At 32.2% G+C, this 72,089-nt stretch overlaps 3 protein-coding genes across 4 annotated transcripts; 2 read left to right on the top strand and 1 right to left on the bottom strand.

The window, feature by feature from the left end:
- Nucleotides 1–3,193: 3,193 nt before the first annotated feature.
- Nucleotides 3,194–8,257, top strand: LOC112750890 (COP1-interacting protein 7). 2 transcript variants are annotated; one of them, XM_072216934.1, is made up of 9 exons: nucleotides 3,194–4,049; nucleotides 4,164–4,340; nucleotides 4,921–5,048; nucleotides 5,189–5,241; nucleotides 5,324–5,373; nucleotides 5,465–5,617; nucleotides 5,703–5,911; nucleotides 5,987–7,674; nucleotides 7,845–8,257. In XM_072216934.1, the coding sequence occupies exons 1-9, from the start codon at nucleotides 3,991–3,993 to the stop codon at nucleotides 8,037–8,039; spliced, it is 2,712 nt and encodes a 903-aa protein (XP_072073035.1). In that variant the 5' UTR covers nucleotides 3,194–3,990; the 3' UTR covers nucleotides 8,040–8,257. The 2 variants fall into 2 exon arrangements, with proteins under 2 accessions (XP_072073035.1, XP_025655596.1); XM_025799811.3 differs by having other exon boundaries at nucleotides 3,553–4,049; nucleotides 5,703–5,899.
- A 34,062-nt stretch (nucleotides 8,258–42,319) lies between these two features.
- On the top strand, nucleotides 42,320–47,628 carry LOC112747191 (homeobox protein knotted-1-like 1). Its single transcript, XM_025795176.2, has 3 exons — nucleotides 42,320–42,611; nucleotides 43,594–43,701; nucleotides 47,315–47,628. Exons 1-3 carry the CDS (start codon nucleotides 42,369–42,371, stop codon nucleotides 47,510–47,512), a joined length of 549 nt encoding a protein of 182 aa, XP_025650961.1. The 5' UTR covers nucleotides 42,320–42,368; the 3' UTR covers nucleotides 47,513–47,628.
- Nucleotides 47,629–51,514: 3,886 nt separating this feature from the next.
- Nucleotides 51,515–56,251, bottom strand: LOC112750889 (dihydropyrimidine dehydrogenase (NADP(+)), chloroplastic). The gene is made up of 7 exons (XM_025799808.3): nucleotides 55,685–56,251; nucleotides 53,343–53,606; nucleotides 53,087–53,257; nucleotides 52,743–52,855; nucleotides 52,467–52,653; nucleotides 52,248–52,357; nucleotides 51,515–51,891 (listed from the first exon to the last, which is right to left on the bottom strand). The coding sequence occupies exons 1-7, from the start codon at nucleotides 55,967–55,969 to the stop codon at nucleotides 51,735–51,737; spliced, it is 1,287 nt and encodes a 428-aa protein (XP_025655593.1). The 5' UTR covers nucleotides 55,970–56,251; the 3' UTR covers nucleotides 51,515–51,734.
- Nucleotides 56,252–72,089: the final 15,838 nt, after the last annotated feature.

The following is a 72,089-nucleotide window of genomic DNA, read 5'->3' as shown; positions in this document are numbered from 1 at the left end:
GCGAATAGCAACGATAGTGGTTCTTCTGAAGATGATGATGAGGAGGAGTTTGTACCCGAGATGCCGGTGGAGGCATCAGTTCGATATCTTCTTCCTCCCCCCCCACCCCGCGACCTAATTCTGGCCTTATCAGCTGTATCCAATCACTATCAGACGTTGGATCTGGACGCGATGCATGAGAAAACTCCATTTTTCAACATGGGTGAAAATGGTTACAACTTAGACGGTTGTGTGGAGTTTTAGGTTGGCCATAGATTCAAGAGTAGAGATGCAGTGATGCAGGGTGTGAAAAATTACAACATTCGTAGAAGTGTTGAGTACTGAGTAGTGGAGTCGGACTGATTAAAATACCATGTTCATTGCCGGCAATATGCAGTTGGATGCCCATGGAGTCTCCATGTTGCCCTCTGACAGAATCTTGGATATTGGTGAGGCTTCGTTTAACTGTGGTGTAATTAACATCATTTATCACTGTTATATTTTGTGTAAATACCAACCATGTATGTGTTATTTTGTTAGGGAGGTACGTAGGGTTGGAGGAGTGCACACGTGTTACCAACCATGTCTCAGGACCATCGACAGTTGGACAGTAGCCTCATCTGCTATGTCATCCTGCCATTGATACAGTCCAACCCATCCGTCAGCATCCCTATACTACAAGGTGCAGTTAGGCAAAGCTATCACTTCAAACCTTCGTATAGAAATGTCTGGATGGCGAAGTAAAAGGTAATTGCGCAGATATATGGAGATTAGGAGGAGTCACATAATAAAGTGCCTAGGTTGCTGCAAGCACTGCAAAGTTGTTATCCCGGAACAATATGTGAGTTCAAGGTCATACTGTACTATGATGGACACCTTATGGTGCGCGACTGTAGCATGTTTGATAAGGTATTCTGGGCCTTCCCTGTCTGTGTGGAGGCATTTAAGCATTGCAAGCTATTCGTCTCTGTTGATGGCACACATTTGTATGGCAAATATGGTGGTGCTTTACTTATTGCAGTAGCACAAGATGGTAACAACAACATTCTTCCTGTTGCTTTTGTAATTGTTGAGTCTGAGAGCACCGAGTCCTGGTCTTTCTTTGTTACGAATTTGAGACAATATGTGACCCCACAAGATGGCTTGTTGATTATTTCTAACAGATCCCAGGTGATCAAGGTTGCACTAAGAGCCGACGATAGTGGCTGGCATCCTCTTAGAGCGTTTCATGCTTATTATGTCAGGCACATGGCTGCGAACTTTACATCTCGTTTCAAGTTTGTCGAGAACAAGCAATATCTAATAAACGTTGCTTATAGCCCAAGCAAAGTTGGGTACCAGTGGTACATAGATGCCTTAAGATGTTTGTCGCGAGAGATGGCAGACATGGCTGGTAGGTTCAATATGTGCATCCGGTGTAGTTGCAGTCTGTTGTATTCAAGATGTATGAGACGGAGTTTCCACCGATACCAGATGCGAAGCTTTGGCTGGAGTGGTACGAAACACGGCTGCATCCTAATCCAGCCATGCGTAGGAAGACTACTGGCAGACCTATTTTCACCAGATTTCGTAATGAGATGGATGAGGGTAAGCGTCAAGAGAAGATGTGTAGTCTATGCAGACAAATCGGGCATACTCGAAAAGACTGTCCAAACCAATGGCTTAGTTTAGTTTCACGATGCAGTTGTTTGTTAGTTGTCAAAAAACATTTAGTGTGTTCTTTATTTACTTCGTTTATTTTGTACTTGAATGTTAGTTTCTTGTTTAGATCCTTACGATGTTTTTGTTATTAGGGTTTTAGGTTTAGGGTTTATTTTGATTAAATTAAACTTTAATGCACTTTTCTTCATTATTGAATTCTAAAATTTTGAATTTAGCACGTTAACACATTTACATACAACAATAACTAAAATTACGTAAAAGGTGGCTAACAATATAAATAATAGCAAGGACACAATTTACAACAACGATGCTAACGAACTTAAATATTGTGCCAAGCTACAACTTTAATAACAAATAAAATAACGTAAAGTCTATACATAGGGACACTCTACTATACAGATTAAAGTTGTATAGAGAGAGAATATAAATTATTTTTATAATTATTTTTTATTATTTTATTGTTGTTCAAAATGTGAGTCCTATCTTTTTCAATCTCTCTTTCATCCTATAAAAGGAAAGATCTATAAACTTACATCTTTACCATATAATTCATCCTAAACATATCAATATCATTGGTGCTGATTATCATGGTAATACAGGTGGTGATCATCATGTTGCGTTCAGTTGATTGATGTCTGTATGATGTGCATTGGCGTGCACCATAATCTCTTAGTAATTCAATAATATGATTAAAAAAAGGTACAAGTAGAAAAAAAAAAGTTGAAGAAATGGATATAACAAGGACTCAAATGGCGCTATGGACGAAATACATGTATATAGACTTCATCCACTCTTATCTCGTTTACACTGTAAAGGAGATAGGACCGTTATACGTCATGTGTACAAACGTGATACGACTGTATCGTTTTGTGTCTTATCTCATTTATAGTGTAAATGAGATACATGCATTCTTATTTTATTTACGAGATAAGAGATACGGTAATTTTTGTAAAAATACTATAAACCGTATATTTTGATAAATAAAATAAAAATCCATTCAGTTAATCTATGCATTCAGATTTATGTTTTCCCCTTAGGGAAAAAAATATATCTGAATTTGGATATGTGGACATTCCTCATATAATAGGAATAAAAAGGAGGGAAAAAAAAGAAGGGGGAGGGGGGGGGGTGGTTAAAATGAGAAATAAATCTAATGTGAATTGTGAAGTCTTAATAATGAATTGTGAAGTGAAGTGTCTGATTCCTGTCTCAAGCAAAGCAAGTAAAAAATCTGTGCTGTATTCATAAATAAATTGTTAATATTGGGCATTAATCAATCAAACAAAGGGAAAAGTGCATTTAAAATTATAAGCATATTCCTTTCCAACCTGACATATCCTATCAATCACCACTGCAAGACAACTGGTGTGAGGTGCCAAACCAAACATTTGCCAATGCTTCCACCGTCTTGTCTTTTAACTTTTAAGGATAAACACTTAAATGGTCTTAAAAGCACACATATATACGATCAATATTTATTTCTTTATAATGTTTCAAATATATTAAATCATTAATATTAAAGGCATAGCAAACACTAGTCATGAGAGGAAAACTTGCACAAGCATACTATAATGAATAATCACCATAGCTCTAATAAATAATAACCAGATCGAATCAGTCCGTTCAATCTGCTTAATCAAAAACTTACCATCCGACAATTCTAGTTTAAAACAAAAATTATTTGACAGTAATCAGTTAAAAATAAAAATACAGATAAAAAACGAATTAACCGGTATAATTTTTTAGCGTTAAACCTTAAACATGTTTAAAAAAATAAATTATAAAAAAAAGTTTTTTAAATTATATATCTTATACATAAATATATTATTTTATTATATTTAATTTAACATTAATTGAACTTCAATTGAATGTTTAAATTTTTAAACTTTGAACTTTATAAATTCGATCATCAATTGAGTTTTTAAAACCTTGATAATCACCATTCACTTGATGACTTTTTGATTTTTGTGGCTGCTGGCGTCATTGATACAAAAGCTTAGGCACAGAAGATGAGTGTGGGTTAGTAAAAAGATACGGTAGACATTAGTAGAAAGAAGGTGTCACCGTTGCATGTGACTTTTGGCGTTGAAATCCAATAACATTACCCCACTTCACACTCCATGTGCCATGCTGAATCTCTCTGCTGTCTCTCTTATTTTTTCTTTCTTCTATTCTTTCTATCACATGACACTGTCATAACTCATAAGTCATGTTTCACAACTAGTTGTAGTAGTAGATACTATGCTACTATCAACTTTCTAGCATTTTCACCAGCACAAACAAATCTAATTAACGTTGTTCAGTGTTTAGTTTGTTATGTTCTGACAGTTTTCTCTGCTTCTTCTTAGCATGGATTCCAAGGCTGTTCTGGATTATGCTTTGTTTCAACTCACACCAACCAGGACCAGGTAATGTTTTGAGGCACCCCAGAATTTCTATGATCTCAAGAATTAATCTTTTTTGGTTTCCAGGATTAGTGGATGGGTTTTGGAATTTTGGGTTTGATCCTTTTTCTTCTGCAGATGTGAGCTGGTAGTGTTTTGTGGTGGTGTTCGTGAGAAAATAGCTTCAGGGTTGTTTGAGCCTTTTGTTTCTCACCTCAAGTTTGTGAAAGATGAGATCTCTAAAGGTGGATACTCAATTAAGCTTCTCCCTCCAAACAATTCTGCATTCTGGTTCTCCAAGGCCACCTTTGAAAGGTGATTATTCCTTTCCCCCTTATCTGGTTTTCCCTCTTTTCACTTTTATTCTTTTGTGGATAATCACGGTGTTTGTAAATGATTCTTCATTTGTTCTTTGGTTTCAATAGAGTACTTATCCTATTTCCAATTAAGTTTGAAGAACCCCGGAATCAATGAATCAATGAATCAATTACCTTTGCATTGAAAGTGCTTAAGTGCTTTAGATATGATTGGGAATGGTTTTTCAAATGCATATTGACTTAGGAATTTCTAAATGTTCTTAATTATTAGTTAATTAAGCAGGGATTGATGAATGAAATCCAACTAGTTGAATGATGACTATCACATTAGTCATGGAATTAGTTTACTTGGTTTTATAGATTTGGAGAATAGGGATTCATTTTTTGTTGGATACTTTGATTCAAACTATTTCGACAGTATAATTTGGAAAGTAGTCTACCCCGGAGAGTGGTGAGGCTTTGGAAATTAAGACATGTTGTGCATTTTTTGCTCTGTTCATGACCTATATATCCTTCATCCAATTCACATCAATCCAATTTCTTCATCGTATTAAGACATGCTGTGCAATTTTTTTTAGATTTGTGCGATTCGTTAGCACACCTGCGATTTTGGAGAGGTTCGTCAGCCTTGAAAAAGAAATCCTGCAGATTGAAAGTTCATTTCAAGCAAATGCTTTGTCGATGTCCACTGCATCTTCCGATGAAGGTATGGCTAGGAGCTGCAATTTCAAGCATGTTTTGCAGATATTTCTTTGAGAATTGATTAGTAATTGTTCTTAGAATAGAATTGAATTCCAAGAAACCGCACTTCTTAAGTAGTTGTCTTACTAAAATTCCTTTGTATAGGAACCGCGCCACAAGCCAATGGAATTACAAGGAGGTTGAGTGATTCTGCAAAGGTATTTATCTCCCAACATGTATGTCAAAATTACTTAAGAGTCTCTAAGAATTCTATTGATTTATGTTTGTTATTTGTTTCAGTTAAATGGAGTAATTGAAGATGTTGACAATAAAGAAGAGGAAAGCTCAAAGTAAGTTTCTACCTCTTCAATTGAAGTGTAATCTTCTTTGTTTTGCTAGTTTTAAATTTGTTCCTAAGTTTTCAATTTCCATATCGTTTAGGGTCTCCCTGCAACGACTATTGGAGTCTCGAATAGCACTACTCCGGAAAGAGCAAGCTATGGCCTATACACGTGGTCTAGTTGCCGGATTTGAGATCAACAGTATTGATGATCTCATGCATTTTGCAAATGCATTTGGAGCATTGCGTTTGAGGTATGAACTGGAATTGATTAGCATATTAAGAAGGTTCTGTGTATTATTATGCACTAAGAGAAAGCTGATTCTTACATGCTTATAGGGAAGCCTGCATTAACTTCAAGGATTTATGGAGCAAAAAGCATGCTGATGATCTTTGGATAAAAGAAGTTGCTGCAATGCAATCATGCTTACCTCCGGCGATCTTATTTTCCGAGACATCCGGAATTGTGCTAGCAAACGATACTATTGAGAATAATAGCACTAAGGATGCTGGAGAACTGGAAACACCAAATTCTGGTAAAAAAGAAGGTATCATTTTATTGTTTTTCAATTTTCTTTTACCATATTATATTGAAGTTTACACCGAGTTTCTACAATCTGCAGATGTGAACTTGGCTTCAACTGATCCGAAACCACCACACATGGCGAATGTTCATATGCCGATGCCATGGCCTTACAATGTACCTCCTCCATATATGTACAATCTTCAGCAAATGCCGCCATACCAAGGATATCCTATGACTAATATGCAGCCTGTTCCTCCTCACCTTTTAAGAAATATGCAATGGTCTTCTGACATGGCAATGAATCAGAAACCATCAGAAACCAAGAAGAAGAAATCAACAAATAAGAAAGGGCATGAAGAAGATGAAGATGAGAAGACCGAGTCGAGCGAGTCTGATTCAGGGAGTGAGTCTAATTCAGATGAAGAGCAGGAGTCGAATCATTCGGTGAAGGATGCTCTGAAAAGGAAAAAGAACAGAAGAAAGTCTTCAGGAACTGTTGTGATTCGTAACATCAACTACATTACTCCAAAAAGGAGAAATGGAAATGATGGTGAAAGCTCTGATGAATCATCTTTAGATGATGGTGATGACGGTGGCAGCGAAGAAGCCATCAAACAGAAAGTTGGTGCTGCTCTTGAGTCCTTGCAAAAGGTTCATAAAGTTGAAAAACATGCTAACGGAAAGAAAGCACATTCTCGGCGCAGTTTAACTAAATCGAGTGATTCAACTGATCATGATCTCACTGAAAACTCAGGCAATGCATCTGAAGAAGGAAACAAAAATGACAACTGGGATGCTTTCCAGAACCTATTGAAGATAGATGAAGATATTGGAGAAAAGGTGCAGCCAACAATTGATGTCCACAATGAACATCTTATGGTGCGAAACTCCATAGAACCAATGCCATATTCTAGTTCATCTCCACACATGGACTTCAAAGAGGTTCCGAAGAATCCTAAAGTCCCGAGTGACTCCTTCATTGTGGCCAACAGAAATGGAGCAAATGAAGGTGGATTCAAGCTGGATGAATATGTAGACAGCCGTGGTTCGGTTACCAAGAGGAGGGACAGCATAGGAGAAGAGATGCTGATGTCTAATAGGCTAAAAGAAACCGGAAATGAACTCGGCAATCCATTATCTACTTTTGTAGCCGATTCGTCATTGGTAACAAAGAGCATAGCAGCAGATGATTGTTTTATTGTTGATAATTTGGATAAGAACAGGAGTCCTGTTCCCACAGTTGATGGTGATTGTGTTTTGTCATCAGTCAATGATAGCTCCCATGCTGAAAAAAGAAGTCAAGAAAGTTTCATTGATGATTCTTTTATGATACAAGGTCAGTTGGTTGATAATAGTCCTTCTGATTCACAATGGAGGACAGACATAGTTGTTGAAGATCTAGTTTCCGCGAACATGATGGAAGCCGACACGGCTGCTTCGAGTCAGAAGCGTGAGGAAGAGCCCAGTGACCTCTATGTAGTGTTACAACGGGATTCTGGATTGGATTCTGTTGAGGCTTCGAGGACAATGGACTACGAAATTGACTTCTCTTTCACAGAAACTTGTAGAAGGTCTTCTATTGATGTCAACAAGGATGTTCCTGTTACTCCTGAGAATGACAAAACCAAAAGCAAAGTTTCAGGAACTAGGAGTTTGGAGAAGGACAAGCCTAATTCCAAGAGTATTCGCGGATCGTCCGTGAAGAGCAGGCCTGAAATCACACCTAGGAACAAAAGGACACCTCTCACGAGTAGACCAATAGTTCAAAAGAGCAAACGGGAACAGGTATACAAAACCTCTGATAAAGTCACTTGTCCCAAAAGCTTAAGCTGATAGGAGAAGTATACGAATGATTATATATCTATTATGTTATATCTTGGTTTCTTTGCATATTATTGTTTTGGATAACAATTGAATAGTCCTAAATCTAATTCTCAATGGTGTTTGTTAAATAGGAAGATGAAATTAGGAAGAGAATGGAAGAATTGGCGCTCGAGCGCCAGTGGAGAATTGCAGAAAGAACAGCATCGTCCAGTCTAGCGAGAGCAGCACCGAGGAAAGACCAAGGTGAAGGGAAAGCAGCAAGACTTAATAGCAAGACTCAATCCATAAACAGGACTATTTCTACCACCAAGGTCAGGGGAACTTAGCCAAGATCAGCTTCATTGAATTCAATTTGGACAAGTACATTATTCTTTTCATTGGTTACAAATTGTATTTAAATAACTGTTGATTAAAGTGAGAATGCATAGTTATGGTTACTATAATAAACTGCAAGTTATTTGGGTGATTTGATTTCTTTTGATAGGTGGTTGTATGTCTATAAGGTTTTGTGGGATAAATAAAAGTTGAACAGTTCTGTGAAAAATTATATTTATATCCCATTATTGGGTCCATTTTAATTCTGTAAAATGCTAGAGTAAAATACTTTTGGTATAGTTAAGTTGTGAGAAACTGAGAATGATGTTACATCATTATTTATTTAGCCTTGGACGATGAATAAGTGGGTGATCATGATTCATGATACTTTATTTCATTTGCACAAATCAATGGCCATCAAATCAATCTTGTTAAACAATGATTTTGCTCTCATCTTCTTAAACAAGTGTAACTGCATACTGCATGTTGTTATGTGTATCAGAGGTAGCTAGCTTCTGCGTTCTGCACCCACTATTTTACTGCTTCATAGCCTTAAACCTCACTTATGTTATGCTTACGATATGCAATTTTTTAACTCCATTCGTTAATTCCCCTGCCCAATTAATTTCATTCGAATAATCCACATTACAATCATTGTTTGAACATCATTTTTTTCAAGAAAACAAAGCAGCGAATGTTACTCAATGATTAAAGCATCCTTGTTTCTTCAGCCTTTGTTTCCGGCCATTGAAAGACCAAGGTTTCTCACAGAAAAGGGAGCACCCTTTCATTTCTCAAAATTGAAAAACCTTCCCCAAACCTTACATTTTTCCAAAAAAACCCCTTACACAGCAATGTTACAAAGTAGATATTAGGATTTTAGGCCACCACTTGGTCAGTGAATATTCTGCAACATTTACAGGAATTTGTGCACAAAAGCACATACTTTATATTTATATTTATGAGAATTTATACACGACTCAATACAGCTTGTACCTACATTTACTAAAATGCCCCTATCCCTTCCCACTCGAAAGGCAAGATACCCGTGGGTATCTATGAAAAATTCGATATTATTAAGTTTTATTTTTTTTTAAAAAAATTAACACAATTATAATAAAATCTTATATAATTCAATTAGATATATCAAATCAAACATAATTTAAACACAAATTTAACATAATAACATATCCATACAATTTTTTACATATAAATTAAAATAAAATAATTAGAGTTGCGTACATAACTTATATATATAAGGATATTTAAGTGAATTTTTTTTGCAGAAATTTCGTAAATTCCCATGGTGCAATTATTTCAATCTCCGCCCAGTCCTATTTATTCGTGGGGTGGATCCCCATCTCCATAGAAATTTTGCAGGTCCTGTAATCTCCTAAAATTTTTTGCCATCCTTGCGGCCAAGTAGTCATAATATTCTTGTAACTACGTATTTTGTTATAATAATTTCTGAACATATACCCACAAGGCCACAACTATTATAACCATTTTTGCACTACGTATTTTGTATCCATATCAAAGGTCCAACAAACCAAAATTCCTCAACACGATATTTTCATTCATTCTGATGATAAATAAGACTTCTACTTCCAGCTATCAACAATGACATCCCACAGTAAGAAATACATAAGCATATACACAAAGGGTAATTAGCTATGTTGCGATTTTGGATAAGTTGAAGGTTCTTCATGCACTCCCCTTTAAGGACCACACTGGATATCTCTGCCAATCATTTATGACCATCACAATTTTTTAATCTACATCTATCTTTACAACTCTGAATAATGGAATAGCTGAGTTTTAGTAAAGTGGCCTGGAACAAATGTGTAGTGTTGGTGGGAGCAGCCAAAAAGAGTGTCAGGTAATATAATTGTAAATTCTGCATTACAACTATTTCAGTCAATATCTCTAGAGTTGAATACTTTTTTGTGTTAGGTTCTGTTGTAAGTGTTCAATATTTGTGTATAATGAAAAATAATAGAGGAATTGCTGAAATTCATATATATCTAGAACTTGGAGCAAATAGTTTAGCTGCCCAAAATATGACTAAAAAATGGAAATTGCTAGATATAATCATTGATATACTTCTATTTATTAATTTGAATTTTTAGATAAATAATTCTGATATTGTATTAGAATTTAAAAAATAAATATCTTTTGTTGATTTAAAAAAAAATAATTGAGTAAAGTGACAAAGTAATTTCTGAGAATTTATATTTTGGAAAGGTTAATCTTTCAAAAAAATATCAATTTAAGATAGTCAATATGGATAAGTTAATTTAAATTAAAAACTTTTACTCTAATTATAGAGACTAATTTAAAAATAGTGTGTCTATATCTGTTATTTTAAAGAACTTTATTGATATTTTTTTTAAAAAACTAATCTATCTAAAGTGTAAATTTTTAAAAATTTATTTGTCACTTTACTTAAAAGAATTTAAGTATAAAATAAAACAATAAAAAAATGTCTATGCAAAATTTACGCATCAAAATCCAAAAGAGATTATTAATTACAAGCAATCTTACATCACAGTTATATATATAATTCAATTTTTTAATTGCTTATCTCTAAGCAAATACTTTACTTTATTCTATGGATATTTCATTTTCTTTTTCTTAGTTACACAACACTTCTTTTATACCACTAAAGAAAATTCAATATATCGTATCCTAATTTATTATTTTGTTTAATAAATTCTGCATAAATACCCCACTTTCATTTGAAATAAGTAACATTGCCTTTTTAATCATGTGCCACATAATATTTTTCCTTATATAGCTTTCTTGTATTTTTCACTTAAGTACACAAAGATGAGTTACAATATTTCAAGGAAAGGATCAAAGTACTTTAACGAGTTACATCAAATACAAGTAGAAGCAGAACTGGATAGGGTATATATGAAGCATCTAGCTAACAAGATCTGTGCAAATTCAAATAATTACTATGATCATGGCTATGCATGCATCTATCAAATCACTTTTACTGTATTTCCGCATGTATAGTTTGTTGTCACTTCAACGGATATTGATGTGATGGATTTTGATTGTACAAATTACATAAATAAATAAAAATTAATTAATTTTATCCAATTATAATTTTATCCAATTATAACTTTTTAGTCTAATTCTTTTAGTTTAGTATTTTAACTAATTATTGCATTTATATATATTATTTAAAAATAAAAGAGACTACATACACTTGCTTTTAAATTTTAAATTGATTTCAAATTTCGAGTAATATAATTTTAAATTTTAAAAATGACAAGTGTTTTTTGCTTTTAAATAAAAAACATATAAGTAAATACAAAATATTTTTATTTTTTAAGATTAATTATGATGTAATAAAATTTTTATAATATTAAAAGATTAGTTTTAATTACAAAAAAATAAAATACTTAAATTATAAAAATAGTTACAAATATTATTAGGCACTCTTTTATTATTTAATGGAACAATAAAATAATAATGATGGTTCCTAAACACTAATCAAATTCTTGTTATACTAAAAATTTAACTAATTAAAACTATTTTTTTAGTATATTTATTTTAATAAAAATATCATAAAATGATAGATAGATATTAAATTAGAGGGATAGTATAAGATAATAAAGAGAACAAATTAAAATAAAAGAAAGCATATAAACGGATAGATTCTGTAGTAATTTATGATGGTAGCCAATTTTCACATTAATTTTTACATCTTATAGTGTTTTATACATAAAATTCTATATCCTCTAGCGATTTATGTATAAATTTTAAAATTTGTATATCCTATAACAATCTATATAAAGTAAATATAGAATCAAAATATAACCAATTTAAAAAAATTACAATTCAGTAAAATTGATTCATCTTTTATTTATTTATGCAATTTTCTCGATTTTGATCATTTGCAAGATGAGTTATGCTTATTTTATGCAACTTTGAATTGTTCAACAACTAAATCTAATTGGGTGTAAAAAACAGAATTAAAAAAAAAAAAATCAAAATGCAAAAGTTTGAAAAAGGTGAAATTATGGAATTCATATTTATATTATACTCAATTAAATTTATTTGATACTTTTTGAATTGTAAGCTTTTTTTTTTCTTAAATATTGCAAGGAAATACATCGATATATGATTATAGGAGAGTTAATATCAAACGATATTAGTCTTCTGAATTTAGATAAATTTTATATTATTGAACATTTTTCTGTATAATTTTCGCAGAAAAATATCTTTATTGGATTCTAAATGTATACTTTAATTATCTCAATAAAACTTCATATTAATAAAAAAATATGTTAGTAACAATTATTCTAGATTATTATCTATGTTATCGATTATTATGATTGAAGAGTTAAATCAATATATATGCTACAAAGAATTATATATAAATTAAACCTAGAGTGATTCCATATGATCCTAGGTGATATATAAATATATAAATTGAGAATGAGAACAATGAAGTTTGGATTCGCTGGGATGCATAGATCTTGATGGAATGATTACAGTGCACATGCAAGATCTGAATGAAATTTCAGTTATATGTATGTGTTTGATGATGCGAGTATTATATGAGTGATGAGGTTGATGAGGCTAAAAATGGAGCCATGGATGAGGCTGGTGTGTGTCTTATTCTTCCAACTTAATTCTCTTGGAGCCCCCTTTCATCTCTTCGTACCAATCCACATGCATCCATCAGTAGGGGCCTAGAATAATGGCAAGAACATCAAAGTAAAACAAGAACATCATCAAAAATATAATGATTCTTGCCACTGGTTCAGGTATCCCATACATGAAAGTTATAGGTTAGATATATATAACTATCTAACTGCTATATATACATATATTTGTTTTAAGTTTTTTAAGAATAAAGTAATTTTGCCAACGAGTTATAACTCAAATGACATCGTCTTTCTATACTTACTTAAAAGATCGCGGATTCGAGTTTTCCTATCTTCCGTGAAAAAAAAAAACAGAATAAAGTAATTTCATAATATATTATTAAAATTTTTATATTTAAATTAAAATACTTTAGAATTTGAACTTTGTTATTGTTATCTAATTTTTCTAAATAAAGATAGAATATTAACTTATATATATATATATATATATATATATATATATATATTTTGATACAAAATAAAAAAATACTATTTATATATTAAATATTCTTAAAAAATTTATATAATACGATATATTAGATATATAACTATTAATATATTTTTACTTAATAGTTTAAATTTTTAGAAGATATAATTTTGTTACCTTATGTATTTGTTTGTGAGGAACCTTTCGTCCCTAGAGACTAGTAGAGTACAAAAGATATTGAGAGTTGTCATTAAGCCGTATATGTTAAATCCACATTGTATTTATCGATTTTTTTTTCTTTTTTTGAAAGTTGGCATAAATGATAAAGATTTAAAACAATTTTACAAGAATATAAGTTTGAATTCATTGTCATTGTGAGAGGCTTTTTTAATAGGCAATTTATAAGCATTTGGTTAAGTGTTCATTGAACCTTGACATATGACTTATTAGTTTTAATGGATTGACTGAATTTGAATTTACTTAAATTTTGTTCAAATGAAAAAAAATCGTTTTTTTTACCCTTTATTATTATTATTATTATTATTATTATTATTATTATTATTATTATTATTATTATTATTATTGGCTAGTATCCCCGGATCATAAGCTAATTTTTTTTAATCCCTTCTTAGGCTAAAATTTAAAAATTTTGACATCGTAAACAAAAAAATATTATGTGCACATAAAAAACTACTATATATTAATATGTATTTATATACAGGGACGGTTCTACGTATACCAGTGTGGGGCAAGCACCTTTACTACAATTTGAAATTTTTTTGAGTAGTATATGATAATAATATTTATTTACCCCATTAGATTATTAAATTTGATCCCACAATAATTTTTTACTCAATTTTTGGTACTTAATCGTCAATTTAAAAATTTTATATTAGAAATTCGTTAAAATAATCAATTCTCAAATTTAAACGAAATTAGTGTTTTTTTTTAAATTAACTCAAAAGAATATTATTTATCTTCTTTTCAAATTAGTTTTAATTTTTGCATAGCAACTGTATTAATTGAAATAACTTTTTTAACTATAAATATCAATAAGAGTCGACTTCTAATTGTGTTACGAAGTGAATTTTTAAATAATTATTTAGTAATATATATAAAAAAAAAGAAATTTTAATTGTAGTGTAAGAGAAAAATTATTTAATTTTTTAAAATATAAAACCTAAAATAATAGAATTTTAAATTATATATTATTATTTAAATTACTATTTTAGTATTGTAATTTATATATTAGATATTTTGAAGGCTAATCATATTTTACAATAATAAAATATAATCATAACAATAATCATGTTATATGTACATAAAAAATAATTATTTGTATAAAATATATATTAAAATATAAAATACACATTAAAAATAAGTTAAACAATACATATATTTATACACAGATATATAATGATTAATAGATAATTTAATATTTAATTTTTTATATATACATTATTTTTATTATAAAAATTATTATGATGTTATATAAATTTTACCCCACTACTAAAATTTTCTGAATCTGTGACTGTTTATATATATTAATTTATATATTTTTTAATTAAATAATCAATCACAAGAATAATGAAATTTGATATAGTAAAATAATCAAACTTAATTACTTAGAGTAGTATAATGTAAAGATTTTATGAGATGTCAAATATGTATTTATGTGTAATAATTGATTGGTGATTAATTTTTTATACACCTAGCATAATTAACTAAAAACACATATTTTCAAAATTGACTAGTCCAACCATTTAACCAGTCACCATCTTTTTTTCATTTTTAATTTTAATAAGACGTTATGTTTATGCAGTCAAAATTTAATTACTTATGTTATCATTCATGCAAAATCTTCTTTTTTTTTTTTTTTTTTATCTCTGTCACACACGCTCTCTCGCGTATATATATACATGTATATTATTGTCATTGAATGATGAGTGATGACAACCAAATTATAGAAAGAAACATATACAACTTTTCAGGTGGTGGTTGGTGTGCTTTCATATATATAATTATTTAAATCTATCCTTTTATCAGTTTAAATTTTTTAGAATAAATATTTTTATAATATAATAACATAATTTTTACAATTAAAATATTTAGAATTTAAATCTCAGTTTTTGTTAACTGTCTATAAACTAAATATTTTTATCAACTTAAATTTTAAAAACAAATGATCTAAATGATAAATGGCTAAATTAAATGAGACATTGAAATATATATAATCTGAAAACCTGGGCCCGTATTTGATATGAGTGTGGTTATTGTTATAAGGGCCCAAGCTATTAGCAACTGGTTTCCAAAGTTGTAACAACCATGATATGACAATTAACCAACATACCTCCAAATTCAGATACTGAACCCTAATCCTCCAAGGGAAAATCGATATACTTGCACATGCATGCTGTCAGATGCACCAAAAATATAATAAAAATATGTGCACTCACTTTTATTCTAACATTATTGCTAATAAAGTTAAATTTAAGGTACACACTAAATTAGCTTTTGAAGAATTTTAGATTGACAAATTTTATTAATTTTAAATTTTTTAATATAGATTGATCCCTTATTAAAGGTGATTATTTTATTTTATATATTTTTTAAAAATTTAATTATCTTATAATAAAATTTGTTAAGATTTGATTATCTATAATATATATATGAAAATTTTTGTTAAAAGCTATAGAAAGATTAATTTATTTGATGTGAGTAATTTAATTTTTAAAATTTTTAAATAATAAAAATTTATTATAAACGAGAGTGTCTAATTTATATTAGTGATGAATCTAAAAAATTTTAATAGTGAAGCAAAAATAATATAAAAAGATAATAAAAAAAATTAACATAAATATATTTAGATATCTAAACTTTAAAGTATATGATGGAAATTCAGATACAGTCGATTTCACGTGAAGTTGATAACTGAGAGCCGTTAGATGATTTGACTGATTTGGCATAAATTTTTATTTAACGGCTCTCGACTATCAACTTCACGTGAAGTCAACTGTACTTGAGTTTTCACCAAACTATATTAACCAAGTTTCTAATAATTTAATTAACATGCTAAAAAGATATATTAATTTAAAATTATTTTTTCTCATTTTAATCTTTGACAATGGTGCATAATATGTTTATTATTAATATTAGTGTCTTGTTAGGCTCTAATAATATTTTATTGATTGTTTTCATATAATATTAAAAAATTATATATCAATAGTTAAAGAACCTAATAATATCATATATAACTCAAATGGAATAACTTCGATTTTTCACTGTAATGGTGTGAGAGGCGGCAAACAGCAAAATTGTGAGAAAACAAACATTGAAATTAAACCACCATAATTTTTTTTATACATAGGTATAGATAATATCTATCTTTCAATTAAGTAATTATTCAACAATTTACAAAGTTGATACTCTATAATATTTATGGTTAAATTTTTTTACTGAAACAATTATTTTATGTAAGACTTAAATAAAATAATAAATAAATAATATATTATTTCAGTCAACTTTTTAAAAAAAAATTATTAAATACTAAAAGTCTCATTTATATTTAAAAAATTAGAGGCTTGATTTTATTGGATAATTAACTATTATTATTATTATTATTATTATTATTTGTATGTTTGTTTTTTTCTTTGTGCAAACTTGATTTTTTTTAATTTCAATCGATATATAATGTAATATTTTTTTGTCATTGTATTGAAAATTAATAATAATATAAATTTTTATCACATACAAATAAAAACTTTTAAATGTAAGGACAAACACATTATTACATGGAGACATTATGTACATGCATATTTTTTTTCCCCTGATCTAATATTCGTTAGAAATCAATTTGGAGACATTAAATTTAAGACACTCTTTTGCAACTTAAATAATAGTTTACGCTATATCGATCATTTCTTCTAATATATCACTCGACCTTTAATATAATGATAAGGTTTTCCTTCGAATTTAAAAAAGCTTTGTAAATTTACTAAAACTCATAGCGTTAATACAAATATATATCAAACACAAATTAAACTTGTATTCGAAATGATGTTCACTGTAATTACATTAAAATTTTTATTGTAAGTCAAATATTAGATGTATAACTATTCATGTTAAAAGAAAAATTTATATAAAATTTAAGTAAATTTAAAGAGATTTTTCTTGAAAGAAAATATAGAGATATGTCAATTTATATCGTCTTGTTTTATTAGTTGAAGTTTTTAGGAGAACTAGTATTATAACATGATATGAGAGTTTTATATTCGAAAGGTTTAGAGTTTGATTTTTGGTGAAGTAAAAAATATATAAATAAATAAATAACATGAGACAAATAAAAAGATAAAAGAAAACATACATAAAATTCAAACAAATATAAAAAGAGGCTCTTATTTAAAAAAAATATAAAGATATAATCATTTATATTATCTCTTTTTATCCGTTTAGATTTTTAAAAGAACTGGTACTATGACATATTTACTTTTTTTATCCGTTTAAATCTTTTAAATTAATAATTTTATGACATATATGATATTAAAATTTACATAACTTATTAAATTAAAGATTTGGTATTTGATCTTTATTGAATTCCAAAAAATATTATAAGTATAAGGTAAATAAAATAAAAAAATATTATAAAAATTTATACAAGCTTAAAATTTTTTTTTACATAAAATTATATTAAAAATATAACAATTCATACGTTTTTTTTTAATAGTTTAAGATTTTGGAGAAACCAACGAACTTTCTTAATACAGATATATTTCTTATCATAAAATCATAGTGAAAAGAAGGACTTCTGGATGCTCTTAAGAATCTAAAACTTCCTCATCATATGATAACATGTGATCAAAACGAATGGAGGAATTAATCAAATTATTATACTGTAGTCTGACCAAATGTATATATAAAACGAGTAACCCATGTACATGCTACTGATACCAAAACTATTACACATTTATATATAATCCTATATATATATATGGACACACTGCTAGTAAATATGGATGGATAAAAACAGAGGAAAGTAATTTGACTCGATATTTAAAAATATAAAAATATTATTACAAAAAAATTATTTTTATATTAGTAGCAGTATATTTTTTTAATAACAATAAAAATAATCGCTAACATATTTATTGATATTATTTACTGATAATATCATTTTATATTTTATCATTAAAAAATTTAAAAGATAATTATAACAATCATCAGTAAAAACTATTTTAATAGTCATAAAAAATTTATAACTTGTCATTATATATATATTTAAGGGATTGAGAGAGATTTAATACACAAATTTTCTTTTTTAAAATACTCTTTATCATATATAATTTATAAATAAATAACATTTTATTGACTCAACAAAGAGTTGAATCCAGCCATGTGGCATTTTAATTTTAATATAACATATTTACTATCTTAGCTAAAACCAAACTTATTATTTTTATCCACGTATAATGTATAAAAACATGGATTAATAAGCATGCTAGTGACTATATATAATAATAATGATAAATATATAATTATCTAAAAAAATTAACTAAAAGATAGTAGTTATAATAATTTTTCTTATAATGTAGGTAAATAAAAGTATAATTTTATTTTATTCTTTTATATTAAATATTAATAAGTGTCACATGAAAAAAGTCACTAACTAAAATATGTAGTAATATAAAACTATGAACTCTTCCGCTATAATCATTAACTTTTGAAATGTGATTCTCCTAAGATTTTATACTACTTGTTACAAATAGTAATTGTATTGAAACTCCATCCAATAAGATTATAATTTATACAAAAAAAAAAATACAATAATAATACAGGGAGGCTACCTCAAAGTATATAGAGATATATGTTTTTGGCTTTATAAAATAGAGATATATACCTTTATATATATAGTTGAATTGAGAGAAGGAATGTACAGTATGAACCAATTGAAAGAGTTTCCCAATACAATCTTTTGCTTCTTTTTGTAGTAAAAATGAAGCAGTCAATAATATGTTTTTGGCGCTCAAATACACACTGAAACCGTGGAAAGCTCATCGTACATGGCCCATGACAATGATCATTCATGGCAGCCATTCCAAAGCAAAATCTCCTCCCATCATTATAACTCTTCTTAAATCTTCCTACTATTCTTATTCTTATTCTTATTCTTATTCTTATTCTTACTCTTACAACTATAATAATATATAACATACTCAAACAACTACTTACAAAGCGTTACTCTTACTCGCTTACTTAATATTTCATAATAATTTTACAATTTTATTAGCAAAAATAATAATAAACATGTAAAACAAAAACATCAATATCCTCATTTCTTGGGTTATTTATCAAATAAATGACAAAACTCTTGAATAAGAATAGGAATAGAAGAAACTAATTAAAGAAAATTTTGTTAGAGATATAGTTATTTATGTTGTCTCTTTCTATCAGTTTAAACTTTTGATATGAATAATTTCATGATATGATATTAGAATTCTATGTTCAAAAAATTTAGAATTCAATCCTTCATAAAATTGAGTATTAAGAAATTCTTCCTAAATTTTTTTCTATTATTAACTATTAGTTTAATTGGTTCGTACTATATATTCATAAAGTAGCTAGTTAAAAGTTATATACGCATAAATTAAAATAAACGAACATTTTCCTAATATGTGTCTTAACAAATTAAACAATCCATAAAAAAATTTAAAATTCTATAGTAAATTAATTTTTTTTTTGTAAGTTCTTAATTAATATTATTAGGAAACTAGTTAGATAAAAATTATTTAAAAAACTTTATTTCAAGGTAAATCAATACATTATTAGCCAAATCCGAAAATCCTTTTCTTTTTAGAACTGTAAATTCCAAAGATTAAATTAATATTGGTAGTTTAACCAGAAACTATAAAATGATGAGATCTTACTATTAACTTATAGACATGATATCTTTGTAAATGGCTTAGTGGCAAAATGATCATATCTCTTATAAAAGTCGAACCAGCAAGATCAAACCTAAATTTTGTATGTTAACTGATTTGGCAGCATAATCAATGCTATCATCAATTAAGTTAAGTTATGCATATTATATTCTTGAGCAGGTAAAATGAAACCTGGCTTCTATTTACTTTAATTTTCTGTGCAATGTTAACGTTAGTATACCAAAGTTATGTCGTATACCAAACAATTTCAATGTAAGATTTGTCGTAACGACGAGAGGGAAAAATGTAGAGAAATAATATGGAGAAATAAAAAATAAAATTGATTCGGCATATTATGAAAAGTTATTATTATTATTATTATTATTATTATTATTATTATTATTATTATTATTATTATTAAACTAACATGTTTTTTAGAACACATATATTAAGATTAGTATTAATAAAATTTTTAAATATTTATTTTAATAAATATATTAACAATTTATTTTTTTATAAAAACTTTTTGGTAACTTTGACGTGTATCACATGTTATTGTGTATTTTTTCGTTAAATCTTTTATTATTATTATATTATTGTTGTTGTATTGGGAAAAAAAATGAATATACGATCCAAGTAATTGTTAATTAAGTCACTTTTTTTATTTATTTTGATATTAGGATAGGAGTGGTGTATAGCACATTTATTGAAGTGTATGGTGCATGATCAGAGTGTGACGACTGCGATTAACAAATTATATGGTTCGATTACACACATCGCAGGTATACAAATCGAATCGTCCGATTTGCCTACTGCATGTCACACCTCAAACATGCACCGCTTCCCAGTCCCTGCTTGTATTCCCAGTAAACAACCTCCATCCCTTTCACTCTCATTCTCACTAGTGCCTCACTCACTCCCAACCCCATCTACTCTTCACTTCTCCCATTGTTGATGTAGAAATTGGATCTAGGAGGAAAAATTGGACCATCATCACAAGCCTTTCTTCAATAATGTTAAGAAGACGTAAAATAAAAGACGTCAATCATCCAGAATTTTACATTGTTAATTATCTTGATTATCTTAATTATATAAGTTTTTATTATCAAATATTTTGATTTAATAAAAATAATAATGATAATGTTAGAGATTAGTAAAAATATTGTAGTAATAATTATTATTAAGATTATAGGTATGATAAAATAATTATTATTAATTGTTAAAAATAGTCAATAAAATAAAATAAATTTAGAAGATATTTAAAAAATTATTGAATTAATTATTATTATTATGAGTATATTATTTAGATATTTAATTAAGAATTAATGATTTGTTATTGTGTGTTGTTAGAATAATTACTTGAGAATGTTTGTTTATTATGTTAGAAGTGGAAATAATTAATTATTATTATTATGAGTATATTATTTAGATATTTAATTAAAAATTAATGATTTGTTGTTGTGTGTTGTTAGAATAGTTACTTAAGAATATTTGTTTATTATGTTAGAAGTAAAAATTTTAAAATTGTTTAAATATAATAATTGTTGGAAGTGAATTAATTAAGATATATTATTGTTATAATACCATGAAGAATGGAAACCGAATAAATTTAGTATAATTTAGGTCATGAATTATGTTAGTAATACTAAATTTTAAATATGAATTTAATAAATTATTTATGATTATTGGTAAATTTGGTGATATAATATATATATATAATAATAATTTAATTGAGGTGTTTAATATTTTTTAAGATTATTCTAGTTATATAAATTGAAAATAAGGAATAAGAATTATTATTATAAAATAATTAGATTTATATTTAAGATTTATTTGAGGCTTATTGATGATTATTAGAATCTAATAAATATAAATGTGAATTTTTTGTAAAATAGATTTAGTATATTTTGAGTAGTTAATAATATAGTTGTTAATATGATTATGTTTTACTGGTTATGTGATAATAAAAATTTGATTTTGTTAAATTTAATTTGTTAATTAAAAATGGTTATCTTTATTTAATGTGATATATGGCTACGTTTTGTAGGGTTTACGGATGTTGCACTGTAACCACTTAATGCCGCCGGATCTGTACAATCAAATTGTGGAAGGGCATTTATGGGAGACTGATTTTTATCATGTTTTTCAGATTGGAATTGTCCAATATCAGTCGGCATTGGTTAATGCTCTGATCGAGAGATGGTTTTTATTACGTTTCCCAGGTAGTCATATTCTTGTTGAGCCCCTGGTGCCTTCACAGCATCCTTTGAAAAATTTACATGCAATAGTACCGAAGTACATATGGTGCCCACTTGCATTTGTCAGATCTCGTATTGTAAGGGAATCAAGAGGACAATCCTGTGCATAATCAGGAGAATCAACAAGAGCAACTATCATCACCACCACTGCCACAAACACAAGCACAACAAGAGCCTGAGCATTTTACACTATATATTCCTGACACGCATTCTGTGGATTATTTTACACCATCAGTCCCATTACATCAACAGTATTGGAGTGTCCCGCAGTTTGAATCAGGGGATCAAGGTTTGTTTAGTCAGCTGCTTGGATTCATAGCTCCTGTGCCAGGTCACTCACATCTAAGTAATTGCGGAGACATTTCCACTGACCAGAGCGCGCACCCGAGTGATATTGCTTCAGGTAAATTGTCCTTGGATTCGAGACCTCGACCTCGCACTTCCTCTGGAAATTCTGGAGGTATACTTTCTGTTGACTCGAGGAGGAGTGATGATGCCACGGGAGGGATCATACAGAGCGGGAACCCACGTCGTATTCCAATGGGTCTAATTCAGGACAGCAATAAGGAAGTTGACGATGAGGCTGATGACTACCTGGTAGACCATTTGGATGAGGATGAGGATGAGGATAACGACGATGATGATGATCCAGCCGGTCAAGATGATGATCCAACGCCTATTGGAGGTAAAGTAATTTCTTGGCTATATTCATTTTGATAGAATACTACTTGATGATATTTTTGGTTTCATTAGTTGGTTATTGAATGTGTCTTATTTTCATAGGTACAACCACAGGTGAAAAAGGAAAATGATACAATCTTAGAGTCGATCCTCCATATCGGAGCGCTAATCGATTTACCTTATCAGCTTTTAACAGGGTTGTAAAGAAGTGTAAAAAATTATACAAAGACGTAAAGTGAGCGATGAGAAAATAATGTGTTTATTGGATTGTTTTAGTTAGAATGTGTTTGTTGTTTGTTGTTTGTTGGACTATGATGATGACTATGTTAATTCACTTTATGTCATTAACTATGTGAATTCACTTTATGATCCAACTAAGAACCACTTCGATTCAATATATAAAAATGCCAAAGTCATAAAATAATATCACAAACGACATGTACCAACAATATATAAAAATTCAAAGTCATACAATAACATGACAAACGAAATGCAATTTAGATGGGAGCTCTATTGGGTGGCCGGACCAGCACTTGCACCACGACGTTGATGACATCTGCTATGGCTGTGGTCCTCAGCCCCGTATTGCTTACAACGCCTAAGACCACGCAATATTCGAGTGTCCATCTCATTCAAGAAACGGGTCATCCTCGGGCGATCTTTGGCTACTCGTCTGAGGAACAGATTACCTACAAATCGAGGTCCATGATAAAGAGGCCATGTTGTGGGATTTCCTAGTGGCCTAAACCTAGCTCTGTATACTCTTCGAACTTGGTCCATCTTGTAAACATCATGAACATATAGTTGCCAATCTAGCTACTGATTTGCACAACAAGCAAATACATGTCGACATGGAAGCCGGTCTACCTGGAATTCACTACATTCACACCATTGTCGATGTAGGTCAACTGCATACTCCACACCATTGGGAATCTCACGTACTTCGAATACCTCATTCTGTTTGTCAAAGCAACTAACCTGGATGTTCCCCGCTGCTCGCTGATTCGCATGCAATTTGGAGGTCACAAGCTCAGAGAATAATGTCCTGCATTAATACGAGCCTTAGCCTTGACTCTTTTTCGGGTGAACAATTCATTAAGTCTATAAAACGTTGCTTTAACAAGTGCAGTGACTGAAAGATTGCACGCCCCTTTTAAGACCGAGTTGATGCATTCTACTAGATTGGTAGTCATATGACCCCATCGGTATCCACCATCAAATGCCAAATCATACTATTCACGTGGGATCCGATCCAGCCAGTTAATATAAGCCTCACCCCGCTCGCATAATCGCTGATAATGTATCTCATACTTGCGAACCGTCCTCGAATATCCTGTGATAAAAAAGGCCAACTATAAACAAAATTCACTATAATAGTAACTATAACAATAACAAACTTCGTTTTATGCAAATTTACCGATGTTGACGATAAGCTTCTGCAGGTATGGAGCCTTGAACTTTATCAAGAAGTTGGACTCTATGTGCCTGATACAAAACATGTGGAAAGCTTTGGGAGGAGACCAAGCTCTGGGAGGAGACCAAGCTCCGTTACTATGAGCAATAGCTGACCTGATGGATTCATGCTGATCGGAGATAAGGCGCATACCATCACGTGTCACCACATGTTGTCGCAAGTTACTAAGAAAAAAGTGCCAAACCTCAGATGTCTCTCCCTCTACTATCGCAAATGCAATAGGCACGATGTTGTTATTGTCATCCTGTGGAACTGTAACCAACAAACAACCCTTATATTTTCCATACAAATGAGTCTCGTCTACCTGCACTACTGGCTTGTAATGTTTGAATGCTCTAATACAAGGGTAATAACTCAAGAAGATTCGGTGTAGTACACGGATATTAGGAACCAAGTCATCCTTCCTGGTACACAGGCATTGTTTCAAAATGAACGACTGCTGATGGCTCCTTGTGATACATGGCCTCAAACCATATGGGCAGAGCTTCGTACAAAGCTTCCCAACCTCCAAAAAGTTGACTCCACTGCCTTCTGTTTTGCTAACCATGCTTTGCAATAACTTATGGTGTAGTTAAACTTCGACTGTACTTCCGCAATCACTAATTTCACCTTTATAGACGGGTCAACTTCTACCAACGGCTTTATTGCTTCTGTAATTGTGTTGGAATCCATCTTCGAATGATCTTTAGAAATGGTGACCTTAGTACAGGTGTGACTAACATTGTATCTCCTTATCTCCCAGCAGTACTTCCTGGATATTTTGCTAACCCTGATTAGCCAATCACAACTGTATTGGGTACATTTAGCATAGAATGTCATTGGTTCCGACTTATGCACTTGATAATCTATACCTCTAAGGATGGTATAATCTTTCATCGCCTTAATCACTGCCTCCCTAGAACTGAATTTCATTCCCATGGTGAATTTACCATCCGTCAGAATAGGAAACTCTGCTGCAATCACACCACAAAATTTATATTTTGATAAATAATTCTTAAATACGTGTCTTAATAATAAAATCTATCTATGATCTATAAATCAAGTATAAATCATTCAAAAATTAATAAATTAATAAATTAAGTCATCAAATGGTATTTAATAAAATACCATCATCAAATACTATTTAATAAATTAATAACCACACAAGAATGCGAAATAATAAATTCCTCAACATACATAATACTTGATAAATAAAAATTAAACAGGTAATTATATGCTATATTTTATCTATGTATAAATCATAATTTAAAATTATTACATACCTGTATTTATATATTGAGAAAACTCCGGTGCATGCATGACCTCCAAATTCAACAACTGCATGAAAGTCGGTTCTTCAAACGGATGCTGGTTTGCCAGTACATTTGCCACATCCGCCACATCTGTTGCCATAGTGTTGTCATCTTGACCTTCATCTACACCCGAATCAACGACCTCATAGTTACTTTCAAACTCTTCCTCGCCATCACTGTTATAATCTTCCAATTCAATATCTAGGTCCTCTGCAGATTGCTCGAACTCAATATACAACGATATTCGGGACCGACTTTCAAGATATACTGAAAATATTTCTTGCATGCTCGCTTCATCGGTCACGTATTTTGTTTGAAATTGAACGAACCCACCAAATACAGATATATGATATCTATACAAAATATATGACACTCTCCTAGATTTTGAGAATGCATCTTCTGACAAATCACATCTTTTAGTTCTTCAAATGATAATGTGAATGGAATAATAATATCTAATAGATTTTCACATACAAATTTCACTCTTTCAGATGTTTGTAATAAAATATGTCCAAGATAATATAATTTTAAGATAACTCTATCATCCATGATAATATACTCACATTGAACACTCGTAACTTTGGTTTTAATTTTTTGAAACAATGGAGAAGAAGAGAAGGAGAAGAGAGGAGCTTCAGAAGATTTGAAGATTGTGAGAAGAATAAGATGAAATGGAGAGCTCGATTAGTGGGTTAGATATAAACATTAAAATCAGACCATCCGACCGCCTTTTTTACCGTTTCAAATTTTTGTAGAACCTAAATTAGACAGTCCGATTAGAGTTACGTCATAGTAAAAAAATTTGCATGCATGAAATAGGTGGGTCTGATTTTCTTTGCCAAAAAAACTTTGTTTTGTATGCATGAAATTGGTGGGTCCGATTTCCTAGCCAAAATATGGTTGCTCAACACAAATCGAACAGTCCAATTTGTGTTCCTCTCTCTCCTCAAAGAAATCAGACCATCCGATTTTTTTTCCATCAATTCACCGCCGTCAGAAGAGAGTATAATACCCCTAACGTCCATAATGTTGCGTTACACGCACCTAAATTTCATATCCAAAAAAATTAACCTGATTAAGTTGGACCGAAAAACACAACATTACATATATGAGAGAAGAAATTGACAACAATGGAAACATGTCTTATACAGATGTTAGAACCTCTTTTTTTTTAACATTTTAATACGTGAATATAGAGGATTTTGCCATTATTTTTGTCATTAAGAATAAAATGGTGAGACTTAGATATTGGGCTTCATTAGGGGGTTAGGGTTTCATATCAATTAGAGAGACGAAGCAAAACATGTCTTATAAAAATATAGAGACCTCTTTTTTGTGGATTTATTTTAACGGGAGAGAGTAAAAAATTTTGCCATCATTCCAACTATCAAAAACAAAATCGTGAGACATAGAGTGTCGGAACAAATAATATCTACAAGTGGGTGGGTTGCACCTTACAGATAATATCAGAATGAGAAAATATTAGGAGCCAATGTATGTAGTGTACAGTGTGTACAATGTGGTTAAATTGAAATTAAATTCAAATTATAATCAATTAATTAATTTTTGATAGTTTCTAATTTGAAATTTGAAGGAAATTAGAATTCCCGTCAGTTACCTAAACACAAAAACGACCTTTCTCTCCCTATTTGTTGTTACCTCCTTCTCGCCCGGTCTCCTCATTTCTCACCGGTGCTGCGCCGCCACAAATACCAACCGCCGTCCGACATAGATCTGGGTGACACCGACATGTGCAAATGCTAATGCTCAGCAGCACCATCTGATTGTTTGCGTCGTTCCTGTTGTCCCGCATCGCCCCAATCGTGCAGCCCCTCCCTTGCAGTCAGCGTGTTTCTCTCTCCCGACGTCGTCATTCGCAAGATAGAAAGGTCACAAGTGTGTTTTCTTTGATACGTCTATCACCCCTCGGAAGATCGTAAATAGAGTGCAATTTCGCTGAACTGCTATGTTGTATTCCATCTTCCGTCGGTAACGACAATTCATCAAATTCACATGACAACGTTGCCAACCATTGCGTCGTGGAGGGTGAGCAATCCAATAAGGTAAGAAATATATGTTGAAGCATTGATAACGGATGGTTATTTCCATATGATTTTGATTGATTACACTTGGTGCAAATGGAGTGTTCTATTTTATTTTAACTGCTTAACTAGATGCAACATAATCATTCCTGATGCAACCAATTTTGTGCTAGTATTAAATTCATTGTATGATTATACATATGAAGAATTTGCATGTGATAATGAATCATGTCATACATATTTGATGTTGGCTGAAACTAGTTACATTTTGCACTATCATATATGAATGTATGTATTTATGGAAGCAAATTTACCTTACATGTATAAGCATAAGATTTGGCTACATTGGAAACCTTGCTCCTTAATGAGCAATCAGCCATGTTCCCGTGCATGAAGTCCATAGCCCCGCTAGAACGTTATTAGTGTAGTATATTGAATAAAAAATCCAGCTAATAGTTTTATTATTATTAAGTCAAATACTATAATTAGGTGATATTTATGTACATGATATTTAGTTAGGGTCTAACTAATTAATTTTTTTGTTTGAATTTGTGCATTTATTTTGCGATTGTAGGTTATGCAACTATCAGATGTTATTGAGGTTGGAAGTGAAGAGATGGATCTTGGTTATGAGATTTAGACTCTAGTTTAATTTTGTGTATTCATGAATCGCATGTTTGATTTGACCATTAATGGCATTAAGTGATGTTTGTTTTCAACTAAAATGTAGTTACCGGATCATAGTTGCTTTCGGGAAAACAAAATACCAAGAGTTGGAATCCGGTTTGCACAGTTGCAACTAGCTCATGAATTCTATGTTAGCTACGCAAAGAAAGTCGGATTTGCAACTAAGATAAGGACAACATGTGACAAGATCACAAAGTAACCCATTAATCAAGCTATCCACTGTAATTGGGACAGTTTCCGCGGGTCTCGTATTAAAGCACCAAGACGGAAGAATACGATTTTAGCCGCCGGGTGCAAGGCAAGGATATATGTGAAGTTTGATAGGGAGAAACAAGAGTGGGTTTTCTTCAAGGTTGAGTTGAAGCACTTGCACCCATGTTCAGCAAAAAAAAAAAAAAAACGGTGCACAAACATTAGTATAGGGAACTAACCATGCATGCAAAGTGCGTGATTGAGGATAATGATGAGGCTGGAATTCGACCAAACAAGACATTTCTAATATTGGCTATGAGGCTGGGGGGCCATCAAACATAGGCTTCTCAGAAAAAGATTTAAGAAACTATATTACATCAAGACTCCGAACCAGCAACATGAATGCGAATGTTAGGGAGATGATGAACTACTTCACACGAATGAAGGACATAAATCCGAACTTCTTATACGCGGTGAATTTGGACGAGGAGTGTAAGTTTAGGAGTGCAGTATGGGTGGATGCAAGGTGCAAGACATCGTATGAATATTACGGAGACATAGTGCCTTTTGATAGCACATACAGTACAAACAGGTATGACGTAGTTATGTTGGTGGCTTTTAATTTTTTTTCTTACGGTCATGATTGGATTTTCTTATACGTGGTTGTTTTGCGTGTAGGCATGGATTACTATTTGTGTTGTTTGTCAGTGTCAACCACCATGATAAGTCGACCCTACTGTGCTTTGCTAGAAAATGAGAAAACTCCAAGTTATGAGTGGGTTTTCATCCAATGGGTGAAGTGCATAGGAACTACTCCACAGGGGATCATCACCGATCAATGCAGATCCATGTTCGGTGCAATTAGAAAGACCCTACCCGATACATGCCACCGTTGGTGCATCTGGCACATCATGAAGAAGTTACCGCACAAGCTTAGAGGTTATTACCGGTACAGAGAGTTGTATGCTGACCTTACTGACATTGTGTGAAATTCTCGGACGGTAGAGTCGTTTGAGGATAATTGGTCTGAATTTATAGATGAGTAAAACTTACAAAACAGCACATGCCTGTCAGGTTCGTTACTGTAAAGTTACATTACGTGCTTTAATTGATAATTCTTTGGTGCTCGGCTTTATCTGTTTTGTAGTAATGAATTCAGTTTAAAGTTTCTATACTAAGAATGGTTTGTTTTCTGTAGACCTTTATGATGACTGATGAATGTGGGTTCCCATATTTTTCAAGGGTGAATTTTGGGCTACTATAAGGAGTATGCAAAGGAGTGAGAGTATGCACGTATTCTACTATGGATTCTTACACAACAAGACTAACTTGGTCTAATTTATTCACGAGTATGACAACGTGCTTGGAATCAAGGAGCAGAGGAAATTGGAGGATGATGCAGCAGACTCAAGGGGGTTATCCCGTGTGCAAAGAGCTCATCTATGGAGAGACAATTTCAACAGGAGTACACTACCAGCATGTTTAGGGATGTTCAAACTGAGTTTGTGAAGAAGGCTGATTGCAGAGTTTCTATTGTTGCTAAAGAGGGGAATCGGTATGCATGAAGGTGGAAGAGGAAAAACTAGTAAATGATACCATTCTTTCCATTGCATACGACGTCCACTTTGACCATTCAACACAGGAGGTTCATTATGAGTGCAATCTTTTTTAGAGTTCAGGTGTGTTGTGCTGTCACTGTCGTGCAGTTTTCTATTTGTACAAAGTGTATAAAGTACCTACCTGCTATGTTCTTTCTCGTTGGAGCAAGAACATAAAGCGCAAGCATGCTTATGTCAAGAGTAGTCACGACGTAACTCGGTTGGATGAGGGTCTTACTGCATTCAAGGGATTATGTGCACATTTCTTCAACATTGCTCAGGAATTCGTCAGTGACGACAATGAAATAGCCTTGCTGCATGCTGCTCTGGAAGAAACAAAGGCCAAGCTGACTGAGCACCGTGCTAAGAAGCGGACCAAGAGCGTCGCAGATACCCACGCTAGCATTAGTTCATAGAGTTCGAGCATGGTGGATCTAGACGACATTCAAGGCCCGTTAAAGGTCACCACAAAGGACCGACTAAAGAGTAAGAGGCTTGGCGCTGCCCTGGAGAAGTCCTTCAAGAAATCTGCTCGGAAGAAGAACAAGAATGTCGCCCCGGTATATGTTTGCGTTAATATGACCTTGCACGGTTATTTGGTGTATTACTATGCAAGTAGTTAATTGTTGTCATCTTTTTGTGTTGTTTAGCAGGTTGTTCGTTCGGAGGCCTCTGGAAATTTAGAGTTTGGTGCTCTCGTGGCCGAAATGAGCCCCAACAATTTGGTGGTTTCATGTCTTTGTTAAGCTCCTTCGACAATAGTTAGTATGTGTTGGATATGGGTTCGACTACGTTTATTTTTTATCTACATGGGTATAGAGATTCGATGGTTATTCATTTATTAGCAAGTGTAAATGAAAATGGTATTTTCCTACATGCAAATGCTATGTGTGATGCTAATGTTGTACGGAAGGAGTGGGTTTATTTTCTAAAAATATAGGTTTTAGGTTTGTGTGTAGTTGTTGCAAAAATCTAGACTTGATTAATTTCAATGTACCAGTTTAATGTGGAGTAACTCAAATGCTTAGTTGTATATGATGCTTGATGGATATTCTTTATGTTACGACTATGGTTATTACTTTTGTTAGTAGTTTCCATATACTATATTACATAGTCATTCAGTATGCAGATGGATGTTTTATATAGTGATTACATGATTAGCTTTACTCACATACGTTGGATGTTCATGTCTGTACGAAACCGGATGTTCACTGTTATTGTATACCTCGATCGTTGTTTCTAGGGCTTCAACCCGTGTTCACTCTAGTAGGTATTCCTAAGGAATCACGGGATCCTGGGTCATGAACAGTAATCTTGATGTCAACACTTTACAAATTCAAGTCATTCCATATTAAAATACGAAAGAGACATCCCTGTATTAAGACATAATATACCAGATGTTCGGTTCAATATGTATCTAGATGGTTATTTTTATATACAAAATAGATGGTCATTTTGACTCACTCGTAGGTATGTCATGCTTGAACAATTGTACACCAACAGATTCACAGAAGTTCAAAAAATAAAGGAACCACCACAAATAAGATCCCAAATGTCTCATAAATAAATTCCCAAAACTCTAATCAGTAAATAAGCTAAATATGCAACTCTAATGTAGTACTTAAACTTAAGTATGCTACTTTTTTTGCCTTTGAGCTTTCTCCCATTCGGTAATCCTTCGGCCGTTGTATCAACGTCCTCGTGCTATGTGCTGTGAATGGTGATCTCACTTCTTTTTGCTTGTTTCGTGGTTGATTGCGACGTACATGTTTAGTGTTGTCCTCCAATAATGAAAGCACCTGATCAACCAATGTATTTTGTGGCCCATAGATAATGTTTAACATCAACTCCAACCTGATTGATCTAAGGATTTCCTGTATGAAGATTTACATGACGAGTTAGATATTAGAACCGTGACAGTAATATGCCTTCTAATTTACACATGATATAAGTCGAAAGGTTCATTAAAGTCACCTCGTCCCATTCATCAAAACTACGGCCTTCCATCCAATTCTCCATGAATTTAATAACGTAGATGCCACAATTAGAGCTACAGGCAAATAAAACATTTGTGCAATCGGGATGACAAGAATGTTACAGAAAGTATACCACATATAAAAAAAAGGTCGAGCTGTATTTTCAACTCACTTGTTAGGCTGCTTTGGAACACTGGCGTATGACCGAAGCGGGCCATTTTCAGTTCGCACGTATGCGGGGATGACAACTCTAGCCATGTCCTCAATCAGTCTCCCTTGAAAAACAAGTAAAGATATAGTCGGATAATGTGTTATAGAATTAAGTATTACAACTCTTTAGCGGGTACAGGAAGATATTATGTTACCACATATGCATTGGGTTTATCTCGTTCATTATCAGGCAGTACAGAATGCAAACTGTCGATTATCACAAGCCGCTTTGCATGCACGTCAAACACATACACCCACCAATGGCCCACCCAACAGTTAAGAATTAACCACTGCAGTAAACAATGCACTAGATTGAATATGTCTCTAAAAAAACTCAACTAACATGGAAAACTCAAACACCAATATATATATATATATAGTAAAAATCAACCATCTGGATAGATAGAAAAGTAACCACCTATTTCATGTCAATTCTGGAATGAATATTTGAGTTCAAAGTCTGCTTTGGACACTATATATACGTATGCTTACTTAAAAATAATACATGCATCAAACAACACCTGATTCAAACAAGCTATCAATAAAATAAAGCGAAATATGAGTCACTATGTGGGAAACCAACCATCCAGATCCACAGTAAAGTAACCATCCAATTTGAATGGAATGTCATCATGGTTAGAGTGAATACAATAGCAAAGATTCATATTATCTGTGTTAATAGAATATGCACACACAACATATGAAAGATAACTAGGCAAAACAAACAAGGAGGTACAATATTTTACAAGGTGTCTAATAGATACAGAAATGTAGACTAGTTAAATAGGATTCTAACTGACCCATTTTCTCTTTGCTGCTTCGACTTTGTCAAAGAACCTATTATCTTCACCAAAGCTTGGACCAAACCTCACATATACCAGACTTACACTGTCGACGAATGAGTTCAGATTATGCCCTCGTGTGATCGTTTCCTGGAACGCCAAAAGCAGTTAGAATCCTAACACATTTTGAAACAAATTGTAATCAATAGAGTATAAATACCAATATTCCTGGACACACGCAATAGAAATTTCGCTTGAATTTAGATGATTGTGATTCGTTAAAAGTGTAGCACATCCATTCAATGATCTACACGGTAGAGTAGAGTATGCAAGAAGAAATTTAAGAGTGGTAACAATGTAGTGAATTAAAAAGCATGATTCAGTTTAGATACATACCGTGTTGTTGACCCAGCTACGGGCGTTCAGCATTCATAGGTCCTTCCTTCGCAATACTAGATGCTCCTGACCTTCGTAGGCTACCAAAGGTTACTCTTTGTCCAAGAATGAGTTTAGTATCCATCCTTTGATTTATTTCTCTTGATGCTCGCCCTTCTTTATATTTTTAAGTCTCAGATGAGTTGAAGCGGTCGGGGACGGGGTTGGTGTCTTCTCAAGCTGAGTCAACCCGAGTGAGAAGCTGGGTCTTCCTGGACTCAGTGTATGGTAGCATGACTTCTTTAGCATCATTGTTTGAAGGGGCTCCATGCTTATGGGCCTTGTGTTTCGCCCTTGTTCAACAGTTGCCAACACTTGTTCGAATTCCGAACACTGCATGAGGGAGACATCAAATTCACTGCAACGAATGTAATCTGACGTTAGCTAAAACAACCGGTTATGCTTGCTAGAACCTCTAATCACGCCATGGAAAAAAAAACCGAGTCAACATCCACACACAACTTCTCTGTCAAAATCGTACTCGGTAAGCTAGACAAGTGCCGAAGACAGCGTACATGGAGCTGCTTCCTTGTGGCCATAGTGATCTTCATGAGCCCCTTCATGTTCAAGATTGACCTCGGCTTCTGCTGGGTAGCCATCCTGTGGCGGACCCTCTTGTTGGAATAGTCGTCTCCTTCTTTTGGCAAGTGGCTCATTATCTTCATGATCAGAGTCGGGGGCAATCCAAGGTGTCCCCTTGCTCTTTGGGACAGTCTCTACTAAACGTGTTGTTTTGTTACCTCTACAGGATCAGCTTCTGCCAATGGGAAACTTTCTCCTTGTACCAGGCCTGCATTTCTGTGGTGTACACATTAAACGGGGCAATAAACATAAGCAAAACAGCAAACTATGAAAAACAAAAACATAAAACACTTTATCATGTTGGAGAGGAATACTATGTATGACTACAACCGTTGCGGCTATAGTCCTTAGATGGTCATTTGCATGGTATGTATTCAACCCAGTCGCATACATACTACGTAGTTTTAATGAATAGAGATCACTTTTTGCTCATCTATGTCTCTTTGCGGAAGTTTCGTCCTGCTTCGGGTATATGGCGCTTATTCTGAGTCCTTGCAGAGCCGTTTATTTCCATCCCTGTCCTTGCCAAACTGCTGGAATGAATGGAGTAATAACAATTACATGAATATCACTTCACGTTGCCAAGCCTACAAAGAAGAATGAAATAACAAATTATTAACCCTAATCAAAGCAATGAAACTCTATCTTTCACCAACTCAAGGTACCTTGGGTGGTGTGGCGGTTTTTCGTGACCGCTTTCTGTATTCTTTTGTGAAAACTGGTTGTGGACATATACGCCTTACTTGTTCGTTATATTCTTTGCTTCTTTCTCCTTCCTTAGGTTTTTTACCCATACTTAACTTGTCCATGATGCATCCCTATGTTTTCAATATGGGACAAAGTAGATAGCAGAAATCAACTTAAACCATGAAAACCATTGACTACGTCATTCACATCACAGATACTGTTTGTATTCAAGTTCAGTCTAAACATGAAATCGTTACGAATTGTACTTGAGAGATAATATTGTCAGCCTTGTTATCAAGTTCATCAACGACCTATGTAGGAACCCATGTCACCGGTGCTTGACATGCATCTAACGGACCATGCTTCAGGTGCTGAAAGTACAAAACTTGGATAACAGTAGTTCACAGGTTAAGAATTAAAACAGAAGTCATACATGCAGGAAAAAATTATGTAAACTATTTGCATTACCAGCAAGACGAACATGCATCTGCCGCATGTTTCATGGTTCTTAGTTTGAAATTTTTTTATTGCCTCTTGCAACCACTTCAATATCTTATATGGCCAATTGAATCTTTTGGGGTTTTAGACATCCAGAATCGGTGGGATGTGCCATGGGGAGATAGTCTATTGACTTGTTGGGCAAAGAAACATTTTTAACACCACTAGGATAAAGTGTTGTCTAAAAGTCATCCGTTGTTTTTCGGTATACATTGGATAGCCATAGACAAAGTTTCGCTGTTGTGTTGTTGTTTTCTTCTGGAATTGTCTCTTAATTGCAACATAGGATGTATCTTTCTTATTCAGTTCTGGGATGTTGTCCCCTACATTAATGAAACATGTTGGGATAGTCAATCACTTATTGCATAGAAAAACCCAGAAAAATGCACAATAACTGTCCATAAATACAGAATTGCTACTGACTTTCAGAAGGTATGCCCAGTACCTTGCCGATCAGCTCGACGGTAATGCGGATGTCCCCTACATCCACCCTCAGTGTCTTCGAATCCGCATCATAGGCCCTTGCAAGTTGAAGCATGATGCTTTACTTCACATGCCAGTATGGTACCCGCCTAAGGAAATCAAATCCGATAGCCTCAATCTCAGCCAACTTTGCGTTCTCGTTATGTTGTTCCAAGTGGGAAAATAAATTGCTCATGTAGCAAGGTGAGCAATGTGTCTCGACTAGTTTCTTTCGAACAAAGAAAACAAAATCACGTAAGAACAAATTATAACGACGTTTGTTTCATGCCGTAAACAGTGTGTTACCTTTTTACCCATCTGATTTTTGTATGGACTGTAGAATTTTGGTCGGTTGGAACACGGTAAATAGTTAATAACGCAATAGGTCATTCGCAATCCAATGTAAGATTTTGTTCAGTTTACAACCCTGTACAGCGCATTATAATAACATGACATTATAACTTTATAAGCATTCTAACTGGTACTTTTGAACCTATGCAATGTCAGTAGAAAAAACCGAAAACAATCAATAAACAACTCACGCACAAACTAAACACTGAACACCGGTTCACAATTGCAAGATTGAATATGTTTCTAAACAAAAAAGCTCAACTAAATCAACCATCAAAAAACGAGAACATCATAAACTCACATAAAAGTCACAACCAATTTCTTAAAAAACAATTGATTGATTAAAGGGAGGACCACAGTTGTAACATGTTACCATCAACATTCAGGCCATTGTAGAGCACTACTATAGTAACAACATGTAACCAAACATAAAACCCAGCAACTATAAGCAAATATAAAATCCTGCAACAGTCCAACCTTTCTGTTTTCCATGAAGAAGTCACGAGTTTGCAAGATAAGATAAGGCCCATGTAGACAAAGGATGCCTTAAGCAAGTATCTTAGGGGTCTCAGAGACTGACTGAACCAATTATAAACAAAACAAGCAGCAACATAAATTAGATTCAAACAACGCAATAACCTGGCACACCCAAACAGCAAAATCTACAGTGAAAATCAACCATCTAGATATATATTAAAGTAATCATCTGTTTCATGTCAATTCATGAATTAATATTCGAGTCTGGAGCCCGCTTTAGGGACCATATACACATTTGCTTACTTAAAAAATAACACCCCTCAAATATCACATGATTCAAATAAGCTATCAATATAGTAAAATCTCCATATGAGTCACTATGATGAAAACCAATCATCCAAATGCTGATTAAACTAACCATGCCATTTGTACGGTAACACATCATGTTTAAAATCAATTATCAGCCAAGACAAAAGCAACAACACATCTAATATTAAGGAAACATGGATATATTGAATTCCCACCAAAGAGAAAAGCAAACTTATATGTAATTGATTCACTTATTGAGTACATAGCTCGACTTGAGGATCACAAATACGTTTACATTACTTCAACGAATTTTTAGAATGAATCAGATACTAAGCTCAGTTAATTAAAAACAAGAAACGCGTCAGATAGCACTTGCTTCAAACAAGCTAAAAACTTAGTAAAACCAAATATCAGTCCCTGTAATAGAAACCAACCATCCGAGAACATGCTAAAGTAACCATCCGAGTAGTGCCAACTAAACAATGACAATGGTAAACTAATTTACGCGACGTTGCATGCAAAGGTCTACACAGCGAGCGAAAATTACTATGCTATTTAAACCAAACTTTTGAAAATCTTCCTGCGCTAAGATTAAATCAATTGCAACCATCTACAACAATAACTTATTCTACACGTTCCGATTCAGTGAAATTGCGACAATGGAGTTCTTCACTATGAACAATCAAACACCTCAGCAAGATTCATTGCATGTACAACTAGTAGCAACAGAAACAGTTATCATCACATTAAGAAATCAACCTACTAACCTCCTGTAAATAGTCGACGACAGAAGGTGTTTGGGGGCTGTAATAGCAATGAGGTCGACAGAAGGTGTTTGGACGGAGGATGCAGGACGCAAGGGGCGCACTCAGCGGTCTCGGTACTGGCGCTGAGGCGAGCCGTGACCTAGGCTCTTGCAATGTGCAACTCAGTCGACGATGAGGCCCTCCGACGAAGCCCACGCGAGAACTGCGACGGAAAGCAAGGGGCGACCGAACTGGCTGCTACCGGCGACGGAAGAGGCATGCGCTGGAGGGTGAGCAGTGTGGGTCTGGTCGTTGATGGAGGTGCAGGGTCACTCGGCGCCGTTGCGGTGGGATGGTCAGGGGAGGTCGCAAGAGTTGGATGGGAAGGTTGCCGTCGGTTCACAATTAAAGGATTGGAGAAAATTTGAAATATGGATTAGATGGTTATAATTAAAATAAAACTGAAGGGGTTTGTGAAATTAGGGTAAAAGGTGGGTTGATGTTCAATTTTAACTTATATTAAGTTAAATAACTAGCTCATTGTAGACATTGTAAAGATATCTCATTGTCTCTTTAACGAAAATCTATCAAAATAAAGAGTAGAATGTAAAATTTTATATTAATTCAAGAGGAAAATAGATATTTTTTCTTTTGTAAACGCGTTTTGATGAATAAGTGTGAAACGCGGATCGATAACGCGAACAGTAAACCCAATAGAAGGTGAAATGCGAAAGTATCTATTTGTTAGAAATAAAAATAAAATATATTTTATAAAGATATGAAAATGTCTCCTTTATGAATGTGTTTTAATATGTAATTGTAAGATATTTTTTCTTTGTTCTTATATATGTAATATAGAAAATTAAATGGATTTAACAAAACCTTAAATGTTAATGCATAGATTGAGGGTTAGTTTTTAAAACCTAGAAATATCATTCGGATCATATTCTCAAAAAAATATGAGATTTCTAAATTAAAAAGATAATGGATGAATAGATAGTTGAACTCAAGTTTGTAATAAAAGTAAATATTTGCATATGTCCTCGAGTGACTTTCATATGATCTCTTAAGAAAGACAATAATGGACAAATCTAATCCTATGCCTATTCCGATACTATGTTATTTTCACTCAAATTAACCTCATAGGGCATTCATCTTTTCGAAAACCTTTTATATTTTTCTATTATTGGTACACTTCCATATGTCACTCTTACACATCATAAACTTGCCAATTCATGCATAAACTACTACACCACTACTGGAGGACTGTCAACAAAATTCTATGCTATTTCTTAGGTATGGCTAATCATGGGATTCAACATATAAATATTTTAATTTTTGTATTTCTATTTTTGCAGATGCAAACTAGACTAATCTGATGATCGATGATCCATGAGTGGTTATTTTATATATATAGGAATTCTATCTTTTAAAGTAGTAGAAAATAATAAATTGCGAATAGATTGTCTACAAAAATTAAATATAAATATATATTTTTTTAAATTAGGAGTAAGACTTAAATTCGCAACCTTTTAAATAATGAATATAAAAAGACTATATCATTTAAATTATAATCGCTAAATATAAATATTTGATAAAGATTAAATTAGAGATGGTATAGATTCAAAAGTTTTTCGAGAAAATCAGAATTGTCTCATCACCTTTAGCACCTACCATATTTTATAATAATTAGGGAACTATCTTGTTAGCTACCAGTCTAGTTATACATAGCTTTAGCACACATTTTGAAATTGATTTCATGTTATTTGTCCATGATATGTCTCCAAGGGTCAATTACATATGGTTCACATTCTTTCATGTTCCTAAGTTGTTGACATCTTAGTATGTATATAAGCAGGTATTGTGTAAAATTTGATACACACATGAATTATAATTCTCACCGTCAATTAGTATTGTACATAAACAAGTAATACAAAGTTTTTTTTTTTTCTTCTATAGTTTGCTTGTGTCCCAAGATTACTTCGGTCAACAGCATTCTATTATGCTATTTTTCATGTTCTTGAACCACTTTTATAGATCTAATTTATCAACCTCTAAAATTATTTTATATAGATGAGTGATGCTCCACATTTAATTATAAAACTAACTAAAACATGCATTTACATGTTCACAAAATACATATTTTCTCCCAATACAACAAATTAAAGGAAATTCATCAAATATATATTTTTTGTGAAAAACGTTTTGAATGTTTATTATCTAGCCATATCTTTAATTGAAACCTTAGATTTAAATGAAATAAAAATTGATTTAATTATTTTGTTAATCTTAATAGTTTTATTAAATTCGTAATTAGGTTTTTATACTTTTTTTTTAATTGAGTCTTCACATTGCTTTTAATTTTATAATTAGGTCTTTTTTAGTATAAAAAAAATATTAGAATTAACCGAATATTTTTTCACAAATTAAAGATATTTACAATTACAAATCTAATTAGATTTTTGACTGCATGTATATTTAAAAAAAAAACATTTTATTAATTTTAACGTTTTTGACTTGAAAATAAAAAATCTAAGACAGAATATATAGAGATTTAACTAAAAAAATATATAAAAATTTAATTAAAAATTTGATAAAACTATAAAAATATAAAGAGTAATTAAAGCGTAAAAGTAATTAGAAAGGTGGAAATAGAAGAGATGGAGCATATAGTAGTTTAGAGAGAGTATTGTCGATTTGTATATTTATAGGAAACACTTGTCCTGTTGTTGGAGGACCACAGAACAGTAACGGAAACAGAAATGAAGGGGCAAAGTGATAAGGAAGAAGCAACGAAAGTGAACAGTTTGGGTTTTGTCTGTTTCGTGTTTAGAGAGATAAATAAAGACAGGGAACTGGGCATGTATTTTGTAAGATGTAAGGAGCAGTGTACTAATAACAAAGACACACCCCATTGCTCGAGAAAACTTTGAACTGTTGCTTTCATCACTGCTAAAAGACAACCATACAGATGAACCAAAAAGCCCTCACCCCACACACATTCTTCAATGTTCTTTTCTTTTTAATTCATCCTTAAATCATCTCATAATCAACTTGTATAAAAAGGGAATAACAATTGTAGTTAAATTACAATATATGTTTAAACTCTTATATAAGTCAATAATCCTAATTATCTAACTTTGTAAAGTCAAACCTAATCAGTTATTCAATTAAAACAAATTAAAGATCCGTGGCAACTACTTGATCGCAAAAAGCCAATGAGTTATAGCTTAAATGACATAGTCTCTCTATACTCAATTAAGAGGTTGCGAGTTCGAGTCTCCTATTTTTAATTAAAAAAGAAAAAAACTACTTGATCACACAAATTTTCAATGTAAGAAGTTTAATAATATTCAAGGTATAAAGATTTAATTAAATATTAGGTCAAACTCTACAAATATCCATCACAAATTGATTACCCTAAATATTAAATATAATATTGGCTAATAATAAATTGTTATTGTTTATACGTACCCCCTTTTTTTTTACTTTTTAAAAAATCTAAATTCAAAATTTTTTAGTTGAGATGTAAATTTATAATTTTGATTAATCTTACATTTGTTATTACTACACATGCTCAATAAATAAAAATATGAATTGATGTACCTATTAATACACTAGCTAATCCATATAACTAAAATTCATATGAATACATATATTACATCTCTGCAAATTATAAAATTTCACAAATTAATATACATGTATATGTTTTAATTTGAAAATAAAATAATGAATATAAAGGTCTTTTGAGTTTTATTTCTGACTGATTCCTGTTGCTTGTTAACACGTATGCATGCAAGAGTCATTCACTTCATTTACTTCCAAAAGTGGGAGCATCTCAATCTCACTGACCTCATCATCCTTCAATATATCTATCTATCTCATCTATTTATTTAGTACTTCTTTTCTCTCTTTCTCTCTCACACGCACATGTATTTGTATATCTGTCTCCCCTGTATCATAATAAATTCTTTAAATTAAATACTATAAGATTGGACAAGAAAAAAAAAAAAAAAGCTTACAGTGTATGTTATAAATATCTTGTTTCCATAATTTTTAAAATTAATTTACAAAAAACTTTAATTTATCCTAAAAAAATTTTATTTACATCAAATATATTTTTAGTGGTTAATTTTTCAACAAATTTAAAATCAATTTAGCAACAATTTTACAAGAATAATCTTTAATATATACAAATTAGGCATAATTATCATATATTATTATTGAATTAGTCTTAAACTTTCTATAAATTTAGCTGTCAAGAATATATTTGTTGCAAATAAGAAAACTTTAAGAACAAATTAAAATTAAAATAAAATAAAATTTATGAATATTTTTAACAAATTTAAGAGACAAAAAAATATACTTTATTCTTAAAAAATTTTAATTTAAAAAAAATTAATTTAAAAACTAATAAAAATATGTATAAAACACTTTTTTACAAAACATATAATATATCCGATAGTATATAATATATTATAGCAATAGTAAGCTAGTAATGATAGGGGTAGTAGCTAGTACTAGTAGTATATATGTGGTTACTTTTTTGTATAAGTGGTATATCAAAGGTTTGTTCTCATCCCCTCAAAAATAGTCATGGAATCTAATAAGAGGAATAGTGTTAATAATAATAGCCAGAACTACCAACAACAACATCAACAAGAACAATTTCAATTTGAAGAGGAACATGAACAGGAACAAGATCAAGAAGAAGCATGTTATGAAGAAGAAGAAGAGGAAGATCAAGATGATGAAAAAAATAATGAGATCCTCAAGAGAAGAATCTCTAATCACCCTCTCTATGGACTCTTGGTTGAAGCTCACTTGGAGTGTTTGAAGGTTCTCTCTCTCTCTCTCCCCTTTATTTAATCTTCTACAGTACATATACTTTGACCTTCAACCCGTGAATATACATTAATTTATGAATTATATATAAAATCAAAGTGTGATTTTAGTTTATAATTTATGTCTATATTAATTAATTATAGATATTTGTTCACATAATGTGAATGTAACTAATTAATGGACCAAATCTTTCCCATGATGTTTGGAGCTTCATCACTTTTCAAGTTGGATTTCCTCTTTGTTATTATTCCCCTAATAAAAAGAGAGAGAGAGACTTCATATCATCTTCAACTTGCATGCTGAAACTATATATATATAGTATCCTATTCTAGTTTGAATTCTATATATAATAACCAATAATAGGAAAGAGATATATATGTAGTGAGGGGAGAAGAGATTTAATTATATATATGCAGAAAACCCATCTCACTTTGGGTGTTTCAATTGTATAAACTAAGTTCTGCTTATGAGTTGAGTAAATTTGAGGATCCAAACACCATTTATAAACTATAAACAATCATGTAAGTGAATATCGAAAATTATATACCAAATTAATTACCAATGTACAATATACATTAAAATATAAAATACAAACTAAAAATAGGTTAAATAATATATATTTATATAAATATATAATAACTAATTTTTTGTGTGTCTAACTATTTTCGTTATTCAATTTAGAACAAACAAAACCTCATTTATTGGAGATATGGCAGTAACAGAAACCAAAGAAAACCACATTCACCTAATTTGATCAACATGAACTCTTTCTAATAAAGAATGAGGTTATTTAATTTTTACTCATGAAATTAAATTCTTTATTTATCATCACCAACCCACTTGTATTATATATAATTCACAAATGCACATTCAACAATAGAATTTAATCTAATCCAGTCTAAGCATGAATATTTTATCCATGTATGATGTGATATATATATATTAATTCTATTTTTTTATGTCTTTTTTGTTTCAGGTTGGTGACATATCGAACTTGGACAGACAGCTGAAGATAGATCCAATGCAAGCAATGAAGCAACAAAACTTGAACATGTTCAGCCAATCAGAGCTTGATATCTTCATGGTAACTAACAATAACAATTCTTCCATTACCATTTTATCTCTCCCTTTTTTCACACACACAAACACAAAAACAGTGAAACAAGCAATACATTATTATTTATTTTTACACAAACTCCAATGAATGAAAAATGCTTTAAGAAGGAGTGATGGGGTAGTACATAACATACTATCTTTGTGAAGAATGAATGATGGGTCATGTTAACTACTGAAAAGTCATCGGTCAAATAAAATATATATGACCAAACATGGTTTGGGGAAAAACAATTTTTCTTTCTCTCTATTCCATTGATGGATACTTTCATGGTTGGCCTAAAGCATATGCTAATTCCTGCCCCTGAAAAGAGACTATACACTGAGGAAAAATGTATATATTTGTATATGCATAGTTTTTTGTTCCAATTCCATATGACACTGACATTTTTCCAATCTGTCTCTGTGTTTGTGCTAGCTAGTAGTAGTAGTTTCCACTTTCCAGTTCCTATATATATCTTTTACTAAAATTTAGCATTTACTTTAAGCCACCAATTAAAACTTTAATTATATTAAATGTACATTAAATTAGTTATAAAAATTAGTTATTAATAAAAAATATTTATTAAAATATAAAATATATATTAAAAATATATAATAATTAATTTTAGTATACAAATAATATTTTTGTTAAAAATTATTACTAAGACTTATATTCTTAGCATACAATTAATGCTATGATAATAGTAATTTTTCTTCTAGCTATAGTGATGAATAAAAAAAAATATAAAAAATCAATTTTTAATTAGTTAATATTAGTTAATTTTAAGGTTTATATTTATAATTTAAAATTTAAGATTAAAGAGTTTATAATTTAGGGTCTAAATATAAAATAAATAATTTAAAAATTAATATTACCCAAAAAATAGTTATTTAATATTATTCCGATAAATATTATAATAATTTAACTAAAGAGTGAATTTTTTTGGTTAATATTAGTTAATTTTTTATTTTAATTTTTAAATTTTAAAACTTAAATTTTATATTCTAAATTCTAACCTTAATCTTTTACTAAAATTTAGCATTTACTTTAAGCTTCCAATTAAAAGTTTAACCATACTAGTTGCATATTAAAATTAGTTATTAATAAAGAATATATATTAAAATATAAAATATATATTAAAAATAAATTAAATTCAATATGTATCTATACAAAAAATATATAATAGTTGATTTTAGTGTATAAATAATATTTTTATTAAAAAATATTACTAAAACTTATATTCTTAATTAGAATATAATTTATGCTATGATAATGGTAAGTTCTCTTCCTAGCTATAGTGATGAATAAAAAAAGTGTAAAGAATCAATTTTTAGCTAGTTAATATTAGTCAATTTTAAGATTTAGATTTATAATTTAGAATTAATGAGTTTATAATTTAGGGTTTAAATTAAAAATAAAATAATTTAAAAAATTAATTAATATTAGCCAAAAAATTAGTTATTTAATATTATTTTGATAAATATTATAAGAGATAAATATTATAAGAATTTAACTGAAGAATGAATCCTTTTTGGTTAATTTTTATTTTAAATTTTAAATATTAAATTTTATACTCTAAATTCTAACTTTAATATTAAATTCTACAAAAATAAAGGTTAAAAAAATTATAATATAATATTAACTAATATTAACTACTTAAAAATTAATTCTCTATATTTCTATATTATAATTATACTAAGTTTAATGCTTATATAATTAGGGTTTTTTTTGTTTATCTCCAAAAGGACAAAATTTCTAGGTCTATATATATAGCAAAATATCTCAGCAAACTAATTGATAAATTGCTAATTAATCATTCAAGATATTCTAATTAAAGGGTGACATATTCAGAAAAGTGCTTCTATCATTATCTATGACACATGAATTTGGAAAAATACTTTTTTTTTTTTTTTTGACATGATTAGTATCCCTATGTTTGTAGAATTTTTAATGGACTGCTGCACCATCAATTGAAATTGCACAATTCTAGGAGACTTATCAGACCCACCATCACCTGAGCTACTTATGGAAACTTTAAACAATTATTTAAAGAAACTAAGCTCCAGAATAAATAATTGGGGGAGGCAGTGTTGATTCTCATTTCTGAGTTTTTGTAGTGACTTGTTAATAATTTCAGCTATCCCTCTTTTGTTTTTTTAATCTTTATTTTGCCAACAATATATTAGAAAAAGTTAATTGCAATGATGGTAGCATATTATATTCTATTATTCTATATACTATACTATACTAATATATATGCTTTACAAATCAACATCATTTCTAAGAAACCTTTTGCCTTCTTTTTGTTTTATTATTTAAACATTTTAAAGGAGAAACCAAGTTGTTAATAATTACATAGCATGTGTGATTGTAATCATCATGTTACCCTTGAGTAATGATATATTGGATCTGTCATCACCCTGATAAAAGTCTTTTTAAATACTAAATGAAATACAACAAGTAAATACGCCTAATATCTCAAAATTATTAAAAAGAATAGATTATTTTGTTTTTAGAAAAAATGTTTAAGAAGATAAATTATTTCTTAATATATATATAGAATTTAATTTTGATACACTGACAGTATAAAATATTTTACACAGTCATGCAATTACATATGTTCTTTTAGATGATCATTCACACTGTCAATATAAAAAGTAGTTATTTTTACTGATGTGGCATTACGTAATTAGATACACGTGTAAAATTATTTTACACTAACAATACATCAAAATTATATATATATATGAAATCATACACTTGTCTATTGGACAAAATGCAGAACTATTTCTGTTGTTATATTCTTTTTTTAAGTGACAAGTGTATTCATAAATCTTCTGCAAGAGGACAAAAAATTGTTTAGGGGTTAAAAATGATTCATAATTATTAAATTTTAATATTTAAATTCGTATGCTCGTGTATCTTTCATGATTTAAAAACTTAACTAAAATAAAAGAATTTGAAAAGTAGTAACATTTGTATTAGAAATATAATTATTTATATATTTTTATATAACAGTTTAATTTTTTAAAATATATTATTTATAATAAAAATTATATATAAACTTAAGTTCCACATATTTTTCTGCTTCTTCGGTTTGATTCCAACAATATGTATTACTTCCTTTCACACTAGCCCAATAGATATTAATATTGGGTAACAATAATTGTGATATTTTCTTCAATTTCATTTTCAACAATTTCCTTCACTCCTATCAAAAGCCAGACACAATTAGTCTTAATGGTTACACAAATTATAATAATATATACTTCTATACTATATAAAATAGAAATATAAAAAGATTAATATCTTTTTTTTTTAAATATTTTTCATTATATATAATTCATAAAAAAGTTATTATTTTTAAGACTTAACCCAAAATCTCTTAACTAAGATATAAATCATGTATCATCTCAATTAATTCTATTTTTAATTAATAAATAAAAATAAATAAATCAATATGCATTTTAGTGTCTATCAAGTATCAATACAGTAGTATAGTAGTAAACTTTTTTCTCTAATGATAATAATAATTCAATCGTAGCAAACTTTTTTTCATTTGTGATTATTTATTTATAATTAAAAAAAAATGCACATACAGGAAGCATATTGCATGGCACTTGGGAAGCTGAAAGAAGCAATGGAGGAACCGCAACAGAAGTCAATGGCTTTCATAAACAACATGCATTCACAACTCAGGGAGCTCACCACCAAGGCCACCGCCATGCCTCCTCCTTCTGAAGCTTCTGGTGCTTCTTCAAGTAGTGACTGCAAGTTCAGAAGAAACCCTAATATCTAGACATGTTTATAACTTTAATTAATTTCTCAGGCTTGTGCGTGTGCCACCACTGTAATATTTCTAAATCTTCGCTATTAATTAATTTATGCTTTCAATTATTATTCTAAATTTTCAAATCCCTCGTTAACGTTATATACATATATATAGTAGTTATAGTGACTAGTGTTATTAAACTTAAAGCCATATTTTTTTTATTTTGATAATATTTTTTATTTTTTAAATTAAAATAATTATTTGAATTTTAGTAATAGTTTTTAAGATACCATAGGTAGTATAGTATGCACTTATATATGAGGAGTGTTAGGGGCAGTAATTTTTGTGATTTGTAGCTATCAAATAGCTATTAATAATGTTTTTAATGGTGTGAGATTTTATCCAACGGTGTGAAATTATTCATTTTTTTTTGCTGGTTACATATTGACCAGAATTTAATAAAATTGCTGTCCCTAGACTTTTTCCTTATATATATTGGATATGACTATAAAGTATATATAAATATCTTTTCTCCTTCTCATCATGCCCCAACGGTTTCACACTAAATTATTATTTAGAAAGAATATAAAAACCAAATTTTTAGTGAATAAATATTAGCAAAATTTAAAGCTTAGATTTATAATTTAAAATTTAAGATTAAAAATTTATAATTTAGTATTTAGAATTTAAAATAAATAAAATAACTTTAAAAAGTTAATAATATTGGTTGAAAAAAATTTGTTTCTTAATTTAATATAGGGTAAAATGTATTTTTTGTCTTTGAATTTGCTAAAAATTTTTAAAATATTCTAAAATTTTATTTTGTTTTAATTTTATCCTATAATTTTTTTATTTGCATCAAATTTACTCCTAACAATTATTTTTTAAAAAAAATTATGACCAATTCAAGAATAATTTTACAAAATAACCTTTAATACAAGCAAATCAAATATATTTATCATTCATTATTATTGAATTAATCCTAATTTTTTAAAAAATTTAGTTGTCGGGATATATTTGATATGAATAAAAAATTTTAGAACAAAACTGAAACAAAAGTTTTAAAAATATTTTTAAAATTTTTGACAAATTTCAAGGACAAAAAATTTACACTTTAACATATATATATATTCCTTAGGGGAACTGTTTAATTTCTTTCTTTTCTTTTATTATTATTGGTTTCTTTAACAGTTCTAATTTTTTACACTGGTATATTAAAGGTTTCTTATTGTGAAATTTGGTTTTGGATTAAAAAAAAATTTTCCATTTTCTTATTAACAAATCTTCACCAATATGTTGTTATTTATTTTTAGATTTAAATGGCAAAAATAATGTTCATAATTAGCTTTTAATATATATATACTAATGAGAGTGAAATAAGTGCTTGTGTTTGCTTTTAAAACAGTATAAGTTAAATATTTGTCAGTAAATATATAATAATGTAAAACCCCAATATTTTCACTAAATAATAATGAAACAAATATTTCAAAAACTATAATTTAAGAAGTTCATCTTTTGAAGACAAGATTATTTCATATCACTCTAATATATCATTAACTGTTTTAGTTTTTTTTTTTTTTTTTCTGTAGATTATGAGCTATTTTCTTACGAAAATAATGTACAATGTTTGAGGGAAAACATTATTTTGAGAATGATGACAATATTTATATGATGTGATGGTGATGGGTCATATATATTATACAAATAAAAAGGTTCTTAGATTAAATAATAGATATTAACCTAATCCATATACAAAATATATTAGGGAAATAGTATACTGGCAATGAATAAGGATTTCTTTGTAATTTCCATTATATATTTGTGCTCCATGTATAAGAGTCCTTGATAATATGAAGTAGGCATACTCAAACGTACAATGAACATGATATATACAATATGAAATATTTAGATATATTAATTTTACGTTTTTATAAGATGTGGTATACAATATATATAAAATACAAAATATTTATTAGATAAATTATAATAATATCTTATTATTTTATTAATATTAAATATAAATTAATATTTTTTAATTATATAAAATATTTAAAATAATTTATATTTTAATAAATAATAGTATATATAATTTAATTTTTAAACTCGTCTAAAAAATATAAGTTAAATACACTTACTTGTGATGGTATTTAAGTGTTTAAGTGTGTCAATTTTTTTTTAATGTTTTATTAAATATGGTTAATTATGAAAGACACACTTATTGAATGCGAATGAGTGCCGTGTTCGAAATGTATCCGATATGCTGGCGATAACTCAATAAAGTGTAAATAACTCATAGCAACCCTAAGATAATAATAATAATAATAATAAATACACCTTAACAACATATAAAAACATATATGATTTCCTTTACTTTACCCATCATTAGGGGTGGCAAATGGGCCTAAATCCGCCGGTCCGGACCGCGTAACCCGCCAAAAAAGGCGGGCTGAGCTGGTAAATTAGGACCGCCAAATAGCAAAAGTCCGCCTAACCCGCACCGTTTAAACCGCGGGCTTTGGCGGGGCGGGCTTCCCCGCCGGGCTTAGTATTTTTTTATCAAGGGGTATTTTTACAATTTTTTTTGCCAAAACCCAACATCCCCCAACCCAACTTACAAGAGAATAAAGATGAAAATTGAGTGTTTTGGATTATGTTTATTTTGTTTTAGAGACTATTTATAATTATGTTTTGGATTATGTTTATTTTGCTTTGGGAACAATATTTATAATTATGTTTTGGATGAAAACTTGGTTTATAATTATGTTTATTAGATATTTATAATTACAAAGACTTTAATATTTGTGAATATAAAAATTATAATTTGTTTATACTTTTAGAAATTATAATAGTTAAAAGTAAAAAATAGAAAAAAATTTTTTATGCTTTTATATATATTATTTAATAGTTAAAAAAAAAAGAAGATATTTAGCGGGTTTAGCCCGCCGGCCCGCCAGCCCGCCATTAGGCGGGGCGGAGTGGGATTTTGGGACCGCCTCACTAGGCGGGGCAGGGCGGACCAGCCCGCCAAAGGGCGGGCTTCTGGCGGAGCGGTCCCCGCTTGCCACCCCTACCCATCATACACATGCAAAAACAAACAGGCCAATAATAAAAACTTTATAACTACTATAGATATTCAGAAAAAATCAGGTACATGTAAAGAAGTTCATCCATAAGATACTTGATGAATCATTAAACACTTCACCTTTTTCTTCTTGGTGGGAGAATCGAATTTTGGTAAGATCATTAAAAAAAAGGTTAGTTTTGAGTTTAAGCTTAGGAGATCTATGAAGCAAAAGACCAAAGTCCAACCATATGGCCCAGCAATCTTACAACGTTTGACTGTATGATTTTAAGTGTATTATCTTAGGAGGGAAAAAAGATTGTATCTGACTTTATTTTTTTACGATAAGCTATCGATGCTAAAGGCTCGTGAGTTCGCACTTTTTCTTTATAACTTGTCATTTTCAAATGTTCTATGGCTTGCCTTTTCTATAAGCTTTTGATTTTTCTTCAGTGATTCCATCGTGGTGACATACTGAATATTCTTCCTATATTATATATATTAGCTAATATTTTATTTATTAAACGTGTAAAATTAATAAAAATAGAATTAGTTCAAATGAAAATTGTTTATAATTTAACTAAGGGACCTTTGCTTCAAGCCCTGAAAATAAAAGGAAAAGAAATTGGATTATATATATAAAAAAGTGTACACTAACTATTTTTACATCCTCTATATATATTATGAAAGGATAGATATCTCAACGATTCGAGGAAACCTATTTCTAGTGTTTAATTACTATTAATTAGCTTGTGCTATATTTTTGAAGCTTGTGATCAAATAAAAAATTGTTGCCAAATAATAAAAAAAATATCACCTTAATTTTAGTTATATTTTTCTTTATAGTTTGCCAGCAGATATAGTCCACTTTCTGGTCATGTTTAATTATAACTTGAACACACAACTAATGATGGCAAAAACGGTTTAAAGACTTAAAGAAATTTGGTAGTTTAACAACTGAAGAACACCCTAAAAGAATTAAAATACTTTCAAGTTTAAACAACGTCACATTTTCTCAAGTGCACCAAAGAAAGTAAAATTAAAATTGACTTCCATTAGTTCCTGACCCTAAAACTAAGAGCCTTATGTGTTTCATTTCCATGTTACCCAAATTTTCATGAACATATATATATAATCATGCAAAGAAAGGCTTTGCATTTTTCACTTGTTTGATTGATGAAGACGATTTCAGTTGGAAACCATGCTTTCAGATTCTTTAACAAAACCATCACCTGTCCAATCTTTATCAGATTGCAACCCTTTCTTTATGGCTTTCCTCTGCCTTATTGCTTCTTGCTGCCTTTGGACCAAATCAGTGTGAGTAGTGAAGTACTGAAGAGAAGCCCTGCAATTTTCGTCCCAGTAAACAAAAAAGAAAAGGAAAATATCAGAATGCTTTTCTTCCATCTTTGTATTTCAATCTACTGGAAAGTTGAAACCAGATCAGTTTCTGTTAATAAGGTTTTTGTCCCTTAGAATGTGATTTCCTCTTTTAATCCCCGGTCCTTGTCGTTAGTTTGTCTCTGATAAATGTTGACGTGGTAGATGAAATGCGACATGCAAGGGTTGAATTTCTGTCTATCACGTCAGCATTTAACAGGAACTAAGACTAATCATCTTGTGAATTTTGCAGGGACTAGAAAAGAAATTACGATTTTATAGGGACTAAAAACGTATTTGGCCAATTTTAAGTTCTATTACCCTCTGAAATCTTCAATTGATGTGAAGTTGTGCTTTCTCATGAAGTCTTTAAGTTCATCACATAGTTTCTTCACAAGACCATAGCCATGCATCATAACACCAGTGCACACCTATAGTTTGAAAAGATCTGCTTAGTTTTTGTCATAAATTAATTGAACAAGGTTTTCAATCTGATAAGGAGAAACTTGATAAGGCCTAATCGGCGTTCATCAATCATACCTGAACAGTGTTTGCCCCAAGAAGAATGAACTCTGCAGCGTCACCACCCGTCTCGACACCTCCAATGCCTGAAAGTGAATACTTGTCCATATCAAATTCTGACTTCATCATTTTCGCGATACTCATGACCTTCCCAAGTGCTATTGGATGGACTGCCTTTGCTGAGTATCCCCCAGGAGTAGAGTACCTGATAACATTATTTAGATAAATCATATATTTAAGATGATCGAAAAATAACAGAAGAAATGCGAAGTTGGTATGAATGAGATTACAAACCCCTCAACACAAGGCTCGGGACGTAATGTATTTAGATTGATTCCCATGACACTCATGATTGTATTTATGGCAGCTACTCCCTTGCATCCTGATTGAAGGGCAACTCTGGCTGGCTATAAGCAAAAGAATCCCCAAAAATTACCAATATGATAATCATGAAAGATCAATAAATATTATGTATCACTTGTTAAGTAAGATTGATTTAATGAAGTTTACCAAGACAATTCAAATGTAAACTCAATATTTTATGAAAATTACAAATTTTGAAGAAGTTCTCACTTAATTCTTAAAAACAGCATGATATGCGTAGAGTATAAAAGGACAGGACAAGATATGAAATCAACCTGAGAAATATCAGTTATGTTGGGAGTCATCTTGGCCCAAACAGGAACCGTAGCTTTCGAATTTATCCATCCACAAACCTCTTCCAGAAGAGCACAATCTTGTCCAACAGCCGCACCCATTTTGCGTTCCGGCATTCCATGAGGACAGGAGAAATTTACTTCAATTGCATCCTAAAAGAACATCAAAGAGGTCAGGTATTTTCAATAAGAATAAAAAGTACTCGGTTTCACAAATCATCCAAGAAACAAAACTCACAACTCCAGTTTGCTCAACCCTATCAATAAGCTCCTCCCAAGCAACTTTGTTGTACTCCTCCATGATTGAAGCAATGAGAATTCTATCCGGGTATTCTTCTTTTAGTTGCTTGAATTCTTTCAACATCGTTTCAAGTGGCCTATCACTGATGAGTTCTATGTTCTCCCACCCAATAATTTGTCCTAAGGCCGAGCCATTTGCACCTGCCCTTAGTCGGGCATATCGAGGAGTTACATTTATGACTTTTGCTGCATCAAGTGATACCTAGCAAGGAAATAATATCAATTCCAACAGTAATCTTTCAATAAGAATACCCTTAATCGGTTATATGTAGATTGACAAGAAGAAAATTTTGCTTCCAAAAGCAGACAGCAAAAATTATCATGGAAAGAATTGAAAATTTCAATGTACAGGCAAATTTTGACAAGTGACGTGGTACAGCATACAGATGAATGTATGAAGACAGGGAATTTCAAAACTCAGTCTAACTGAATAGTAGATTATATATAAAGATTAAACTATAGCTCTTCTATTCCACTTGTAAAAAAGAACAATTATGTCACAAAAAATATAACATTACTCCAAAGGGCTAATTCAAAAGCTTCTTCCACTCCATGCAGCATGCTCCATTATATATTTATATGGCAAACGTTTTGAAAAGCAAGTTTTATTGGATAGGAATTAGACCTTTGGCATCTATTTGGTGTAAAACTCATGATCTGTATAGTGGACTTTCCCTGTCAAACATTTTGAGAAATTGACAAGTTATGCTTTATAGATAAAACTTTTGTTTATTTTGCTTTTATATAGAGGAACTCTTATCCTCTATCTTGTATTATCCTTCTCCTCATCCTAATGAAATTCTTCTTTGTCAATATATACATAATGTCACAACTTCTCAAATTGTCAATAGGAAGAACAAGAACCTCTCACATACCACTTTAAACGTTTTATGACTAAGGGTTATTCTGAGTATCAGTTCTAACAGCCACAAAAGCTATCATAGCTCTTGACATTTGGCATCAAGCATATCCTCAAGAAGCAATATGCCAGCAGTCAATTTTCATTAGGCTCTCATCAGTAACCACTTAACTAGGCACTCATCAGTTGTTTCTTTTTTGGCACTATATCATTATGAATTCCCTATCACTTAATTCTTCAACTTTCCTTGAACAAAACATTTACTTTTCATGTAAGTTTCATGGTTCAGAAGCATAGAAAACAAAACTTAAAGTGGGGATCAAGATGTTATGAAAAAATAGAGAAAACACTACTGGCGATCTACACTGCCCAGTAAAACTTATGGAACTATGAACCATTTGAAAACAAAAGGTTGTAATGGTATTAGATATTCATCCACATTTTGAAGGCTTAGGATGATCAACTAATTTTATCACCCATCAGAATCGATGATTAACATTACTACTGAGAAGAAAGTACCTTATCTCTTCAAGCCAAAGAGAAAACAGAGTAGCTAGTTGACTGGTTTGGATCTGCTTATTTCTTTCACCAGAAAGCAAAAGAATTTACCCTGAGGGACTTTATGCGAGTTTGGAATTTGGAGGAAAGGGGAAGGGTTTGTAGTGTAAAAATTAAAAATATTAACACTACATGCTTTTCCTTCCCTTTCCCTCCAAAACACCAACTCACAAACAACCAATAAAGCACAATTTTTAAGAATAATACTTTTTTATTTCGGCTACTCTATATAATCCATGCATCATCATGTATCTAAATGATAGAAACATATAACTTGCAATGTGTCATAATTGTCAACATTCATCTTATGTGATCCTTTCAAGATTTTTTGTTTTCTTCCCCAGTCATCTTTCATGAAATTTTTAATTTTGTGTTCTCAGCAACAGTTTCAATTACTGATCTAAACCTTATTCTTTCGCAAGCAGGACGAAACCTAAATATTCATAAAGACTCGAGTCAACTAGGTGAGATTGATGATCTAGCAAGAAAAATCCAAGGCTAAAATATTTAAAAGCATCTAAAAAAGCATAATCTTAAAGCATATAACTTGCTAGTAATAGGACAACATAGGTTCAAAATAATACAAACACAAATACAAAATAAACTCCGAACCAAAAACAAAATCCAATTATAGCTGAACAACAAAGCATAAAGTGTTCAAGAAGGATATAACTTTCCATATTAAAGTATCGTCAACAATTGTCATCTATGTTTCACAGAACAGACAATAAAAAGTCCAAACGCTACTCCTTTTCAGCATTAAATTTTAGCAAACACCACCAAATTTTCATGCATCATAGTGTCACTATATAAGCTCATAAACACAAATTCTCTCCTATAGATACTAATGAAAAGAAACTTACAGTTTTGGCAATCACAGCACCCCATCCTTCATCAAAGGCCTTTTTCATAACAGTGTAATTGGTCCCTGGTGGACCTGATCCAATAACAAAAGGGTTTGCCATCTTCAACCCATTAACAGTGACACTAAGATCAGGCTCTGATGAAGCCTTATTATTACCATTCTCAGAGGCAGATACCCTAAACCCAACTCTGCAGGGACGTGCTTGAACCTTTCCACGACAATTCAACGAAAACCCAGATGCTGAATTCCCGGTTCTGATCTGGGTCAAGCTCAAAGACGCCATTTTTGGATGAAAAATCAAAACTTGAAGATGAAGAAGAAGAAGTAGGAGACGAAAGGGAATAACTCAGAGAATGAAGTGAATCTTCGAATCTGAGTTTATAGATTATAATATTCAGTGTGGTGGGGGCAAACGTAACGAAAGAACGTGGAATTATATGCAATATTTGCGTATTAGTTTAGCATTGTTTTGGTTGATTGCATCGGATAAGTTTGAATAGGAAAAGAAAAATACGAAATTTGCTGGAGTGAGGTTGGAGCTGCATGTGAAAGGGCAATGTCGAATAAATATAATCGTGAATTTAAATTTATATTTTAAAAAATTCAAATTTAAATAGATATTTAAATATATTTCAGCTATAATTATATATTTAAATTTCAATTTAAATATATTTCGAATTTAGATATATATTTAAATTTGACATTAAATATATCTCGGTTAGATTTATAAATTTAAATTTGAATTTAATAAGTTTACTTTGGTTTTAATTAATAAATTTGAATTTAAATTTACTTTGGCTTTAATTATAAATTTAAATTTGAATTTAAATATATTTCAAATTTAAACATATATTTAAATCCGACTTTAAATATATTTCGCTTTTAATTAAATATTTAAATATGAATTTGAATAAAATTCAAATATATAAAAATACATATTTATAATTTAAAATTAAATATATTCTGAATTTAAATATATATTTATAATTTGAATTTAGATATAAATTAAATATTTTTTGAATTAAATTATATATCTAAGTTTGAATTTAAATATATTTTATATTTTTTATAAATATTTAAATAAAATAAATTTAAATAAAATATAAATATTAAAATTTGAATTTAATTTAAATATCAATATTTAAATTCAGATTTAATTTAAATATATTTTATATAATATACATTGATGAAATATATTAAATATGTTTTATAAAAAATATTATTTTGTATGTAGGTCGTAGAGAAACAATTTGTTAAATATGTTTCGAGTATATTAAATTTTAAAAAGTAGGTAGTTATTAAAAAAATTTAATTTACAAAATATTTCAAATGTATTTATTTCATGTGAGAGATATATTTAATAAATATTATATAATATGTTTTTTTTTCAAAAAAAAAAAATGCAGAATATGGTTTGTGACATTATGCATCTTGAAGATCACATTGTTGAATATCTTGATCGTCTACTATATGTAATTATTTTTTTATCTTTGTTTATTTATTATTGTTGTTGTTGTTGTTTTTTAATTTATTTCAGAATTCAAGATATTTGGGATCAATATATCTTCACCAAGATGTGTATGATCCCCGAATTGAAATCGAATTACGAGATTGTGAATTTTATCACATATCTCAGATACTTGAAAAATTTACTTTACACAACGCACATATCAATACTTTGATTGATCGGTAGCGCCCAGAAACTCATGCATTCCACCTTCCACACGGTGAATGCACGATTACGTTCGAAGATGTTGCAATGATTTTTGGACTCCAGACAAATGGTTTAATGGTGTCAGGATTTATAGATAGCAGCAGTAGTAGCCTCGAAAATAAATTCATGATACAATTTTCGACAGTACAGATAGTTTACTGGTGTCAGGATTTACAGATAGCAGTAGTAGTAGCCTCGAAAATGAATTCATGATACAATTTTCGACAGTACCTACTGCAGCTGATCACAAAGGAAGTGGCGTCAAACTTGCATGGCTCCGCACCCTAAAGTGACGCATGCAGTTGTATACCACCCTCGACAGACAAATGTATGTAAAGATTCATATATTGTTGTTGTTCGGCACAAATTTATTTTGTGACAAGTTAGGATTGACAATCCACTGGAAGCTCTTGCCTCTGCTCCGAAATATTTCTGAGATTAGGGACTTTAGTTGAGGTTCGCTTGCCTGGCACATTTGTATAGGATATTATGTCAGGCATCATGTTATAATTGTAAAGATGTGGATGGTCTATTGGCGCTACTTTGTGTATGGGCTTGGGAATGGTTACCGTTCCTAGCACCGGTGCGATTGCAGCCAAGCTTTTCGCTTGCGTGCAGATAAAATTACTTAATATAATATAATATGTTACTATATATTATTTAATATGCATTGTTTAAATATATTATTTAAATACATCGGTTTAGAATAATATGGTTTCATTTTATTTCAGCTCGATTACTTGGTGCTCGCAATTTCATAGATATAAAAAAATAGACCATCTCGCATATCAGGCAGTTAATACTTAATAGATGATATTTCTGCAGACAGAGTAAGTTTTTTTATTATTGTACATTGTTTTGTATTTCTATTTATATGTTTGTTTTGTTATGCTTTTGCAGTTTATGTAGAACTCGTATTGTAGGAACCGGAGTTTTTATGAATAAAATAATTTAAATTCTCAAATTAAGTTTCGAAAAGTAAGAATGCGAATTTGGGGATTTAAATATGATTTTTGGACTCAGTAGGTCTTTTCGAGTCAGAAAATGTATTTTCTGCGAAAAATCGTGAAAAACCGCGAATCAGCAGTAGAACCGGTCGAACCGGTTTAAGTCTATCCGGTATTGTGCGAGAAAAAGTAAAAACAATCGAATATCTTAGAAAAATATTAGAAATGAAAAACCGGACGTTAGTGTTAAAGGTTTGGCCCAAAGTTGGGTCGAACGAGCTAAAAACGATAACGAGTTGGACTGGACCAAAACCGGGCCAAAGTTCAACATATATAAGCTCACTTAATGAGCTTTTCAGCTCATTTGCTCCCCAAAAAGAGACAGGGGCGCTGGTAGGAGACAAGGGAGGAAGAAGAGAGAGTGCACTATTCACCTCCTCCTTCAAAGCTCCATAACTTTTAATCCGGAACTCCGATTGACGAGCCGTTTGCGGCCACGCGAAACTCTTAACGAGCTCTTCCTTTTTATCTAAAGAAATCTGGTAAGATCTCTCTCTTCACACTCCAGTTTCTAGCCCTAAGTTATTGCACGTTTTTGGGTTTGGTTTCTTGGCAAGTTTTGTGATTTTGCTTGTTTATGTGATTTCTAGTAGCGGGTAATTGTTGGATTTTATCCCAAATCTCGTTGGATAAGGTAAGATTTCACTAAATCCTTGTGTTTAGTTGTTTTGGGTATCTTAGGTTTTGATTTTGGTGATATATGTGTTGTTAGTTTGAGCTTTGGTGTTTGTTGGAGTTGGTTGAGGCTTTGGACCAAGTTTGGTGGCTTCGTTTTGGTGTTTGGAACGTTTGGGAATCGGCCAAGGTATAGTTTCAGTTTTCTTTATGTAATATGAAATATTTATGGACACTTAGACTAGTTGACCCTAAGATAGGATTTGAACTATTGATGTTGTTAATTGATTGAGATAATTGTGTTGTTATGTATGTGTGTAGTGGCTTGTGACATGTTGATGGGGTTGTTAGATATTGTGGATAAAGTTGAAGATATGTGAATGATGATAGAATGATTGTGAATGGTGATAATTATTGGTAGAGTATGTGAAGTTGTATGTGATATGGATCGGTATATTTAATTGGTGGTAAAGTTGAGGTTCTTGTTGGTGAGTAGGACTTGGTGTATGGTATATATATGTATATGAAGTGATTTATGATGCTTGAATATTTGTTTGGGAAATTGAGATAGGAAATGTGATTGTGAATAGAATTATTGAGTTGAGATTTGGTTAAATGTGGAAGAATTGGTGAGTAGATGAGTGAGTGAATGTTTGGAAATATTATTGATGAATGAGGAGAATTAGGTTTGTATGTGATGATTTTTGGTTCGTTAGAGAATAATGATTTTGATGGTGTGGAATAGTAAAAATAGAAGATTATGGATGGCTGAGATTGAGGAATGAGCGGTATGGACTTTTATGTTGTTTTGGTATTGTTAGGGTAGTGATTAGATTGGTTTTGGTTTGAAAGTTGGTTAAATTGAGGTTATGAGGTTTTTGGATAAAAATGGATTTTTGGTGAACTTTGACGGATCATAACATGAGCCTCGATTTTCAAATTTTGTTGAGATTTGAGTTAAATTAAAGTTCATTGAAAACTCTTCAAATTAATATAAAGTTTGTAAAATTTGAATTTTTGTAGAGGAAGTTATGATCAATCAAAGTTTGGTGTCAAAATCTGAAATTTTGCAGAGTTGCAGAATTTTGTGATTTCTGGTATGTGCGTACGCACAGCCTTGTGCGCACGCACACACTAAGGAAGTTTTACAACCTGTACATACGCACAGCCCTGTGCGCACGCACACGTTGGGAAGGTCAGTCTGTTGGGGGCGCTAGCACAGCTTGTGGGAGTGAACAGACTTGTGAATTTTCATACCTGTGCGTACGCACACTTTAAAAATCTGCCTGGGCGTGCGCACGCACACCCTTGTGCGTACGCACACGCCCTGTTTTTCAAACTTAAACTTTGTTTTCAACTGTTTCACCTTCCCAACAAGCTTGTAAGCTTTTGATATTGAGACTGATCACCTTGATATCAATTGTTTGGTGTAGACAGAAACCCTAATGGCTACTCGCAGACGAGGTCGTACACGTTCATGAAGAGAGAGTAGAAACAAGCAACCAGCCAATAACCATGCCGAGTTCATGGCGGTAATGGCAAATCTTGCGAACACCATGGAGGCAAATGCTGCTGCGACTTTGCAAGCTGCGCAGAGGTTAGGCCAACCGGTGGGGAATGGAGACGAAAATGGTGATAACTTGGGAGGTGCTCCGATGACCCTAGCTACGTTTCTGAAAGTTCACCCACCGACTTTCAGAGGATCGACCAATCCCACGGAAGCTGATAACTGGTTCCAAGCTATGGAGCGTGCACTGTAAGCACAGCATGTCCCGAACAACCAATACATGGAGTTTGCTGTTTATCAGCTTCTAGAAGAGGCCTGGCATTGGTGGCAGGCAGAATGCCGCTTGCTCTAATTTCAGAACTCTGATGTTCCTTGGGATGTATTCCGAACGACCTTCTACAAGAAGTACTTTCCTGAGTCTGCAAGGGAGAGAAGGAGATGGAACTTTTGCAGCTGAAGCAAGGTTCTTTATCTGTGGCGGACTACACCAGCCGATTTGAGGAACTCTGTAGGTTCTCTAGGGCGTGTCAGGATGCCCCGGATACCTATGAAAGTTGGAAGTGTGTCTAGTATCAAAGGGCTTGAAGGATGACATCATGACTGCTGTGGCTCCTATGGAGATTCGGATTTTCTCCGATCTGGTGAACAAGGCAAGAGTGGTTGAGGAATACGCAAAGATGGTAGCCTCGTCAAGGGACACTCATGGAGGAAACACTAGTAGAGAACGCGACGATTACCTTGGGCCGAGGGGACAGAACTTCAAGAGATATGGTGAAGGGAAGCGGTCAAGAGCTTACTCCCCTGATATGAAATGTCAGGAGTGTGGGAGCTACCATTCGAATAGGCCATGCCAGTTGGGTAAGAAACTATGTTACAAGTGTGGTGCACCGGAACATTTGGTTAGAGATTGTCCACACCGAGGAACACGTGGGGCGGATAGATCACAACAACATGGTTGATGTAATTAGGAAGCCGATGACCAAATCTCAACTTATCTTCATAATATAGACTATCGTCATTCGTGTTGAAAAAGTTTTAAAGCTTAGATTGATTTTTAAACTTGGTTTGGAGCTCTAATTTGATTGATTTAGTTTTGAAACTAGGACTGGAACTTTTGGTCAAATGATATGATTTAAAAAGAGAAAGTGAGTCCTAAGATTTTGTTAACTTGTGATTTTGGTTTGCAAATTTGATTTATCAAAAGGGATTCAAATCGAAAGGTTTTTGATTTAAGGATTCTAATTAGTTTAAGAAAAATCGTGTTTCAAAGTGATTGGTTTACACATACAAGGTTTTTGACTCTTTTGATAAGGTTTTAACAATGGACCCATTTATATTGAACTTGTTTTAAAGGTTTTGAAAAATATTACAAAATCAGTATTTGGTTTAAGGAAAATTTTCAAATTCTTAATGACGATAATCAGAGTGACGCAGCGGAAGGCGAGAGAGCACATCGACACGGTAGGATGATGGTGAATGAAATGCTTTGGAAACTTGTCGGGTTGATAACGTTGAAAGCAGAATGCTTCGTGGAGAATATATATATAAATATTACATCGCGTGATATGATTTTTGAGTGCAAAAATCTTTTTAAGGAGGGGAGGATATAAGAACCGGAGTTTTCACAAATAAAATAATTTAAATGTCCAAATTAAGTTCCGGAAAGTTAGAATGAGAATTTGGGGATTTAAATATGATTTTTGGACTCAGTAGGTCTTTCCGAGTCAGAAAATGTATTTTCTGTGAAAAACCGTGAAAAAAAAATCCACAAACCGGCAGTTGAATCGGTCAAACCGGTTTAAGTCTGCCTGGTATTGTGCGAGAAAAAGTGAAAACAGTCGAAAACCTTAGAAAAATATTAGAAATGAAAAACCGGGTGTTAGTGTTAAAGGTTTCGCCCAAAGATGGGTCGAACGGGCTAAAAACGCTAACGGGTTGGACCGGCCCCAAACCGGGTCCAAGGTCCAACATATATAAGCTCACTTAATGAGCTTTTCAGCTCATTTGCTCCCCAAAAAGAGAGAGGGGCACTGGTAGGAGAGAGGGGAGGAAGAAGAGAGAGTGCACTATTCACCTCCTCCTTCAAAGCTCCATAACTTTTGATCCAGAGCTCCGATTGACGAGCCGTTTACGGCCATGCGAAGCTCTCGACGAGCTCTTCCTTTATATATAAAGAAATATGGTAAGATATCTCTTTTCACGCTCTAGTTTCTAGCCCTAAGTTCATGCACGTTTTTGGGTTTGGTTTCTTAGCAAGTTTTGTGATTTTGCTTGTTTAGGTGATCTCTAGTAGCGGATAATTGTTGGATTTTACCCCTAATCTCGTTGGATAAGGTAAGGTTTCACTAAACCCTTGTGTTTAGTTGTTTTGGGTATCTTAGGTTTTGATTTCACTAAACCTTTCCCAACGTGTGCGTACGCACAGCCTTGTGCGCACGCACACACCAAGGAAGTTTTACAACTTGTGCGTACGCACAGCCCTGTGCGCACGCACACGTTGAGAAGGTCACTCTGTTGGGGGTGCTAGCACAGCTTGTGCGAGTGAACATACTTGTGAATTTTTGTAACTGTGTGTACGCACACCCCTGTGCGTACGCACACCCCTGTGCGTACGCACACTTTAAAAATCTGCCTGGGCGTACGCACGCACACCCCTGTGCGTACGTACACGCCCTGTTTCTCAAACTTAAACTTTGTTTTCAATTGTTTCACCTTCCGAACAAGCTTGTAAACTTCTGTGACACCATTTTGAGATTCTTGGGCTTATTTTTGGATATTGGAACATGGGAAAGGTCCTAGGAGGTTTGATTGGGTTTTACTTTGAAAAATTAGTAAACAGAGGTTTAGGTTTCTGGTGTACTGAGGATGAGTTGGTTGAGAGAGGAGGAAGAGTGGTGAATATGGTGATTGCTAATAGCAAATTTGAAAAACTGATGAACTAAGGAGTTCGGAATGAAACTTATGAACTGAAGATGGTTGTGACGAGTATGAGTAGAAGGGTGCTATGAGCAGTGGCCTCTGAGATTGAATTTGTGTTTATGATATGTTTTGTTATCCGTCGTAGGGGCTATGGCAGTCTCCCGCCTACGTTCGGATGTGAGAGTTGAAGCTGGGCTTCTCACTCATATTTCTCGCAACCAGAGGAAGGTGGTAGGACACTCTCCCTCGAAATGTTTCCCTCTAAAAGGAGAAGGTGGTAGGGCACTCATCCCTCGGAATTATTCCTTCTGAAAATGCGATTTCTCTCTGATTACAAGGTGGTAGAGCACTGATAAACCCCACTTGTAGGGTTTATCTTGTGTTGAATTTAGAGGGTTTTATCATCTTTTCCCACATTTATTCAATGAAATAGCATGTTTTGTAAATTCTCCTTTAATTGTGCTTAAGAGTGAAAACATGCTTTTTAGGCCCTTAATTGTTTAATCTTAATTCACCTTGATTCCATTAGATGCCTTGATATGTTTGTTAAGTGATTTTAGGTTTAGGAGGAAAAGATTGGATCAAGGGAATGAACGAAAAGCATGAAAAAATGGAGAATTCATGAAGGAATGAAGGAATCGCAAAAGCTGTCAAGCCGACCTCTTCGCACTTAATTGACCATAACTTGAGCTATAGAAGTCCAAATGATGCAGTTTCAGTTGCGTTGGAAAGCTAACATTCGGGGCTTCGAAATGATATAATATTTTCCATAGTTGCATTACGGATAGGGGCGCGCACGCGCACGGTACACGTATGCGCCGATTTGCATGTGATTCATTAAATGCAAATTCATGGCCAACGAATTCTAAAGCCTTGTGGGCCCAATCCAACTCACTTCTGATGCTATTTAAGCCAAGGATTGAAGGGGAATTGACATACTTTACATACTTTTGATCATTAGTTTAGTTTAGAGTAGTTTTGGTGGGAAAGTTAGTTTTTAGAGAGAGAAGCTCTCACTTCTCTCTAGGATTAGGATTAGGTTAGATCTAGATTAGAATTTCTTAGATCGAAGTTAATTTCATGCTTTGATTTACTTCTTCCTCTCTCTAATTTTGTATTTCATTCTTGTATTTGCCTACTTGTTGTTGATGCACTCTTTCTTCTTCTATTTTTCTTTAATGCAATTTATGATTCATGTTCCTTTATTGTTCATTTGATTTGTTGTTGTTTAATTCCTTGCAATTGAGTAGTGTAGATTTACTTTCCTTGCAATTTTACTATGCTTTCCTTTTTATGCCTTCCAAGTGTTTGATAAAATGCTTGGTTGGATTTTAGAGTAGAATTTTATGTTCTTGGCTTGGGAAGGTAACTTAGGAACTCTTGAGTTACTAATGTCCAAGTGATTGACGATTGGGAGCCATTAACTCTAGATCTCATTAATTGAATTGGTGGAGAACTAGGACTTATGGACTTGGATTGATATAGCTCACTTGACTTTCCTCTACTATTAGTTAGGGGTTAACTTAGTGGGATTGATCCTTGCCAATTCTCATGTTGTGGTTAGTGATTAGGATAGAAATTCTTGACCACCAAACCTTGCCAAGACCTTTTTAGCCATTAGTTTACTTTCTTTGCCATTTATATTTCATGTCTCTTATCAAAACCCCAAAAATACCTCATAACCAATAACAAAAACACTTTGTTGCAATTCCTAAGGAGAACGACCCGAGGTTCAATACTTCGGTTTATAGATTTTAGGGGTTTATTACTTGTGACAAACAAATTTTTGTATCAAAGGATTGATGTTGGTTTAGAAACTATATTGCAACGAGTTTTTATTTGTGAAATTCTAAACCGTCAAAAGTCCGTTCATCAAAATGGCGCCGTTGCCGGGAATTTGCAATGGTGTTGTGTTATTGGTTATGGTATATATGTGAATATTGTGAATAGCTTGATTTTTGGATTGCTTGTTAGTTTTTGCTAGCCTTAGGACTTTGTTTCATTATTTCTTATTAGCTTTTATTTCTATTTTCTCTTTCCATTATAAATTCTCACTTTGGCTATGAGTTTGGTTCTAATTATGTTGTAGGAAATGAGAGCTACAATGAGGATGTATATCAAGGATGGGATAATCAAAGGTGGGAGGAGCCATATGCATATGATCAATCTTCATGGCAACAACTTCTGCCAATAGACTATGAACAAGAGCCATTCTTTGATGCACACCAATCCAATGGCTATGGTGAATCTCCTTGTGACTTTCAAGAACCACCACCATATGCCTATGAGTCATATCCTCAACATGAGCCTCAACCACACTCACAAGCCTATTTTCACCAAGCACCTCCATATGACCCTAATCCATATCCATCCCACCAACCACCGTTTGAACCATATGAGCCATACATGGAACCACCATTCCAATATCCATACTCCCAAGAACCACCTCAATACACACCACCATAACCTTACCAAGAAGAACCACCTCCCTATTATGAACTCTTTTTCCAAGACAATGAACCCTCTTACCCACCCCAATCCTCAATGGATGAAATCCTTAGCCTTATACTTCAAGGGCAAGGAGAAATGCAAAGGGAGACACTAGAATTTGTGACTACCTTGACCAAGGTAGTAAGCATTTTAGCCTCCCAATGCTTGAGCACTCAAAGCACTATGGTCACATGTGGAGAATTAATTGAAAATCATAGCATGAAGGAGAGATTGGAAAATCCTGTGGAAAATGAGGGATGTTATTTTGTGTTAGAATAATTGGAGGAGCCTATGCTCATTGAAGAAGAGGAAGAAGTGGTTGAAGACTTAAGAGATGCGGAACCTCTTTTAGAACCTAGAGTTGAAGAGAACCTCTCCAAGAAGATTGAATTTGATGTTGAGGAGGAGAGTGCACAACCTCCAAAACAATTTTTGAATGAAGACGTGGAGGAAATGAGGCAAGAATTGAGTTCCCTTGGAGATGAAGATCATGCATCCAATCCTCTTGGTGGTGAATCCTTTGCAAATGAAGAACCTTATCCCAATGAGATAGAAAACGATGTGGAGGTAGATTTTTCTCTCCCTTCCATTTATGATTTGAGTGATGGAGAAGAGTTGGATGAAATTGATGAACAAAGGATTGAAAGGAAAGAAGTGTGTCAAGAGGTGGAAGTGATCAAGGAAGAACATAAAGGAGTAGAGCTTGCAAGGATATTGGAAGTACCTCTCCCCAAGCCATCACCATCCATTCTTTCATTCAAGTGGGTAAATTCCTTATACTTAAGCTTTATTATTCCCCTTGAATATGGTTTGCTTGAGACGGATGGTCAACTTAGAAATATTTGTGGCTTTAAAAGCAAAAGGGAGATGGTTAGTGGTTGGCATTGTAAGGGTTGGTGTAGAACTAGATTGCTTGGGTCTAGGATGTTGTTTGGTTGCTTAAATGAGAACTCCAAGATTATGCCACCCAAATGGAATAATGATAATCAACTCAAAGATAGGTGTAGAAACAAGATATGGGATCCCGGCATACATGAGGATCAACTTTGGGAGCCCATAGTCTATGAAGAACTCCATCAAAGCTTGGGAGAATTGAACTTGAAGAGTGGAGCTCATTGGAAATGCAAGCATTGGTGGATGTTCAAGGATGGCTTCAAGCACAAGCCACCTTGATGGAGCTCCCCATAAGTCCAACTTAAGGACAATAAACAAAAGTGCTAGGTGGGAGACACCCCACCATAGTAACTTCTTTTCATTTTCTCTTTTTGTACATATTGATAATTAATTTAAATTCATATTTTTGGTTAATTTTTTTAGTATAATTGGTAGTTTAGTATGTTAAATAAGGTTTTATGGTGTTTTGGTAGCTGTTTGGAGGTTTGGAATGCTTGCATTGGAGCAAAAACATAGAAAAAATTTTTGAAAAAAAAAACAGAGCACCATCCGCGTGTACACGCACTGCGCGCGTACGCGTGCATCAAGCATTTTCGCCTATCTTCGTGCACGTGCCATGTACGGGTATGCGTGGATGGAGAAATTTCACCCCCAAGCCAGAAACCCAAGAGTTGTGCGAACGTTGTGCGCGCATTGTGCCTTTCGCACAAACCATCTCGCGCGTACGCGCACATGACACGTACGCGTCACTCTCGAAATAAGCCATCCGCGCGCACGCGCCATGTGTGCGTACGCGCGGATGTTCTTCCTTCAACACATCTCTTTTCTTCTCCTCTTTCTATTTCTTTCCTTCTCCTTTCTTCTTCCCTTCTTCTACCCCTCATCTAACACTCCCAAACACCATTGATAACCATTTATTTTAGTTAGTTAATTAGTTAGTTAGTTAATTAGTTAGTTAGTTAGTTAATTAGTTAGTTAGTTAGTTGATTAGTTAGTTAGTTTAATTTTCATTTATTTTTCTCTTTTTCATTGTAAGTGTTGGATTGTTATTCTTGTTTACCATTAATTGCTGCTAAGTATTAAAAAGGGATGTTATCTTAACATCATTATGTTTATAATCTCTATTGGATTCTATTGTTGAGGTTATATTTTGCTACTTGGTTTTAAGTTCTTCATGTTCACCTTCTGAGAATACCAAGTGATGAGAATTGCCTTCGAGCTTGTAACTCTTTTTGAATTACATGATTTGGCCACCATGTGATTTGAACCCTATTCTTTGATTAGACAATCTCTTGACATTGGATGGTGTGCATTTACCTTAATGCATTGTATTTCACGATCATATGCATCCATTCGCTTTTAGCTTGAATGCTCTCTTGCTTCTTTAATGCTTGTTTTACCTTACAAGCTTACTTAAAGCATCTCAAGCATACTAGAATGAGTAAAGTGCATGCTTCTTTTGTGACATCGCTTTTTATGATAATGTGTGTTCTAAAAGGCGCCTAATTTAGGACTCACATTCCTTTTTGTCATTAATGTCACACTAATTCACTCACTCAATTCTAGTAATTATTACCTCATTCCAACAATCTATGCTTCCTTGATTTTGTATTTTCTCATCTTATGGTGTTATATTTTTATTTTTCATGAATGATGCACTGCAAGCAAAAATGGAAGCGCAAAGAACACGCAGCAACCGGTTGATCTACCAGCTGAAGGTAGCAACCCGGAGAGTCGCCGTACCCCCTTACTCATCTTCGAATGCACCGAGGACGGTGCAAATTTTTAAGTGTGGGGAGGTCGTCCGACCGGTCGGTGATTTTGGGTGACAAATTTCTAATCTCAACACTTTTGCATCTCATTTTAGGTTTTTAGGATTTTTAGTTTCATTTTCTTATTTTTGCATATATATACATAATAAGCTTAGTCAAAATAATAAGATTTTTCTAAGATTTCTATCTATAGGGCACCAATTGATTTGAGTGAAAACTCTTCATAGAACTTGCTTGAAATATATGTATTGTGGAACATGATTTTTGAGCTAAGAACACAAGCAAGTGAGACTTGAGCCTAATGGCGTGGTTACATCTTATAACCACTTATTTTCCTTCTTGTGTGCATTATTCTCTTTCTATGATTGTAATCTTTGATTTGTTTGATTCTTTATGTCCATTATTTTTTGTATTCATGCACTTATATGATTGAGGTCATCATTTCATTTATCTCACTTACTCAAAAAGTCTTACCCTTTATCATCCATTGTTAGCAACTTTGAGCCTACGCTTAACCCACTTGTTCTTAATTTAGCACATTAAAAGCCCTAAAGCGAAAAATAATAAAAGTCCTTTATTTGGATCTTTGATTAGCTTAGGCTAGAGTGTGTGTATCATTCAAGTATGGGAATCTTGGGATATTGGGAGAATAAAAGGGTAGTTTTGTATTTTTATTGAAATTATTGGGAATTAGGTACATGCTCATATATTGATAAAAATGTATAAACCTTATGCATTGATGTTCTTGTATATAGTTTGAAAGAAAAGAAAAAAAATGAGAAAAACAAAAGAAAAAGGAAAAGAAACAAAAAGAAAGAAAAGAAAAAGAAGAAAGAAATAGAAAAAGAAAGAAAAAGAGAAAGAAAGAAATAAAAAGGGGACAAAATGCCCCAAAGCAAAGCGAAGCTCAATAAAATCAATGTATATGAGTTGTGAAATGAGAAGAAAATGCACGAGTATATTAAAAAGTGAAAAATGGGTAGTTAGGTTAGAACTTAATTGTATAGGATGTCATAGGTTAGGTGGGAAGTCTAAACTTATCAAAGATTCAAATTTCAAGCTCACTTAACCAAATATGCATCCTACCTTGACCCTAGCCCCATTACAACCTAAAGAAAAGACCTCATGATACTTGTATACATGTATGAAATATATGTTGATTGTTAGATGAAAAACAAATCTTGGAAAGTATGATTAGGGGAGAATTGAGAGAATCAATCCTAAACACTTGAGCGAATAGAGTGCAAACACATCTGGTGAGGGTTTGATACCCAATCACATGTTTTCACCTATGATCATCTCTTTTCATGCAAGTTTGTAAAAATATTTAATAACAAAATTCAATTGTGGATTAGACTTGCCAGTCCTTAGCCCTTGTGCATATATGCTTCTTGGGAATTGATTTATTTTGACCAAGCAATTGCATTCATGTAGATAGTTGTATATAGGTAGATTGCATTTAGTTAGACTTCATTGAATAAATGTTGATACCCCTTGTTTCTCTCTTGGCTTAAGCATGAGGACATGCTTGATTTAAGTGTGGGGAGTTGATAAACCCCATTTGTAGGGTTTATCTTGTGTTGAATTTAGAGGGTTTCATCATCTTTTCCCACATTTATTCAATGAAATAGCATGGTTTTGTAAATTCTCCTTTAATTGTGCTTAAGAGTGAAAACATGCTTTTTAGGCCCTTAATTGTTTAATCTTAATTCACCTTGATTCCATTAGATGCCTTGATATGTTTGTTAAGTGATTTCAGGTTTAGGAGGCAAATATTGGATCAAGGGAATGAAGGAAAAGCATGAAAAAATGGAGAACTCATGAAGGAACGAAGGAATCGCAAAAGCTGTCAAGCCGACCTCTTCGCACTTAATTGACCATAACTTGAGCTACAGAGGTCCAAATGATGCGGTTCCAGTTGTGTTGGAAAGCTAACATCTGGAGTTTCGAAATGATATAAGATTTGCCATATTTGCATCGCGGATAGAGGCATGCACGCGCATGGTACGCGTATGCGCCGATTTGCATGTGATTCATTAAATGCAAATTCGTGGCCAGCGAATTCTAAAGCCTTGTGGGCCCAATCCAACTCACTTCTGATGCTATTTAGGCCAAGGATTGAAGGGGAATTGACATACTTTACATACTTTTGATCATTAGTTTAGTTTAGAGTAGTTTTGGAGGGAAAGTTAGTTTTTAGAGAGAGAAACTCTCACTTCTCTCTAGGATTAGGATTAGGTTAGATCTAGGTTAGAATTTCTTAGATCGAGATTAATTTCATGCTTTGATTTACTTTTCCTTTACAATTTCTTATTCCTCTACTCTTCCTCTCTCTAATTTTGTATTTCATTCTTGCAATTGCCTACTTTGTTGTTGATGCACTCTTTCTTCTTCTATTTTTCTTTAATGCAATTTATGATTCATGTTCCTTTATTGTTCATTTGATTTGTTGTTGTTTAATTCCTTACAATTGGGTAGTCTAGATTTACTTTCCTTGCAATTTTACTATGCTTTCCTTTTTATGCCTTCCAAGTGTTTGATAAAATGCTTGGTTAGATTTTAGAGTAGAATTTTATGTTCTTGGCTTGGAAAGATAACTTAGGAACTCTTGAGTTACTAATGTCCAAGTGATTGACGATTGAGAGCCATTAACTCTAGATCTCATTAATTGAATTGGTGGAGAACTAGGACTTATGGACTTGGATTGATATAGCTCACTTGACTTTCCTCTACTATTAGTTAGGGGTTAACTTAGTGGGATTGATCCTTGCCAATTCTCATGTTGTGGTTAGTGATTAGGATAGAGATCCTTGACCACCAAATCTTGCCAAGACCTTTTTAGCCATTAGTTTACTTTCTTTGCCATTTATATTTCATGTCTCTTATCAAAACCCCAAAAATACCTCATAACCAATAACAAGAACCCTTTGTTGCAATTCCTAGGGAGAACGACCCGAAGTCCAATACTTTGGTTTATAGATTTTAGGGGTTTGTTACTTGTGACAAACAAATTTTTGTATGAAAGGATTGATGTTGGTTTAGAAACTATATTGCAACGAGCTTTCATTTGTGAAATTCTAAACCGTCAAAAGTCCGTTCATCAGGCACTAACCCACGGAATTATGCGACAGCCAGAGGAAGGTGGTAGGGCACTCATCCCTCGGAATTTTCCTCCTTATGCGCAATAGAGAGACTAATCCGGGAGTTGTCGACTGGATTTTCTGTCGGGCTTGGCAATAACTTACATGTGATATCACAGCCAATAGGACAAAAATTCATCATATGTATCTTCTATATGCTTGCTTACTTTGTTTACTTGAGTTTGCCTAATTGTATAACATGCCTACCTGCTTCTTGAACTACTTGTTGTATATGAATATTATATGTGTTTTACTTGTTTGTAATAATTGTGATTGTCTGGTGCTGAGGAGGTTAGGTAGGCGGTGGCGATGGGATCGCACGGAGGTTGGGTTGGCGAGGGCTGT

The sequence above is a fragment of the Arachis hypogaea genome, chromosome 15 (genome assembly GCF_003086295.3).
Source record: "Arachis hypogaea cultivar Tifrunner chromosome 15, arahy.Tifrunner.gnm2.J5K5, whole genome shotgun sequence".
Taxonomy (NCBI): Eukaryota; Viridiplantae; Streptophyta; class Magnoliopsida; order Fabales; family Fabaceae; genus Arachis; species Arachis hypogaea.
Note: the sequence above shows the minus strand (reverse complement) of the source record. Positions and strands in the feature narration are given on the sequence as shown.

Coding starts and splice junctions, on each gene's coding strand:
- LOC112750889 (XM_025799808.3), bottom strand. CDS start 55,969: ATGGCGTCTTTGAGCTTGACCCAGATCAGAACCGGGAATTCAGCATCT. Junction 52,856..53,086: donor ACATAACTGATATTTCTCAG/GTTGATTTCATA, acceptor TTTTGCTTATAG/CCAGCCAGAGTTGCCCTTCA. Junction 52,654..52,742: donor CCCGAGCCTTGTGTTGAGGG/GTTTGTAATCTC, acceptor TAATGTTATCAG/GTACTCTACTCCTGGGGGAT.
- LOC112750890 (XM_072216934.1), top strand. CDS start 3,991: ATGGATTCCAAGGCTGTTCTGGATTATGCTTTGTTTCAACTCACACCA. Junction 5,049..5,188: donor CACTGCATCTTCCGATGAAG/GTATGGCTAGGA, acceptor TCCTTTGTATAG/GAACCGCGCCACAAGCCAAT. Junction 5,618..5,702: donor TTTGGAGCATTGCGTTTGAG/GTATGAACTGGA, acceptor ACATGCTTATAG/GGAAGCCTGCATTAACTTCA.
- LOC112747191 (XM_025795176.2), top strand. CDS start 42,369: ATGGAATCTAATAAGAGGAATAGTGTTAATAATAATAGCCAGAACTAC. Junction 42,612..43,593: donor CTCACTTGGAGTGTTTGAAG/GTTCTCTCTCTC, acceptor TTTTTGTTTCAG/GTTGGTGACATATCGAACTT. Junction 43,702..47,314: donor CAGAGCTTGATATCTTCATG/GTAACTAACAAT, acceptor ATGCACATACAG/GAAGCATATTGCATGGCACT.